Source organism: Ictalurus punctatus, chromosome 14 (assembly GCF_001660625.3).
Source record: "Ictalurus punctatus breed USDA103 chromosome 14, Coco_2.0, whole genome shotgun sequence".
Lineage (NCBI taxonomy): Eukaryota > Metazoa > Chordata > Actinopteri > Siluriformes > Ictaluridae > Ictalurus > Ictalurus punctatus.
In genome coordinates, this window is record NC_030429.2 from 5,102,413 (window position 1) to 5,174,501 (window position 72,089).

The window sequence follows — 72,089 nt, forward strand, 5'->3', positions numbered from 1 at the left end:
TAGACTGAGATTGATATACAGATAGATATACAGATGGATAGATAGATAGATAGATAGATAGATAGATAGATATACAGATAGATAGATGATAGATAGATATACAGATAGAGAGAGCTAGATAGATAGATATACAGATAGATAGATGATAGATAGATAGACATATAGATAGATAGATATACAGACAGATAGATAGAGAGAGCAATATACAGATAGATAGATAGATATACAGATAGATGATAGATAGATAGATATACAGATAGAGAGATAGATAGATAGATATACAGATAGATAGATGATAGATAGATATACAGATAGATAGATAGAGAGCGCGATATACAGATAGATAGATAGATAGATAGATAGATAGATAGATATACAGATAGATGATAGATAGATGATAGATAGATATACAGATAGATAGATAGAGAGCGCGATATACAGATAGATAGATAGATAGATAGATATACAGATAGATAGATAGATAGATAGATAGATATACAGATAGAGAGATAGATAGATAGACATATAGATAGATAGATATACAGATAGATAGATAGAGAGAGCGATATACAGATAGATATACAGATAGAGAGATAGATAGATAGACATATAGATAGATAGATATACAGATAGATAGATAGAGAGAGCGATATACAGATAGATAGATAGATAGATAGATAGACAGATAGATATACAGATAGATAGATGATAGATAGATATACAGATAGATAGATAGATAGATATACAGATAGATGATAGATAGATAGATATACAGATAGATAGATGATAGATAGATATACAGATAGATAGATAGAGAGCGCGATATACAGATAGATAGATAGATAGATAGATAGATAGATAGATTGATAGATAGATAGATTGATAGATAGATAGATATACAGATAGATAGATAGATAGATAGATAGATAGACATATAGATAGATAGATTGATAGATAGATAGATATACAGATAGAGAGATAGATAGATAGACATAGAGATAGATAGATATACAGATAGATAGAGAGAGCGATATACAGATAGATAGATAGATAGATAGATAGATAGATAGATAGATATACAGATAGATGATAGATAGATAGATATACAGATAGATAGATGATAGATAGATATACAGATAGATAGATAGATAGATAGATATACAGATAGATGATAGATAGATAGATATACAGATAGATAGATGATAGATAGATATACAGATAGATAGATAGAGAGCGTGATATACAGATAGATTGATAGATAGATAGATATACAGATAGATAGATAGATAGACATATAGATAGATAGATATAGATAGATAGATAGATAGATAGAGAGAGCGATATACAGATAGATAGATAGATAGATAGATGATAGATATATAGATATACAGACAGATAGATAGATGATAGATAGATATACAGATAGATAGATAGATGGATAGATATACAGATAGATGATAGATAGATAGATATACAGATAGAGAGATAGATATATAGATAGATCGATAGATAGATAGATATACAGATAGATAGATGATAGATAGATAGACATATAGATAGATATACAGATAGATAGATAGAGAGAGCGATATACAGATAGAGAGAGAGATAGATAGATAGATGGATAGATGGATAGATAGATAGATTGGCACTTGCAACACACTGTAGTGTAGTGTATAGTTACCAGATACCATTTTCTGTCCCATGATTTGTGGACTGATATTTTTAATCTAATCTAATCCTAATGCTTCACATACAGGCAGTGTTTAGAGCATTTCCGTCTTTTTGGTTTCCTTCAGGAGTCAAAGCTGCTGCAGGAGAGATCTATTGAGTCATCACGTCCGACAGAGAAACCAGAGGGTTTTATTTTCCACTCCACTCAGATCCCTGGCCTGCAGACTACTGTAAGCTCTCTCTGTGTGTCTGTGTGTGTGTGTGTGTGTGTGTGTGTGTGTGTGTGTGTGTGTGTGTGTGTGTGTGTGTGTGATAATAGCATAACCTCTGAACATGAACCTCTGAAGAATGACTGTCTGTGTGTGTGTCTGTAACAGAATTTCTGTGGCCGTGTGTTGGCGATCGACAGCACCCCTACAGAGCTGACTGGGGGACCCCTGGCAAACACAGACCTCGCCCTAGAGAGGGTCCCTATTCAGGGTGGAGCGCTGAGGAAAGTGTCGGCCTCCAACTCGGACCTGGAGTTTCCAAACACTGTCAGTGTCAAATGACTGGATGTGGAGCACAAGACTGCAGTTAATGTAACAGCTCTGTGACCTCTGTGAACTGGCATCTCACATGATGCTCACATTCACTTAGATATTTAAAGGTTTATTAATCAGTTGTACCACGTTGTACCAAGTGAAGTAAATCCGTACAGCACTGATCTTTATCAGGTTACACTGAGTATTATTTCTCTAGGGATTATACTGATTCAGAGGAGTGGCAAATTAAAGGAAAAACCAGGGAAAGATGTATTGGGCAATAAACTTTCTGAGCAAATGATACACACACACACAGACACACACACACACACACACACACACACACACACACCAAGGGTTACTTTATTCCATTTGGGATTTGCCCTCATGACCTTTGAATGAGTAGGCCAGTTACCACTGTCAGAGTACCACTGTCATAGTACCACTGTCAGAATTACAGGGTTTCCATTGAAACAGGAAAAAAACTGCTTTATTAGCTGTAAATCAGCTTTTTTTTGTGCAAGAAAGGTTCACCTTCTATAGTTGTAGAAGTACCACTGATGGAGGACTTTCTTCAAAACAAGAAAGAGACAGACAGACAGACAGACAGACAGATAGATAGATAGATATACAGATAGATAGACGGATAGATAGACAGACAGACAGATAGATAGACGGATAGATGGATTAATAGACAGACAGATAGATAGATGGACGGATAGATGGACAGATAGATAGATTTTGTTAAATGAGTGTAAGTAGTTATCTGGGTTTTTTGGTTTCCTCCCACTTTAAAAATAACTAACCTGCTAGTGTGTGGATTGGCTACTCTAATTTACCCCTAGATGTGTGTGTGTGTGTGTGTTAGTGTGCAAGGTGCCCTTTGATGGTCTGCCGTGTATTTCGGCCTCACTCCCTGTGTTCCCAGATCCACCAAGATTGTGATCAGGATAAAGCACTTTCTCAGGACGAATGAATGGAAGAATGAATGAATGAATGAATGAATGAATGATGTTAAACATAGACGATCTATAAAAGCAACAAAGTTATTTGATGAAGGATTTCTCAAGAATTGAGGCACAAACGCTTTTAATTGGTAACTCAGAAGAACAAAGCAAACGACTTGGTTAAAAGAAAATAAAATAAATGAAAGAAGATGTAATGTCTGTTATCCAGTGTAAATGTAAATATGTCGGAGTAATTCAACTGTCAGGTAGATGAGTATCTTAGCCTGTCACCATTTGTGAGCAAAAATGATCAAATCTGATCAAAATGATAGCGCCGCCTGTCGGTCGGAGATAGAAACGTTACACTAATCAATTGTTAATGTAAAAAAGTGTAAGTGTGTTGTGGGGGAGGGGAGGGGGGGGGGACTCTTACTTTGAAATCGAATGTAACGGTGCAGCTCGATGGAGGGCGCTTTATCTCCCGTATTTAAACACCAAATAGGCTTCAGCACTGCGAGTGTGAGGACTGCTGAGATTTATACTGCTGACTACTGAAACACTGTGAGTCTGATCACACATTTATTCCGGAGATCTGTTCATACTGTGTGTGTGTGTGTGTGTGTGTGTGTGTCTTGCTTTGTATTGATCAGACTGACATAGAGTCAGGATTTTCTCTCTGTCTCTGTGTGTGTGTGTGTGTGTGCGCGCGCGCGCGTGTGTGGATCTGTGATGTGGCATGCGGTCATACAGCTGCTCAAATCAGATGCACATCTGGATTATTTGCAATGTTGCAATAATGCTTTTCAGGGATGGTGTATGTAGTGTTTTACACACACACACACAAACACACAAACACACATCTGTCCATTCAGGAGCATCTTTGTGTAACCAGTACGGACTGGTCGCGCGCGGCCCTGCACCATGTTCACGCTGCAGGTTATTGGGGGTTTAAATGCAGCAGATGGATGCAGAGTTGCTCTTGATGTAGTTTGTTATTATTTCTGGGGCAGTGCAGTGTCGGTCATGTTGCATAACGCACGCGGCGGCAGGATGAATCCGGAATAAACCGATATTGTTTTGCAGTAATATCAGGGTTAATGTGTAGCGCTGTGGGGAGCACATGCAGAACCGCAGCACGAGTTCAGTGATCAAAGTTCATTTTGCATGGAAATCCTGCTGTACTGTGTGTGTGTGTGTGTGTGTGTGTGTGTGTGTACAGTTTCTTCTAGCAATTACTGATTGCATCATGTCATAGCAGAAATATTCAGAGAACAAGTAAGTGAACCTCAGTGCAAAGTCTAACACTTACACTTCCCCCTTAAAGGTGCAACAATCAATATTCTTTATTCTTACTAGTACACATCATGTGGAAAATGATGTAGAAATGAGTCAAAAGTAATGATTTAAACAGAAATGTCAGAAATGTGGAACAAAGGCGGGGGGGAACCCAGTTTGGAAACCTGAAAGCTGTTTGTGAATGTAAAAACATCTGCAAAGTTTCGAAAATCAAAGCGCAGGACAAACGGAGTTACGGACTACGTTTACATGGACAGCAGTAATCTAATTATCGACTTTATTCTGAATGAGACAATATTCTGATTAAAGGTGTTTACATGAGTCGCTTTTAGAATATTGGTTTCATGTTCCTGTTTAACATGTTATAGAACATAGATCGATTAACATCACACGTCATTACGTCCCCACGCCACGCCATCCAACATTCCCTCCAGAATTTCACGAATCGACATACAGTTCGTTTTCGTTATGGAACCGTGTACAGTTTTGGGTGTTTAATTTTTAATTTTACGAAAGCTTCAAGTGGAGTTAATTATTCATCACGCTGTACGTGCTGCTAGAAGCCGACTAATGGAAGCCGTGGGCTGTGTCCCAAACCGCGTACTTACCTACTATATAGGTGAAATACATGTATATCTCCTACTATATAGCAGGTAAGTACGCGGTTTCGGACGCAGCGGTGCTCTATTGTTTGCCGTCAAATGGTTGAGCATTGCCGTGTGTACATGTCCAGTCGCAAAATGTGGTGAAAACTCCCACACGATGTTAATAATGTGATTAAGGTGTGTGCATGTCTGTAATGCACGTCGATAACGCGACTAAAACAGGAATACTCCACACGTCTTAATTCCATTTGTGTTTACTTCGAGTATGACTTTAATCGGATTAAGGTCATCAATAATCGCTGTTTACATGCTAGTTTCTTAATCAGAGTATCGTCTTAATCGGGTTAACACTGGATTATTGTTGTCCACGTAAACATACTGATTGACTCCCAAAAGAAGGAACCGATTCTGAACAGCTTTACTTCCTATACTAACCTACGTAGGTTTGTAACAAAAATCCACGCCTCTGGTCTTCATCGGCTGCTCGCAAAAAGACAGAGCTGAAACTCGTTATGGCAGTGGGCGTTTCCTTTTCTGACACACGCTGGCAGCAGTAGACCAATCACGACAGACTGGGACATCTGACCAATCAGACCAGAGTATGCTCTCGGAAAGGAGGAGCGAATGTATATACAGTACAACATTTAAAGAAGTGCCACTTTGTTTACTGCTGATGGCAGATTATGTGGAGCACTAGAATGCAGCATAACACCGGATTTAACCACATGATGGGTTAATGAGCTGACGAGTTATGTGTGTTTGAGCAGCTGTACAGTGACTTGGGTTTCTTCAGGATGTGTATTACGACTGAAGTGAATCTACAGCTGATCTATTTTTTTGCTCTGCGTTGCTTGAGAAATGAGTTTGCATGTGAAAACAAACTATTAAAATACTGTTTTGTTTGCCATCGCTTCTTCATAAGCTACTGTATATTCTGGCTCGGCTGTTAGATTTGTGTTAGTCACATGTTTGTGGTCAAAATGTTTAACTGAAAATATCATTATGTACCTTTTTATTATTTTTAGTACTAGTAATTTATTCAAAACAGTGCATAGTGTTTTCCCAATGCTTCACTATGTACTGTACCTATGTAGAGTGTACCACATAGGCATGTGACAGTATTACATTCTCTTGATATCTTTTACATGATGACATATTCGAAATGAAACACATTGTATTAAAGATGATTGTTTGAAGTTTTTAAACAAACAACATCACAATTCCACTGACAGTTCGGGACTTCATTTAGTAGCATGTGCAATTTGCTTACTCCTGTTTATTTACCCAGTAAAGAAACATGGCATTTATTTATTTATTTTGGACAAAATCCTCAACTAAACTTGTAAAGTCAGGTCAACTCCTTTAGCAAAGAGACTTAAATTGTGTTTGGAGCAAATGTGAACATTTCCTTGCTGGAAAAACAAGTCGAAATGAAAAAAAAAACCCCAAAACCACACAAGTCAGCAAGGTACTACTTTCAGCACAAATCTATGTTCATGCACTTGATTATTTTGATATAAACATATTACAGCATAACGGTCATTATTAATACTGAATGACAGACAGTGGATTTATATAACGGAACATTTTTGATTAATGCACTAATGCAGTTAGGCTTTAGGACCTTATGTTTTAAATAATAAAAAAAATAAAGAAATACATAGAAAACATACAATACAGAACAACATGCAAATACGATGATCCTGCACACACAGCAGAAATTTATTCCGTCTCTTACTATTAGTGGATTCAGTATTAAAACAATTTTGTTTCCCACTTTTGAGTTGATTTTGTCAAACAGATGAATAAAAGACTTACTTTTACCTGTAAAAAGTAGAAAGTACCTTTATTTGTATTTATTTACACAGTGGTGGCCCTGATCTATTTGGCACGCTAGGCGAAATTTTCCAGTGACAATCACCACCACCACCAACAGCACCAACCACCTGCCAAACAAAAATATTTGAAAAGCACAAACAAATTTCCGCATGTCATTACCCGTACACATTGTGTTCATGTTTTTCAGTGTGGCATGAATTCCTTTCCAAACCTCTCCTCTCGACCAACCACATATGCACTTGTCTCCTGATCATAAATATATTAGGGATAATTATGATTATACAGGGTGTCCCTAGGGGAAATTAACACTTTTTAACAAAATGTCTTCCAACATGTTTCATACTTAGTTTATATATATATATATATATATATATATATATATATATATATATATATATATATATATATATTCTTTTCCAGATAGCCTTAAAGAATGCTTTTGACAAAAGAAGAACGTATTGAAATCGAGAATGGCTGGCTTGGGAAGCTGTTACAAAGTTGCGATGGACTTTTACCAGGAATCATGGCAAACACATGACACACACGACACTGATACCAAAATTATTAACAAATTCAAAAAGACTGGAAGTGTTGTGGACCAACCAAGAAGTGGAAGCACACTAACTATCTACTGACGAAGGCACAACCGACGAGGTCCCTTATGTATGGAGCCTTTTCAGACACCCTTTATTTTCATCACTTAGATTGAGCCATTTCCCCCAACTTTTGTGAAGTAGCCATTTCTAATCCTCTGATGTTCGCATTTACAGTCCAGTCAGCACACCTTTTTGTCCAACCTTCTGGAGAAATCTTTTGTTGATTGACAGCTCTGTGTTTTTATTTGTTTGATTGTTTGTTGATTTTTTTTTGGATGGACAGGCTTGAAAACAGTGAAATGAACCGGTTCTTGCCTGGTTTAGTTATTTTGACAGATCATTACCTGATTGTTTAGGCTATGAAGCATTAACATTGCTTCATAGCCTAAAAAAATCATTTGCATTTCTTCATAGCCTAAAATAGTGAATTGTGGTGTCCCACATGGTTTTGTTTTAGGCCCCCTTTTAATGTTTCATAATCTTGGCATTCCTTTCTATGCTGACTAAACACATTTATCAGTCCAGCCAGATTCAGCAGAAATAGAAGACTGTGTAAATGACATTTAAAAAAAAAAAAAAAAAAAACACCTTAATAATAATAATAATAATAATAATAATAATTTTCTTTTGCTACATTCGAATAAAACTGAAATACTGAAGTTGGGTACTAAGTCTGCTCACAGTAAGGTTGCTAGAACGTTCATCCTAGAACTTCTAGGACGTCTATTCTGTGAAAGCTGAGGTGTAATCCTTGCTGCTGGTTTATTATTTGATTCCCATCTAACTAAAATAACTAAAACAGCTCATTATCATCTGCAAAACACAAGACATACGCTAATCCTAAATACATGCTTTCGTAACTTCTAGGATGGACTATTTAATGTGTTGCTTTCTGGCTGGCTTACTGCCGCTTTAAGAAAGCTTCAACAGCATTCATTCTTACCGAAAAAGAAAGTCAGAGCACATTACTATGACATTATTTTAGTTCTTGCTGTGCTCCTGAAGTAGTATAACCCATTGAGCACCCCTTGAGCACTTCATTCAGCTGAGGCAGGTCAGCTCTTACTCCTGACGATCAATCATAGCTGAGGCAATCAAAGACATCTCGTACATTGCCACTAAACTCTGGAATAGTGTTCCAGAGAGCATGAGGAACATCGTGTAACTTTTTAGGTGTTTTTTAAAACCCACTGTACTTGTTCCGTTTTTCACAATTTTTGTTTAATAGCTGAACGTTCTGGCTTCCTGAAACAAATTAAATGAAATTGTCATTGAGTCAATCTGCCTTTCCTGAAGAAAAGCTTTAGCACTCTTTGCAATGTGGCGAGACGCATCATCATCTTGAAAAATGGCTTCATCACCAAACCTTTTTTCTGTCGATGTAATGAGAAAAGTGTCCAAAATTTGTTAAGGAAATGATTGCCATATAACCCTAGCCTGACATGTAGCCCCATATCATAAATGAGTGGAAATTTTATTGTTTTCTTCAGGCGGTCGTCTTTATATGTTTCGTTAGAACGGCACAAGACAAAATCTCCAGCATCATCTCCTTGGCCACTGCAGATTCGTGATTCATCACTGAATATCACTTTCATTCGATCCTCCACACTCCATGATCGCTTCTCTTTAGTCCACTGTAACCTTGTTTTCTTCTGTTTAGTTGTTAGTGCTGGTTTTCTTTTGGCTTTTCTATACGCAAACCCCATTTCACTCAGCTCATATCTTACAGTTCTGTCTCAAACACTGACTCCTGTTTCTCATTTGTTTTGTTGTGCATTTTCTATTTTCAAGGAATATCACTTTGAGTTTTCTATCCTGGTGCTTTGACGTCTTCCTTGGGCGACACGTATATGTTTTCCTTTTATAACCTTCCCATTTTGTTTATACTTTTATAATTTTAGACACAGCTGACTGGGAACAACTGGCCTCTTTTGCCACGCTCCATGTTGGAGTTCCTTCTTGAAGGAGTTTTATAATGCTTTCCATTATTTCCATACTTTACAACTCTCTTGTTGGGGCCATGTTTCCTTTCAATAAGTCCAAGCTTAAGTTGTGTAAGCACTGTAAGACTTGTGCTGGTGTTTGTTTTAGAAATGCAAATTACAAAGAGATTCCATCTTTTTTTTCCCTCTACTTGATCTGGAAAAAAATATGCCATTAATTAAACTACTTTAATTGAACTTGTTTGAGGTATGTTTAATGAAACCAGAATGTTCAGCTATTAAACAAAAATTGTTTTGTGTCATATTTACATTTACATTTATTCATTTAGCAGACGCTTTTATCCAAAGCGACTTACAAATGAGGAAAATCGATATATCAAGCGGAGAACAATACAAGTAGTGCTACTATACAAGATCTTTAATTGAGTTCTAGAAAAGCAAAGTGCGCAGAGTAGAGGTATAAGTGCCAGAGTAATTTTTTAATTTTTATTTTTACATTTTTTTAGGATAATGTGGGGTTGGTGTTTTAGGGGTTAGTTAAGTGTTCACGGAAGAGGTGGGTCTTTAGCCGTTTTTTGAAGATAGTGTCTGGATTGAGGTTGAAAGTTCTTTCCACCACTGAGGGACAGTTAGTGTGATGTCATATGTGTGCTTTGTTTATTTGCTATGAAGTTAAAAATAAAATCCAGATGAACATCCTCTAAGTGTGCTGATTCCATCATTTGTGCCAGGTTTCATTGCACATTGAGACTCATGTTAATTCTTATTTATTGGTTTATTAGTGATTCCAGATGGTTTTATTAATGTGCCGTTATCGTTAATACTCCTCATACGCATGAGCACTCCATACGAGAGAAAAGCAAGCAGCCTTTTCTCAGTCATTTCCATAGCAGCGCAAAGTGCTGATTCAGGACTTCACTAATCCAGGCGAAAAGCATGACAATGTGTTTTTAGTCCGTGTTATTTTAGGACACAGACAGTTGATGTCACCAGTGTGTGTCAGAGAATTTCCCAAAGTGAGCTTTTTAGCATTGGACCCTGAGGCTTTTCATGGCCGGGAACTGGAACGAGTTTAACCTGCTCTTCCTCCCTGAGATAAGAGTACAGCAACGCTTCTCTTACACTCCTGTTCCTCTGTAGGCAGCATGGCGGCCGAGCTCTCCACCTCGATAAACATCAAAGAGCCTCGCTGGGATCAGGGGACGTTCGTGGGCAGAGCCAAACATTTCTTCACCGTCACAGACCCACGCAACATTCTGCTGTCTAACGAGCAGCTCGAGAAAGCACGCAGGATCATACAGGATTACAGGTAGTGAAACGAATCCACTAGTTCCACTAGCTTCTGTGGAACTATATTTAAAGTGTGGGTATTCTCTCTGGGGGAAAAAAAACAAAACACAAACAATTTGTAGCTTTTGTGCATAGTTTCACAAAATGTTGCATGCTTATCATTTTATGCCATGCATATTTTAACTTTTTCCCTCCCTCTTTGCTCCCAGACAGGGAGTGGTGTCTCCAGGTCTGACAGAAGATGAGCTCTGGAGGGCCAAATATGTTTTTGACTCTGCGTTCCATCCAGACACGGGTGAGAAGATGCTGCTTATCGGCCGCATGTCCGCTCAGGTGCCCATGAATATGACCATCACCGGCTGCATGATGACCTTCTATAGGTGAGCAGAACCAAGGAAAAGGACCACTCGAGAAAACGTTGAATCGTGGCGCAATAGATATAATGTGGAGTATTCCTGTTTTAGTCGCATTATCGATGTGCGTTATAGGCATGTACACATTTTAATCACACTATTAATGTTATGTGGGAGTTTTCACCACATTTTGCGACAGGACACACACACACACGGCAGTGCTCAAACGTTTGACAGTAAACAAGAGAGCACGGCTGCGTCCCAAACCGCGTACTTAACTACTGTGTAGTATCAGAAATAAAGGTATAAATGTATTTGTTGAACACTAACAACACTAACAACTAGCATAGCAAGCAAAAACTAAGCTAACCAATGAACACTAACAACTAGCATAGCGAGTAAAAGCTAAGCTAACCAATGAACACTTACAAGTAGCATAGCGAGTAAAAGCTAAGCTAACCAATGAATACTAACAATTAGCATAGCGAGTAAAAGTTAAGCTCACAAATGAACACTAACAACTAGCATAGCGAGTAAAAGCTAAGCTAACCAATGAACACTAACAACTAGCATAGCGAGCAAAAGCTAAGCTTACCAATGAACACTAACATAGCGAGCAAAAGCTAAGCTAACCAATGAACACTAAGAACTAGCATAGTAAGCAAAAGCTAAGCTAAGAAATAAACACTAACATAGCGAGTAAAAGCTAAGCTAACCAATGAACATTAACAACTAGCCTAGCGAGTAAAAGCTAAGCTAACCAATGAACACTAACAACTAGCATAGCGAGTAAAAGCTAAGCTAACAAATGAACACTTGTGCGGCAGACTTGGAATGAACAGATGTACAGGTGTTCCTATTAAATTGGCCAGTGAGTTACACATATTCTGCCACAATTAATCACACTGAAAGTGTTACACTATACAGCCGGTGTACTATAGACTTGTGGGTGGTGGTGGTGGTGGTGGTGGTTATATAATCCCTAAACTGATTCAATACGTGAATCTTTCTTTTTTTTTTTTTTAGGACAACCCCAGCAGTTCTGTTCTGGCAGTGGATCAATCAGTCCTTCAATGCAATAGTCAACTACACCAACCGCAGTGGTGACGCTCCCATTACAGTAAAGTGAGTGTCTGTTTCATTAAATCCTCTCAATATATTTTGGCATTATTACCCAGTCCTAATCTCCTGTGTTCAGTCAGCTCGGCACGGCGTACGTCTCGGCCACAACGGGAGCGGTGGCCACGGCATTAGGACTCAACTCGCTCGCAAAGGTAGCGTTCTTCAGCAGTGTTTCTAATCTCATTCCTGTGTGTGTTTACACAGATCTGATCAGAGAAATGATTCAGCAGCTAGGGCTGGTGTAAAAGCAGGCTGGTTTTATATAAACGCCTGCATGCCGTAACACGTGTTACATTTTCATACCTTTCACCTTGGGACAATACAGGGAGAGAGGTGCAAATACAGTTTTCAAATTAAGGCCCCAGGAAACTATTTGCTTCTTTCATTTCTCTCTGCTGATGGATTATTTTATTGTTTCTCACCAGAATTTCTCCTCTTTCAATGGAAAGTGGGTGGAGCTTAGAGAAAGCTTCCGTAAGCTTCATTCATTTCAATGTAGATTTCAGCAAAACTGTGCATTAACACTTTTTCTTTGGGCTTAGCAATCTAGTGCGTGAAAGCTAAGCTGACAAATAACAACTAACATAGCGAGCAAAAGCTAAGCTTACAAACGGAGACTAACATAGCGAGCAAAAGCTAAGTTTACAAATGAACACTAACATAGCGAGCAAAATCTAAGCTTACAAACGAACACTAACATAGCGAGCAAAAGCTAAGCTTACAAATGAACACTAACATAGCGAGCAGAAGCTAAGCTTACAAACGAAGACTAACATAGCAAGCAAAAGGTAAGCTTACAAACGAACACTAACATAGCGAGCAAAAGCTAAGCTTACAAATGAACACTAACACAGCGAGCAAAAGTTAAGATAACAAACACCAACATAGCGAGAAAAAGCTAAGCTTACAAACAAACACTAACATAGCAAGCAAAAGTTAAGCTAACAAATGAACACTAACATCGCGAGCAAACATTAACCTAACAAATGAACCCTAACAGCTAACATAGCAAGTAAAGACTCAGCTAACACATGAATACTAACATAGCAAGCAAAAGCTAAGCTAACAAACGAACACTAACAACTAGCATAGCGACCAAAAGCTAAGCTAACAAATGATCACTAATAAGGAACATAGCAAGAAAAAGCTTAGCTTACAAATGAACACTAACATAGCAAGAAAAAGCCAAGCTAACAAATGAACACTAACAAGTTATATAGCGAGCAAAAGCTAAGCTAACAAATGAACACTAACATAGCGAGCAAACGCTAAGCTAACAAATGAACACTAACATAGCGAGCAAACGTTAAGCTAACAACTGAACACTAACAACTAGCATACAGAGTAAAAGCTAAGCTAACAAATTAACACTAACAACTAGCATAGTGAGTAAAAGCTAAGCTAACCAATGAACAATAACAACTAGCATATCGAGCAACAGCTAAGCTAACAAATGAACACTAACCTTGTGAGTAAAAGCTAAGCTAACAAATTAACACTAACAACTAGCATAGTGAGCAAAAGCTAAGCTAACCAATGAGCACTAACAACTAGCATAGTGAGCAAAAGATAAGCTAACAAACGAACACTAGCAACTAGCATAATGAGCAAAAGCTAAGCTAACCACTGAACACTAACCTTGTGAGTAAAAGCTAGCACCGAGTAACAAGCGAGCACTAACATAGTGTATAAAAGTTAAGCTAACACTCAGTACGTTTACATGGACAACAATAATCCAATATTAACCCGTTTAAGACAATACTCTGATTAAGAAACTACTATGTAAACATGGTACCTTAATCCGATTAATTACTTTAATCTGACTAAAGTCATACTCGAAGTAAACACAAATCGAATTAAGACATGTGGAGTACTCCTGTTTTAGTCGCAATATCGACGTGCGTTACAGACATGTACACAAATTAATCACACTATTAACGTCATGTGAGAGTTTTCACCGCATTTTGCGACAGGACACGTACACACACGGCAGCGCTCAACATTTTACTGCAAATAAGAGAGCACGGCTGTGTCCCAAACCGCGTACTTACCTACTATATAGTAGGAGATATACATGTATATAGTAGGTGAAATACATGTATCTCGGCTACTATATAGTAGGTAAGTACGCGGTTTTAGACACAGATTATGGCTTCAAGCAGTCGTCTATTTGCATGTACAGCGTGACAAATAATTAACCGCACTTGAAGCTTTCGTAAAAATGTGAAATAAAGACACACAAAACTGTATACGGTTCCATAACGAAGACGAATTGTATGTCGATACGTGAAATTCTGGAGGGAACGTCGGACGGCGTGGCGGGGTGATGTAATGACGTGTGCTGTTAATCGATCTATGTTCTATAACTTGTAAAACAGGAACATGAAAGGAATATTCCAAAAGTGACTCATGTAAACACCTTAATCACAATATTGTCTTAATCAGAATAAAGTCAATAATTAGATTACAGCAGTCCATTTAAATGTAGTCACTAAGCAAGTGTCAGCTAACTTAATGAGCACAGCATACTGTAATAAATTGCGCAGGATGAACGATGGTGATTCCTCTCGCTCGTGCGCTTGTGTTTAGTTCTGAGTGAGGTGCGTGATACATTCAGTATAATCAGTTGAAATAAGTTAAGATAGCTGTCAGTCAAGCTGATGTTCATTAGAATATAAGGCCACGCCCATTCCAGCAGCTCTCATCTGTCCACTGTGTGAATTCAGCTGGCGTTTACGCTGCATTTTTATCCCGTTTCACTTGTTGTTCGTGAATTATGAATATAACACTTCCATACTAATGTAACACTATTAATATAATATAATCTGTGAATCTCCAGTGCAGCTGTTAAGTCGGTGGTGTTTTTTTTTCTTCCCCAGCACATCTCTCCACTTGTAGGACGCTTTGTGCCATTTGCTGCTGTAGCTGCTGCTAACTGTATCAACATTCCACTGATGAGGCAGAGGTAAACATGTCATGTTCGATGTGCAGACTTTCCAAACGGCAAACAGCCGGGTGATCGAGAGTCACGAGTCTGTGCTGTATCTCACTCCCAGAGAGCTGAAGCACGGCATTCCAGTCATGGATGAGAACGGGAATCGGTTAGGGGAGTCCTCAAAAGCGGCGCAGCAGGCAATCTCACAAGTCGTGATCTCCAGAATCCTCATGGCCTCTCCTGGAATGGGTTCGTCTCAGTCCATAGTTTTACACAAGTCCTGTGTGCTTCCTTGTAGACTGAGATTCAGTATGTTTACATGGACAACAATAATCCGATATTAACCCGATTAAGATGATGCTCTGATTAAGAAACTACCATGTAAACAGAGATTATTGATGACCCTAATCCGACTAAAGTCATACTTGAAGTAAACACAAATCGAATTAAGACGTGGAGTATTCCTATTTTAGACGCATTATGGAAGTGCATTATAGATATGTAAACACCTTAATCACACTATTAACATCGTGTGGGAGTTTTCACCGCATTTTGAGACAGGATACGTACACACACGGCAGCGCTCAATTGTTTCACTCCAAACAAGAGAGCACGGTTGTGTCCCAAACTTACCTACTATATAGTAGATGAAATACACGTATATAGTAGGTGAAATACACGTATATAGTGGGTGAAATACATGTATATAGTAGGTGAAATGCACGTATATAGTAGGTGAAACACACGTATATAGAAGGTGAAACACACGTATATAGTAGGTGAAACACACATATATAGAAGGTGAAATACACATATATAGTGGGTGAAATACACGTATATAGTGGGTGAAATACACGTGTATAGTGGGTGAAATACAAGTATATAGTGGGTGAAATACAAGTATATAGTGGGTGAAATACACGTATATAGTGGGTGAAATACACGTATATAGTGGGTGAAATACACGTATAAAGTGGGTGAAATACACGTACATAGTGGGTGAAATACACATATATAGCGGGAGAAATAAACGTATATAGTTGGTGAAATACACATATATAGTAGGAGAAATACACGCATATAGTGGGTGAAATACACGTATATAGTGGGTGAAATACTTGTATATAGTAGATGAAATACACGTATATAGTAGGAGATATACACATATTTCTATATACTATATAGTAGGTAAGTACGCGGTTTGGGACGCAACCCACAGCTTCAAGCAGTCGTCTATTTGTATGTATAGCATGACAAATAATTAATTGCATTTGAACCTTTCGTTAAAATTAAAAATGAAACACCCAAAACTGTATAGGGTATCATAACGAAAACGAACTGTATGTCGATACGTGAAATTCTGGAGGGAACGTCGGACGGCGTGATGTGGGGATGTAATGATGTGTGCCGTTAATCGATCTATGTTCTATAACATGTAAAAGAGGAATTATGAAAGGAATATTCTAAAAACAACACACGTAAACACCTTAATCATACTATTGTCTTATTCGGATTAAGCTCAATAATTAGACTATTACTGTCCATATAAACGTAGTCACTGATAAACTGAGTGTGCTGTAGTCTGAGTCTGAGTCAAAGATAACTCAAGCATGTGTTTCTTCCATTTTTTTTTTTTTTTAGCAATTCCACCATTTTTAATGAACTCCCTTGAACAGAAAGCATTCCTGAAGGTACATCTTTGACTGATTTTATTCTTGATTATTTATTTACCACCCCACTGTTCACAGGGTCGGGAGGGTTACTTTAAAAATGCAATACGTTACAGTTATAAATGACTTCATAAAACATGTCATCAGTAACGTAATCCAAGTATCACAATACGAAAGTGAAAATCTGATTAGTTTTGGATTTCTTCAAGGGTACATATGTAAATAAAGTCAAAAGAAAAGCAATACTTTTATTTAGAGATTATTTTAGAGCTTAAAAACCATGTTCAATGTTTGGATTTGTTTTAATAAAATTAATCACTGTCCCTGATGCGGGTTACATTACATCACATAAGCTAGAGTGGCCATATTCTGGTTTTCCAAAAATCTTTTTTTTGTTGTTATTTTTTTGTGTGGGGTTTTTTATTTATTTTATTTTATTTAAAAAAAATTTTTTGGGGGGGGGTTAACAGCGTTCAAAACAGTGTTACTATGAATGCAGATTTTAGTACACTGAAAAAGACACACTATTAGCCTCACATAATTGTTTTCACTCTGCCCACATGTGACATTTTTTTCCTACATTCTTTTGAATGTGCATGCAATAAAATTAAATTTCAGCTTCCATGAGTGTACCTTCTACCATCATGGACACATTTGAATGGCCATGTAATACGAAGCAATGTGATAACATGAAATGAAAAATGACATTATATGGCCGTAAGCATTGTTTCGAATCAGGACAGCTGTCATTTGCTGCTATTGTCAAGCAACTGCTTGACGTCGTACACAACAGCATTTCACCATCGCACGTTTGCTGGGAGTGGGCTTTAGTTTGAGAGGCAGGATTATTATAATCGACCAATTGGTGTGCGAGAAGTTGGGAATTACAGAGCAGAGTTAAAGCAATGCAAATATGCACACACACGATGCCGTATTGGATCACAAACACATCATAATGAAACTAAAGTCGAATCCTGGACATTTTCTCAAACGTAGCTGCTTTTTTAAGTCCCGATAAAAAGGACGTGTCAGGGAAAAAGAGGACGCATGGTCACCCTAACAAAAGCATTTCAGAGAACAATTTGTGTTCATTTCTACCAAATTAACTTTGCGTAAAATGTATTTGCGCATACACCAGGAGGTTGCTCATGTGAGTCACGACTAGCGAGAGAGAACCAGAACTATAATCAAGTAGCTGTTTATATTGTGTTATACCAAAAGATTAATTTCTTTGGTTTTAAATGGAAAAAATTGTAATCCTGATAGTATTCCTATTTTTTACAAAATGTACCTGTAATCTGATTACTTTGTTTTTTGTAAAGGATTACAGTTACCAGTTTTATGTATCTGATTATGTAACGCGTACTCCGTCACTCCCCAAGTCTGACTGTTCATGACTATAGCCATGTCTCACACGTTTGATCTGAGCATGCTCAGTCTTCACGCCCATACAATGGGCAATATAGAAGCTGTGCACTAACGAGAGGCTTGATTTGCTTTTCAGAGGTTCCCGTGGATGAGTGCACCCATTCAGGTTGGCCTGGTGGGATTCTGGTGAGTTGCCAGAGATGAATGGGTGGTGTATTAAGCAGCTATTTACAGTCCTTGTTTGAGATCTGTGACCTTTGTGACCTCTGGATATGTTTTTTTTCTTTCTTTCTTTTTCTGCTCAGCTTGGTGTTTGCCACTCCGCTGTGCTGCGCCCTGTTCCCACAGAAGAGGTGAGAAAATAAGAGCTGCTTTAATTTTTATTTTTTAACTCTGCAGACTTCCAGTTTAACGTTTTGTTTCACAATAAAAGCCCCCGACAAAGACCATGTTGAGCAGTTTCAGTTTACCGGGAAATGTAAAATGTTTCCATGTTTTGTCTTAAAAAAAAGAAGATAGTTTACAATTTTTTTTTCAAAGAATAAATATCAGATGTACCAAACAACATGGGTTAAAAAAATCAATAGAAAATTAGAAACCAATATAGAAAATGAGTTGTAAGTTAACATTGAAATTGATAAAAGTGATAAAAATTCTTTTTAACAGAATTAACAGAATGTATTGAATGTCCATTTTCATAAATAAATAAATAAATACACTTGATTTCTATATTTTATATTTTTATATTTTAAATAAATACATGATTTTTATTAAACAAAAATCTAATTGACTTCATATATTAGATAATAATAGACAGTATACGCCCAAACCTACAGGGTTTATAATGAAGTTCAAGAGTTCAAAATGAAAACTTTTAGTCTCACTGAAATTTACTGAATTTAAATGTACTGTTTTTATTTGTATTGTTATTTATTGTATAATATTTTATTTTAACAATGTTATTGTTATTATTGTATAATATATATATATATATATATATATATATATATATAAAATTGTTATTATTGTATAATATTTATTTATTGTTTTAAAAGAAATACTTTTAAATTCATATATTACCCTTTCAGTATATTACATTTATATATTACATATTAATCATTTATTTTAGAGTTGTGCATGGGGGGTTATATAAATTATTTCAACTCGACATTTCTCCACCCAAATATATCACTTTGTACCAATGCTCAATTTTATGTCATGAACATCAGCAGTCATAAATTCTCATTTCTCATAAGTTAATTTGTATGAAATTGAACAAACTCCCGCCTCATCACAACATCTGTAGGATTTTTGTGCAGGTTGTAAAAAATAATAACGACACTTTAATGTACAAGTAACAGAAACTAACAGGCAGTCCTTGAAAGAAGATGATTGGTTGTATTTATGATGATTGGTTGTATTCATACAGTAGTGAAAAACTGGCCGTGAAAACTTCTAGAGAAAAATAATGAGTGACGAAGTGTGGTGCAGCCTGACGTGAAGCGGAAAGCGCAAAACTCCTCTGTCCTGAAGACTTTCCTGTGGTTGAAAACTCACTCAGAGTTACAATGCTCTGACACTGGATATATACTATTATACTGTTATTATACTAATAATCTGACTTCCATATATACGTCTCCTTACAGAAAACATCAACATACAATTACATAACCAAAAGTTTGTAGACACCTGACCATCACACCCATATGTGGTTCTTCCCCAAACTGTTGTTCCCCATAAAGCTGGTATCAATGAAACATGTTAAATAATAACATGTTTTTAAAATCTGTTTATTATTAGCCTTAGATACTGTAGGACTGTAGTATTATATGATTCGTTCGCTATACAAGTCCCGTACGTACTCTACATGTTACTATAGAAATGCTAATATCGAGTGCGCAAAATACGAATATGAAATTTTAACTACAGTCTGTCAGAGCTGCTGTCATAGACTCTTTTTATGTGGAGAGGAATAATCTAATTATTGACCTTATTCTGAATGAGACAATATTGTGATTAAGGTGTTTACATGAGTTGCTTTTAGAATACTCCTTTCATGTTCCCGTTTTACATGTTATAGAACAGAGATCGATTAACGTCACACGTCATTACGTCACCACGCGACGCCGTCCGACGTTCCCTTCAGAATTTCACGTATTGACATACAGTTCGTCTTCGTTATGGTACCGTGTACAGGTTTAATTTTACGAAAGCGTCAAGTGCAGTTAATTATTTGTCATGCTGTATGTGCAAATAGACGACTGCTTGAAGCCGTGGGCTGCGTCCCAAACCGCGTACTTACCTACTATATAGTAGCTGAAATACGTGTATACTATGCTATATAGTAGATAAGTACACTGTTTCAGACGCAGCCGTGCTCTCTTGTTTGCCGTCAAACGGTTGAGCGCTGCCGTGTCTGTACGTGTCCTGTCACAAAATGCAGTGAAAACTCTCACACGACGTTAATAGTGTGATTAAGGTGTGTGCATGTCTGTAATGCACGTCGATAATGCGACTAAAATAGGAATACTCCACACGTCTTAATTTGATTTGTGTTTACTTCGAGTATGACTTTAGTCGGATTAAGGTCATCAATAATCTCTGTTTACATGCTAGTTTCTTAATCAGAGTATCGTCTTAATCGGGTTAATATTAGAATATTGTTGTCCATGTAAACGTACTGACAGAAACCGATTCAACACCCGGTGACCAATCAGAATCCAGCATTCAACGTCGGAATACACAGAATCCACAGTTTGCCTGAATCGTTAGATTCTTTCTTATTAGTGACAAGTAAATGAAAATGTATTATGATGAAATAAGAGCAAATGTATTAATCTTCGTTGACAGTCAGAAAATGGAAATGATGCTCTGAATCCAAATATAAAATTTATTTATTTTTATTTATCCTTTTATTTAACCAGGAAGATCCCTTTGAGATATCGCAATCTCTTCTCCCAGGGAGACCTGGTCAAGATGGCTGCACATAGAGTTTCACATGGAGATAATCACAGAAAACAATACCCATAGAAAACAGTTAATGAGAGTAAAATCCAGAAAAGCGCGCACAAGTCTCCTGTAACACCGTTTCCAATAGTCGTTTAAAAGTACTCAGAGGTGGCAATATCTCTAGTTTAACTAGAAGAATAATCTGTGTGTGTGTGTGTGTGTGTGTAGCTCGATGGCCGTGAGCCGTCTGGAACCTGAGATACAGGAGAAGATCCGCTCGAGTCACCCGGGAGTGGAGAGAGTTTACTTCAACAAAGGATTATGAGAAGGAAAAACTCGTCTCCTCGCGACACAGCCATAAACTCCCCGCTCATCTCATCGTGTTTTTACAACGTGCCAAAGTTCCGTTCCTCCGTCTCTCCTCAAGGACGTCCTGACTCAGCTGTTTTGTAAGATGTCATTCCTAGTGACGGTATTTAATCAGGAGAATATTTTGGATGGTGCAGGTCTGTGCTAGTGTACTTAAGTTAGAAAAGACTCTTTGTCTGAAACGGTGCTCTTTCTGATTGGCTTTTTTTTTCCAAATGTATTTTTATTTAGTATTTGTTGATTACAGTGCAGTCTATACGTACTTGGATATTTAGATTTTTTAGTCTCTTAGTCTCTACATTACAGCAGATTGGATTGGAATTGAACCATCATGATCCATGTTAGTTTTAAAAAAAAACACACACAAAAAAAACAAGCTTCAGAATTTTTTAAACGCCGTTTCTGGGACCAAAAACGACTTTTACATAATCTGTCAAATGAAAATGTTACGTTTAGTACATTAGATACATTTGATGACTGTGCTGGAATTAAGTTTAACGCCAAACCAAACCATCTCCATGTGCCATGTGTAATAAGGAACAAATGTCTTGGTGTATATTCTGTTTGTGTTTTTATTGCGTTGTTGTAATTAGTAATCGATGTAATTAGGAATCGGTATTTGAATGAAAGCTGCTTTTGATTTTAAATTGCCAAAAAAATTTCAACGAATTGAAAGTTTACTTTTAAAAGGTACACTAAGTAGAATTTTCCATCGATGTTCACAATATTTAGAAAAATAAATATGTACATTAAATATTTACTTTGTCACACGGTCAGTTATGGAACTCCTAAAAGGGCATGGTGTAAATGAAATTATTATTTTTTCCTTTAGGTTAATTTTTTGGTACGTGCTGCACAGCAGATTTTTAACGAAATCAAAATATACCGTGTCCTTTCACTCGGTAGTCAGTTAAATAAAATATTATTATTTAGATCATAAAATAAGGCATAAAATAAAAAAAAAATAAAAGCAAAAATGAACATAGTTTTAATGGAACGTGGACAGAGTAAAATGTGAAAGATATTAACTTTTTTTTGTTGTTTTGTCATTTAACATTGAACCTTCTATTACTGTCATTCAAAATCGCCCATTTATGTCATTTTATTTCTTTTTGAACAAGATTAAAAAAAAATTATTTAAAATTCACAAGTTGAACCCTGGTGCTTCAATGCTTGTGTTTGCCTTGAAGTTTAATGATAAAAAAAAAATAAATAAATAAAAATAATAATAATAATAATAATAATAATAATAATTAGAGATGCACCGATACTAGATTTCTCAGCCGAATGCGAGACTCCTGCTTGGTGTACCTTTTAATGAAGAATCACAAGACCTCTTTTATCTGAGAACAGTGCAATTGATTTGAAACGCTGCCAAATGAGTCTGTTGCAGAGGAACTCACCGAACCTGAGCTGTGCGTTACTGGACAAAATGTGAGATCAGTAAAGAGTGAAAGATTGTGATGTCTTCAATCAGATCTGATGTATTAACATTGCACGTGCAGGGTATCTATAGAAAACGTTTTTCAGTGTTACGTAAGATCACATTTCAGTGTGTCCCCATTAAGTGTGTCAAAGTCCACTGAAACAGCAGATTAAGTGATAATCACAGCGAGCTCACTGTTCAATAAGACCTTGTGTGTTTGTTTGAGTGAAAGTTACACAGTGTTTTGAAGCGTCCAGTTCTATTGGTCTTTTTGTACAGTACGACGTGCCATATTACAAAATCCAGTCCGTACAGGATTTCAGAGTTTTTTTTGTTTGTTTGTTTGTTTTTTATTGTTGTGGCCAAAAATGCTTGATTTTGCTGTAGCTTTTTTTTCCCTCAAAAATTGTGATGCAGTTTGTGGAATTTTTGTGCTAAATCTTTTGCGCTAACCTACTTGAATTTGCGAAATTATCTTAAATTACACTATATACGTGTAAACTGCACGAAATTGTCTTTCGCACTCATGTTTGTTGGTAAATGAGACCTTTTAGCTGTACTCATGTTCGATGCACGGGAATTGAAGCAGGATTTGGCTGACTGCGCGTTATAATGACATCACGTGACGCGTCTCGGCTCAAATCCGTGGCCATTTTGAAAAATTTAACGTTCCTCAGAATATTGTAGAGTTTCTTTCATTTTGCTTTCATTTCTGCAATCGCACAATCGCAAAATCCTGGAGGGACTGAAAATCATGATCTAATCTTACATTAACGACTCATTAACTACTTATTCATTAATAAATCATCATTAACAATAATAAAGTAACAACTAAGGAATAAAACACTTGTGGTGTGCTGTTATTAGAAAATAATCAGCAATGGGTTGAGTGATGCAGTTAGACATTAAGGGGAGTTACTATTAACCACATCAATAGATTAACACATTGATAATTTTCCTATAACAGCATGTTCTGAAGTGTTTTATTCCTTACTTTTTTACTTTGTGAATATAATAATGTACACACTCTCTAGTATTAATGTCTAGGTCTTGGGTTTTTGTCCTCTCTGGTGTAGTGAATGAGAGACTTTTAAACTCTTCTAATCTCTAAATGTAGCTGAGGCACTTTTGTTAGGGTGCAGACTTTAAAGGTGCAGTTTGTGTTTTTTAAAAGTGTTTCTAGACTTGTAATAAGTATATAATTTCATAGAAACATTAGCAAAACTGTGATTTGTAGTATTGCCATGCAATAGAGTTGGCTGGTTTGCTCAGTTCAGACTTTTGTTTCTGTCTTTTCTGGCCCTGAAATCAGCTCCACCTCCAAATTGAACATGGCTGCTCAGCTCCAACCCTATTCTTTTAAAGGCACTTCTCGAGACATTTGTAGTTTCAACAGAAAAAGCTTTGTCACTTAACAAACTTCTCCTTTAATTTGAGGCTGTACTGTGTTTACAATTTCTTTTCAGTGAAACACTACATTTGATATACGTGTAGATTTTTTTTGTTTTGTTTTAATTCATCCAGAGCCACAACCATTTTCTAAAATCACACCACTAACACACCATGTTAATCCTAATTATTATTAAAGGCTTTCATGATCACTCGTAAGCATAATGTGTAAAGCTTTGCATCAGAATAATTAACATTGTGTTTTCAGCCTGGATTTGAGCTCAGATTTTCAAAGCATTAAAAGAACGCTCAGGATCATTTTAAAACCTCAACCTAAGATCCGTTTAAACAGAAATTTGTCACGCAAGTGATAACACTACTTTACAAAGCTTTACCCTGTACTGGTGTTTGTTTCATTTTCAAAACAACGCATGTTGGTTTGTTCTGCAGCTTTGTGATCAAATTCGGAGAAATAAATCACAGAGCGAAACCAGCGCAAAGTGATGAAGCACAATAAACCAGACAGAAATGCAATATTATTAGTATTATTATGATTATTATTGATATTTAATGGGGATGTTGTAATCTGTAGATTATTAAAGCAAATAAATGATGTTTAAAAAGTGGTCTTGCCTGTTTTTCACCTTTTTTATTTGCATAAAGTCTTATTTTGGCAAGTGAAAGAATTGTGAATATGGGCAATGTGTCTAATATTTCTCTTTTTAAAAATAATTTAAAGACTTTATTTTTGGTGCCTGATAGAAGTACATTTCCTTCCAATAGAACAACAGACAGGTAGTTTATTAGCGTGTATAAGTATAAGCTTGCCAACAGTTGTACTGACTTTAAAGATGCAGTTTGTATTTTTGAAAGTGTTACTAGACTGGTGATAATGAAGTCTTTTTAAAGAATACATTAGATAAACTATGATGCGCAGTATTGCAGTGCGATAGACCACATCAGTTTCGAAGTTTAGGAGTCAGTCTCCTAGCAACCTAGGAGGTTATTTAAACAGGAGTTTTGTCGTCTTCAATAATTTCGCTTCATAACTGTTTACTTAATATGAACAATTCTGTTTAATCTTTTCATTTGGTTAAAAGTGGTTCACATTTATCCTGTTTAAAACACACCCCTCTCTTTATATCCGAGAGTGTTCTGTTTGAATTTTTTTGGCGCTTAAATTAGTTTAACCCCGAATCAGAACATAGCCTCTCAGTTCTGCCACTTTCAAAAATCCTTCTAGTAAAATCTGTCCACTTGGTGTCCATTTTGGGATATTTCCATTCATGTTTGTTGTCTTGGATGCACAAGCACCCGAAAACGTGATTCATTAGACCAGGTCATTTTCTTCCATTGCTCCATGGTGCAGTTCTGATGCTCACGTGCCCATTAGAGGCACTTTCTGTGGTGGACAGGGGACAGCATGGGCACTCTGACTGGTCTACAGCTACGATACCTTTCTATCAGAGCCTGCATTAACTTTTTCAGCAGTTTGCGCTATGGTAGCTCTTCTGTGGGATTGGACCAGATGGGCTTTCCTTCACTCCGCAAGCACATCAGTGAGCCTTGGGAGCCCATGACCCTGTTGCCGGTTCACCGGTTGTCCTTCCTTGGACCACTTTTGGTAGGTACTAACTGCACACCGGGAACACCTCACAAGACCTGCCACTTGCCCATTTTTCCTGCTTCCAACACATTAACGTTGAGAACTGACTGTTCACTTGCTGCCTAATATAATATATCCCACCCCTCGACAGGAGCCACTGTAACGTGATAATCAATGTTCTTCACTTCATCTGTCAGTGGTTTTATTTTACTGTTGGCTGATCGTGTTTACGTGACACAGCCATCTGTCTGACAGTATATCTCTGTACAAGCGGTTATGAAGTTACGTTCTGTAATGTATAGCCCAATTTGAGTGATGCTATGTTTTAATAAAATGTTTTGACCAATTTGTTTGTAAAGCAACCTAGGAGGTTATATAAACAGGAGTTTTGTCAAAACAGTTTTTAAAACCTTCAATAATTTTGCTTCACAACTGTTTACTTAATTAATATGAAATAACAATTGTATTTTATATTTTAATTTGGTTAAAGGTAGTTTAAAACACCCCACTCTCTTTATTATATCTGAAATTGCACCTTATTCACTATGTAGAACACTAGTTATGTAATTTTTGAAGGTATAATCAGAATATCCAGCACATTCTTAAAAATCCCATAATGCACTACAGTAGGTGAGTCAATATGCTGTAGTCTAGGGGTAGGGTACAACATGCCCACTTTGTAGGGAATAGGGAGTAGGATACTGAATTTTAGACACTGAAATTTTTATTGCTGTTATTATTATTATTATTATTATTATTATTGTTGTTGTTGTTGTTGTTGTTGTTGTTGTTATTATTATTTATATTATTATTGTTATCATTATTACTATTATTATTGTAAGTATTAAAGTATTTAAGTATTTAAGTATTGTTATTATTATTATTATTATTATTATTTTATTACTACTAGTAGTAGTAGTAGTAGTAGTAATAATAATAATGATAATAATAATAATAATAATAATAATAATAATAAACATTGTTCTCAATGTGTCATTTCCTAACAAGACTTAAGAAAATAATGAATTCATTTTTTGATCTTCAAACTAGTGTGTGTGTGTGTGTGTGTGTGTGTGTGTGTGTGTGAGAGAGAGAGAGAGAGAGAGAGAGAGAGAGAGAGAGAGAGAGAGAGAGCGGTAACATTATATTGTGAGGTGAGACATCTACTGGTCATGAGATACTAAACACCTTGTCTCTGCACTACTCATTATTATAAATATTCATGAGCATGCAAAAAGTGGCAGTTGACTGGTATTAGTCTAGGTTTGGAAACACTTCTAACTGAGTGTAATATATATATACAGAACCAACTCAACAAACTTCAGCCAGAGATTCTAAAGTCTCTGGAACTGTACTGGAGTGATAAAAAAAAAAGCTATTCCCTCAGTTGGTGTTTTGAAGATGTTGGTGGAGAGTGCTGTCTAGAATGTCACTCCAAAATCTCCCAAAATAGGTGTTCAAGAGATCTGATGACTGTGAAATATAGCATAAGATTTACATCATTTCCACCCTCATTAAACCATTCAGTGAGCCTGCATGCCATGTGGAAGGGGGTGGAGTCATCCTGGAATAGACCACACCCACCAGGATAGAAATCAAAAAAGGAATTCCTCATAGGATAAAGATGTTCAGTCAGACAAAATTACCTCCAATGGGATGAACCTTGTCAGGAAAATAAATAAATGCCCCCCACAGCATAAAAGGGTTACTGCTTTTCCTTTAATTTGTCACCTGTCTGTTCACACACACACACACACACACACACACACACACACACACACACACACACACATATGACTTAATGACTGAAAAAACTGACTTTAATTGGGTTTCAATGGTGGGGGGTGGATCCATTTTAGGGACGTCAATGAAAACCATGTATACAGTTTATATGGTTATTATTGTTCGGGAGGCAACAATCACTTGGTCATAACTATATCACCTGCAAGTAATAAAAACAATCGGAGACATACTTTCACAGAAAAATAATCAATGATGGGGTGGTGGGATGTGGCCCAGTGCAAAGTAGAGTACTGTTACCATCCTGAAGTTACTTATTTTCCTATAGCATCACATTCCAGGAGTTTTATTCGTCTTATACCACAGCAATATGTGAAAAAAATAGAATTTTCTATTAATAAAAAAAATGACATATCAGTTTATTGTTACATTGATGGTTGTGGAACATCCATGGGACAAGTTAGTTTTTGTTATCATGTTATAGCAGCTATAAACAGTCTTTCCCTCACTAGCTTCTCTGTTTTTTTGTTCTCTCTCTTGTAGTTAATAAGGCAAAAAAAGAAAAAAAGGCAAAAAAGGCAAAAGGCAAAAAAAGAAAAAAAAGAAGAAAAATACAGCTTGTTGTATTAGTGAAAACCCGGAAAGTGCAAACATGAAGACTTTCCCATGCCTTTTCCCATTCCCATTCCCATTCCAAAGCACTGACACTGGAGACTCCTTCCATAAATGTTACAAACAAACATCTCCTTGCAGAATACTTTACCGTATCAGTAATTATACATTTATACTATAGCATATTTGCCTCGCACCTCCAGGGCTGGGGATTGACCCTGTGTGCGGACTTTGCATGTTCTTCCCGTGCTTTGGGGGTTTCCTTTGGTTTCTCCAGTTTCATCCCCCAGTTGTAGGCTGATTGGCATTTCCAAATCCTCTATAGTGTGTGATTGTGCCCTGTGAAGAGTTGACACCCCGTCCAGGATGTCCCCCACCTGTCCACTGGAATAGGCTCCACGCTTCTCGTGACCCTGTGTAGGATTAATAAAATGGATGGATGTATGGACGAACACTTTGTTAAATAAAAACACGTTTTTGAAATCTGTTTTCCCAAGACACAAACCACAACCGAACCATACTGAGGAAAAAAAATGCAGAGTCATCAATCTGAGAGCACTATTAATGCTAAAATACACCTTTGGAGTCCATCATTCCGACCAATCGGATTTGAGAATTCGACAGCACCATGCTATATAAAAACTGTATCAGTTACTCTGGAGAGTCTGTTCAACAGCCTGGCAGAAAGTCGCTGGCATGAGGCTGGCGTGCTCGGAGGATGGCATCTCAGCTTCACCAGCTGCATTTTAATGTGAAAGGGGAGTTCCCATGAGGGGCCCTGCTGAAAGTGTCGAGCTGTAAGCTGTTTAGGCTTCAGAGAAAACTAAGCATCAGAGACAGAACAGATGAGTCTGAAGACCGTTGGCTTCTCTGATATATCAGCATGGCTGCCGTGGACGTAGACACATACCGTGTAAGTGTCCTTTTATTTGTTATGTATTGTCGTGATGGTTCGCTCTCTGCAGATACACGAATTTGAAGACATTTGAGCTCTGAGAACATTTATAAATACACAGAGACAACCTGCTTGGAGTTTTGATGATTTTTTTTACTTATTCCTCTTGGTCAAAATTGCAAGATAGTTTTCTCGTTATCACATGGGGATGTTTAACATTCTACATTATTCACTGTACGTCATAATACTGTATTTGCTGTATCATGTATGTATATAGGGTACAGGGTTGCCAGATCCTGCAGTGTTTTTCAATAACCGTCATGACATTTAACAAAAGTGGAACTTTGATTGATGAGCGTTTTCACAAAGCAAGAGTAGGGACACTGTGTTTCACGAAGGGAGGGATCTATAAAGAGGCCTTTATGTCCCTTGTGTGTTTGTGTATGTGTGTGGCTGGGTGTGTGTTTTGAGAGCAATGTGCCAGTGTGTGGAACGGCCTGCTGTGTGAAACACTTTTCTTGTGTTTGGACAGAAGCTGGCACTCTGAATGTGTCAGCGGGCTGCTTGGTGCTGGGGATGGTCTCGTCTCTGCCATGAGCCTCACATCTCCATTCAGCCCTGTTTCACATCTAAATGCTTCCTTTATTGCTGGACTGCACACCATCCATGTAGAAAAAAGTTTACAGCTGCTTTCGTTTCTGGCTTTTCAAAAATAAACAATGTATCGCCATTTTATGGTTTATTTACAAAACATCTATTTGGTACTTTATTTATTTGTTTGTTTGTTTGTTTATTCGTGATTTATATTTATTTATTAGTTTGCTGTTTGGTGGTTTACTGTTTATTTGTTGGTTTATATTCATTGATTTGTTTGTTTGATTATTATTTTTTTATTTGTTTGTTTATAGGCATGTATTCATTTCTTTGGTGCTTCAGTATTTGTTTTTACATATATTTATTTGTTTGTATGTTTCTTGTTTGTTTTGTGGTTTATCACTTTTTTTGTTGGTTTATTTGCAAGTATTTATTTGTTTGTGCCGTAGGATGGAGACGAAGGCGGATGCAAGTGCAGATCATTTATTGTGTAAAGTACAACCAAAACAAAAGAAACTGTGAAAACAAGAAAGATAAACATGCACTGTTGAAACAAGGCAAGAGGTATATAGACTATAATACAGTATATGTGCATACGACAACAAAAGCTTGACGGCAAGATGCTGAAAAGCTTGAACTTATATAAGGTATAATGAGACACAGGTGAGAGTGATTAGTAAGGCATGTGACGTGCTGGGCCTGATGGGTAGTGTAGTTCTGTGCTCTTTGGCGCTACCATGACAGTTTGTTTGTTGTTTTGTTTTTATGATTTGTTTGCTTGTTGTTTGTTTGTACATACATCATGTAATATTTATAAAGTGTTTGACTCCTTTCTCTCACCGCTCAGACTGAAGAAAAGAGGACTCTGACTCTCGGCGGCCATGTTGGTTTTGACAGCCTCCCGGATCAGCTGGTTAGCAAATCAGTGTCTCAAGGCTTCTGCTTCAACATCCTCTGTGTGGGTGAGCAATAACTATAATGTACTTCACAAACTCACATCAGGGGAACGAGTACAGATTCTCAGATCACGCAGAAATAAGTCTAGAAATTCCTTATAAGATTCATTTGATTCATTTGTCTTTGACACATGATCTAATGAATCTACAGGAATCTATTTCAGGCTGGCTGTCACTCACCCTGTCTCTCTCTGTCCACTTACAGAATGCAAAACACCTTTACTGAGTTCTTTCAATTACCCTCAGCTACGCTAACATACTCTTCTCTTTTTCCTCTGCCCTCAATTCTGATCTTTTGACCTTAATTTTCTCCTCATAAACAGACAAAATTACCCATCTCCCAAAAAATAATAAGCACATAACTAAAATGGAGGCATACAAGATAAAATCTCAGAGATGTACCACAATCAGTGACTGGTACAGCTTTTGAGCGAAACCATATTACATTTACATTTATGGTATTTTGGCAGATGCCCTTATCCAGAGCGACGTACATTTATCTCATTCATACATCTGAGGAATTGAGGGTTAATGGCCTTGCTCAAGGACCCAACAGTGGCAGATTGTCAGTGTTGGGGTTTGAACAACCTTTCACAACCTTCTGAACAGTTTACCAATGCCTTAACCACTGAGCTACCAATGCCATATGGGCTGCTTCCTTTTCAGGTGAAACTGGGATTGGAAAATCAACATTAATGAACACTCTATTTAACACGATTTTTGAAAATGAGGAGGCCAGTCACTATCAAAGTGGGGTGTATTTACGACCCAGGTCGTATGAGCTGAAGGAGAGCAATGTGGACCTCAATCTGACGATCGTCGACACCGTGGGGTTCGGTGACCAGGTCAATAAGGAAGAGAGGTTTGTGGAATGCACACATTTAAACGCTCTGGACACTGATGGGTGAATAAAGTTTAAGCATCGGACATTTGTTCAATCTGGGAGCCTCTAAGAAATGAAACACAAATTTCCCAATTATCTTACAACCTGCCACTTAATAGGCATGAGTTTAAATTTTGGGTGGTCAAAATTTGCTTTTGTAATCAGGACATTGGTATTTTGAAATTTTCCTCGTTTCATTGAGAAAATTGATGAATTTGTGTCTTCTCATTCACATAAAATCAGAAAAAAAAAACCCAGGTACATTTGAAAAATATGTTGGTTTTTTCTGACCTCAAAAAGGATTACAACAGCATCAAGACATTGCTGGATGCCTGGAATTATGATGAGTATGGCTTTGAGGTCATTGGTGACTTCTAAATGGTGGCAGTCCTGATGGGTCTCCACGGAGGTTTTACCAAGTTTGTCAGCAGGGACACCAAGGTGAACTACCAAAGGTGGGCCTGGCCACAACGGACTGAGTTCGCTGTGGGAATGAACAACGTCAAGTGTTCAAAAGCAAAAGCAAAGTTTGAGGGGATTGATAGCCATTTTCTACAGCCCTCAGGCATAATCAATTAGAAAATAACACTTACTACCCAGGAACAAAAAATTTATTATATAGTGATAATTGTTAAGGGGATAATTGTAGATAAATCTACAGTTTTAAATTTGGTGGAACCCCGTGGAAGGATTTGGTGGAAGGTGCTGATGCCACCACTGAACATCAAATTGGGCCTTATGAGACTTCTTTCCTAAGCTATCTGAGGCAAAAGTGAAAGCCAGGGTCTTTGTCGGACCACAGATAAAGAAAATCCTGGAGTGCAAGTAATTCCCCAAGAAGCTCACTAGGAAGCTCACTTTGTCATAGTGTTTGGGGCTTCCTGGGCAATCACAAAGCTGAAAACGATGTGGAACTTGTTGAGATGGTGAAGAACTACAGCAAAGTGGGCTGCAGGATGTCCATCAAAGTCCATATCCTTGATGCTCATCTTGATAAGTTCGAGGAGAACATGGGGGAGTACTCAGATATACTGGACTTTGAATGCTGCTACCAAGAGCAATATAAGGAGGACATGATGGGACACTACATTTGGGCACTGCTTCATGAAAGTGATTTACAATCTAATTGTAAAACTCAAAACAATTCTCACTTCTACATCTTTAGTAGTGAAAATAGGTACATTTCAAAATACCAATGTTCTGGTCACAAAAGCAAAGTCTGAGGGGATTAATAGACATTTTCTATACTTTTGAGGCATAATCAATTAGAAAAAACTGTAATTGTATACAAATCTGCAGCTTTCAGTTAGAGCTCAGAAATGTTTAGTAAAATTATACATATGTCATTCTTTTATAAGGAAGTTATGTAAATGTATTTTTTCTGTAGCTATAAACCTATCACAGACTACATTGATGCCCAGTTTGAGAATTTCCTCCAAGAGGAGCTGAAGATCAAACGCTCACTCTTTAACTACCACGACACGAGGATCCACGCCTGCCTGTACTTCATCTCCCCTACAGGACACTCACTCAGATCCCTCGATCTGGTGACCATGAAGATGCTGGACAGTAAGGTAAGCTTGATCGCCTTTCATTTTTTCAAAAATTAAGTTATCAAGCTCTGTGTGCTTCATATGAACATAAATACTGTACAGTATACATACTCTGACATAACATTAAAACCACCTGCCTAATATCGTGTAGGTCCTCTTTGTGCTGCTAGAACAGCTCTGCCCCATCGAGTCATGGACTCCACAAGACCTCTGAAGGTGTGCTGTGCTATCTGGCACCAAGACCAGTAATTACAAAAAAGTAATTTGTGAGGTGGGACTTCCATGGGTTGGACTTGTTTGTCCGGAAACATCCCACAGGCGCTCGATCGGATTGAGTTCTGTGGGATTTGGAGGCCGAGTCAAGACCTTGAACTCTTTTTATGTTCCTCGAACCATTCCTGAACTATTTTTGCAGTGTGGCAGGGGGCACTGTCCTGCTGAAAGAAACCACTGATTGCCATTAGTACTTGGTCTGCAACAATGTTTAGGTAGGTGGTACGTGTCAAAGTAACATCCACATGAATGCCAGGACCCAAGGTTTCCCAGCAGTAGATTTCCCAGAGCATCACACTTCCTCTGCCAGCTTGTCTTCTTCCCATCTCTTCCCCAGGTAAGCAACGCACACGCACCCGGCTGTCCACATGATGTAAAAGAAAACGTGACTCATCAGACCAGGCCTGTTGCTGGTTCACTGGTTTCCTTCCTTGGACCACTTTTGGTAGGTACTAACCACTGCATACTGGGAACACCCCACAAGACCTGCTGTTTTTGAGATGTTCTGACCCAGTCATCTAGCCATCACAATTTGGGCCTTGTCAAAGTCACTCAGGTCATTACGCTTGCCCATTTTTCCTACTTCCAACACATCAATTTCGAGAACTGGCTGTTCAAATACTGCCTAATATATCCCAGCCCTTGACAGGTGCCACTGTAATGAGATAATCAATGTTATTCATGTCCACCTGTCAGTGGTTTAAGTGCTATGGCAGACTGGTGTATATGTGTAGTATATCTGTCAGCTCAATGGATCAGTTTATTTCCAGAGGCTTTTTGTAATCCTTGATAGGTGAACATCATTCCCATTATCGCTAAAGCAGACACAATCTCCAAATCCGATCTCCATAAATTCAAGATTAAGATCATGAGCGAGCTTGTCAGCAACGGCGTTCAGATTTACCAGTTCCCCACAGATGATGAAGCTGTTGCAGAAATCAACTCCTCCATGAACGTGAGTGAAACTCAAACTCAGAATGTAGACTGTTTGTAAACAGTTATTGTGTTTGTAACATTGTTGCGTCTGTGTGTCTGATTTTCTGTTTCAGGCTCATCTGCCTTTTGCTGTGGTGGGAAGTGGAGAGGAGGTTAAAGTGGGAAACAAACTAGTGAGAGCCAGACAGTACCCATGGGGAGCGGTACAGGGTGAGTACCTATACGGCAAGCCACACAGGAGAACTGCGTAGGTGCCATACTCCATACACACACCACCTTCATATTACTTGCACATTCCAGCAAGTCATGAGATTAACCCAGAATAAATCACATGACACTTTCAGATTCATGCTGCGTCCATGGTACATTGTAAGTGGTTATTTACACTGTCAGAGCACATCAAGCTTTTTACAGAACTGATACAGCAACGAGTGTCTATTGGTTCTGTTCTAGCATAGTGAACTTCAAACATTCATGTAACATTTTGGACTGAAATTGCAGCACAAGGAGCAACAGCAGACAACCGTGAATAACTTAGCAACAAGTTAGCTGGCTAACGTTAATGATAACTAATGTTGATAATTGTCTTCTCAAAACTTTGATCAGTATGGTGTATAATGTTATAGCTTGAACCAAGTACTTTATCTGTATATTAACTGATCTAAAGCCAGTACTGCTATAAACTCGTTAAAAAGTAGAGAAGGAGCGGCCATGTTGATTTGATGTCACGCTGAAGGAACTGGTAGTTGAGTTGAAAAGACTACCCTGAGCTGACGAGCTGAAATTTCTAGTTGAGTGGGCTTTTCTTGTGGTGTTTTTGTTACCGGTTGTAGGCATTATAAGTTGCAACCTCGCCTCGAAACACGGCATACAGTATGTTGACAAACCTGAGATCCTGGAATATCACAGAATTTCTCCAAAAAAATATAAATAAAAATCTGAGACGCACTAGAGGATAATCTGGTCAGTTTTACTCCCCCTGACAAATGTAAAACAAAGTCTCTTGATTTTTTAGGGTGTTCTTAAACAATTTTCCTTTCACATTATGCTGTGGTAAAGGATTTATACCCCTAGTCCAGCGGCGGCCATGTTGGCTTAAAGTAGTAAATATTAAACATTTTCAGACAGGTAGCTTTGCCGCCTCACATTTCCAGGTCCCCGGTTCGACTCGACCCTGAGCTGGGATTACGGTCTGTGTGGATTTCCTCTGGGTTCTCTGGTTTTCTCCCACTTCCCAAAAACACGCTAATGTAATAGATAGATACAATAAACTCTGGAGCCACTGCTTGTGGGAATAATTTCAATAACCATAAAGTGAATTTGGGGGCAAAGCTAGGTACTACATATTTGTTTTAAAGACTATAAGTAGTGTGTGTGTGTGTGTGTGTGTGTGTGTGTGTGTGTGTGTGTGTGTGTGTGTGTGTGTATGTGTGTGTGTTTAAGCGCAGTGGAGAATGAGAGCCACTGTGATTTTGTAAAGCTGAGGGAGATGCTGATCCGGGTGAACATGGAGGACCTACGGGAGCAGACACATGCACGTCACTACGAGCTGTACCGCCGATGTAAACTGGAGGAGATGGGCTTCAAAGACCCCGACACTGACATGCAGCCATTCAGGTACTGCCCATGGGTTGCCTTGTCCTCCATTCTTCCTCGAAACAAGCTTTACTTGAGACAAAAGTCATTGAAGAAATAATAAAAAAAAAAATCAGTTTGTCTAAACCAGTGTATTTCAAAGCATCCTTTGAGTCAGCAAGATTGTTTCCATCAGAACATCTCCCACGTCTCTCTCAGTCTGCAGGAAACGTACGTGGCTAAGAGGAGAGAGTTTGTCGCAGAGCTGCAGCGCATGGAGGAGGACATGCGGCAGATGTTCGTCGTCAAAGTAAAGGAGACGGAGGCTGAGCTGAAGGAAAGAGAGCGAGAGGTCAGAGGTCATGGGCGATAACGACTCTAAACTTCAGTTTAAAGGCTCTTACATGTGAATGTTCATGTGTCATCTGGTTCAAAAGGATGTCGTCATAATGTTATGGGATTTTAAATCTGCTGGATGACGTTACACTAAACACAGAAATGACGTTCTGGCAACTTTATGAATAGTGCAGCAGGTTTCAGTTGTAATTTCTGTAAAGTTCTATTAGTGTGTTCTCGTGCGTCTCCGTGCAGCTGCATGAGCGTTTCGAGCGTGTCAAGCGTATGCACCAGGAGGAGAAGAAGACTTTGGAGGAGAAGCGCAGAGAGCTAGAGGAGGAGATGAACTCCTTTAACAGGAGGAAGATGGCGGCTGAAACACTGCAGGCTCTCTCACTGCAGAGCTCCAAAGACAAGAAAAGGTGAGTTCTTAAACACAACGCTTTGCTCCTGTGTGTGTGTGTGTGTGTGTGTGTGTGTGTGTGTGTGTGTGTGTGTGTGTGTGTGTGTGTGTGTGTTATATGATATATCAACCAGCAACTATTAATATACCAGCATTTGCACCTTCCTTTGTTTTTTGTTTCCATCTAGATTTTCTGACTCACAGATTCGAAATTTGCATAAAACCATGTGGATGAAGGTCCCATTAGACAGAGAGAGACACAGCATATCTCACACCACAGGATTCTAATCTGGGGTTATAATCCGAGTCCCTCTGAGTTTAGCCTAGTGTTCAGCTCTGATTTTAGAGTCAGTGGGAGAAAAGAGAGAAAGAGAGAGAGAGAGAGAGAGAGAGAGAGAGCAGGAAATCTTTTTTATTTCTTAGTCGTCTTTCATTCCTAATTTATTTCTTAATCTTTCTTTCTTCCTTTCTTTCTTCCTTTGCTTCTTTCTTTCTTTCCTCACAATACTCATTATCCTTTTCTTTTTTATTACTTTCTTACTTGTCTTTCATTTGTAATTTATTTATTCCTAATTTTTTTATTTTCTTTGATTCCTAATTTTTCTTTCTTTCTTTCTTTCTTTCTTTCTTTCTTTCTTTACTTACATTAACCATGATCCTTTCTTTTTTATTTTTTTCTTACTTGTCTTTCATCCCTAATTTATTCTTTCTTTCTTTCAATCATTCCTTATTTATTTTTTATTTTTTCTTTTGTTCATTCTTTCTTTCTTTCTTTCTTGTCTTTCATTCCTAATTTATTTATTCTTTCATTCCTAATTTATTTATTTATTTATTCTTTCTTTCTTTCTTTTTACTTACATTAACCATGATCCTTTCTTTTTTTATTTTTTCTTACTTGTCTTTCATTCCAAATTTATTCTTTCTTTCTTACAATAATTTTTTTCTTTCTTTCTTTCTTTCTTTCTTTATTTCTTTCTTTCTTTCTTTCCTAGTTCTTTCTTTCTTTCTTTCTTTCTTTCTTTCTTTCTTGTCTTTCATTCCTAATTTATTTATTTATTCTTTCTATCTTTCTTTCTTTACTTACATTACTCATTATCCTTTTCTTTTTATTTCTTTTTTACTTTCATTCTGAATTTATTTATTTATTGTTTCATTCCTAATTATCCTTTTTCTTCTTTTTTACTTTCTTACTTGTATTTCATTTCTAATATATTCTTTCTTTCTATCTTTCTATATTTTTCTTTTTCTATCTTTCTTTCTTTATTTCTTGTCTTTCTTTACTTACATTAGTCATTATCCTTTTCTTTTTTATTTCTTTCTTACTTGCCTTTCATTCCTAATTAATTTTTCTTTCTTTCTTTCTTTCTTTCTTTCTTTCTTTCTTTCTTTCTTTCTTTCTTTCTACTGTTATCCTGAAGTTGGCAATTTTCTACTTATTATCGAACAACATACTGTGGTTTTGTAATTGTTGATAGTTACAGTTAATGTTGCAGACCATCTATGAAACATGTTAGTTCCTGTTATCACGTACACACTGTTCCCTCCCCAGCCTCTCTTGAAGGTAAAATCCTCTGCCCTGAAAACCTACTGACTCTTACAAAGCTCTGAAACTGGAGACTCCTTCTATGAATGTTAAGTAAACTTCTCCTTTACAGAAAGCTTCACCACAGCCATGATTATATACATTCTTAAGTAAAAAGTCTGTTTATTTTTAGTCTTAGCTCAAGTGGAATGTTCACCATACAAGTCCCGGTGAATGAGCTGTTACTATAAAATATATATACAGTGAGGGAAAAAAGTATTTGATCCCCTGCTGATTTTGTACGTTTGCCCACTGACAAAGAAATGATCCGTCTATAACTTTAATGGTAGATTTATTTGAACAGTGAGAGACAGAATAACAACAAAAAAATCCAGAAAAACGCACATCAAAAATGTTATAAATTGATTTGCATTTTAATGAGTATTTGACCCCTCTGCAAAACATGACTTAGTACTTGGTTTAAAAACCCTTGTTGGCAATCACAGAGGTCAGACGTTTCTTGTAGTTGGCCACCAGGTTTGCACACATCTCAGGAGGGATTTTGTCCCACTCCTCTTTGCAGATCTTCTCCAAATCATTAAGGTTTCGAGGCTGACGTTTGGCAACTCGAACCTTCAGCTCTCTCCACAGATTTTCTATGGGATTTAGGTCTGGAGACTGGCTAGGTCACTCCAGGACCTTAATGTGCTTCTTCTTGAGCCACTCCTTTGTTGCCTTGGCTGTGTGTTTTGGGTCATTGTCATGCTGGAATATCCATCCACGACCCATTTTCAATGCCCTGGCTGAGGGAAGGAGGTTTTCACCCAAGATTTGACGGTACATGGCCCCGTCCATCGTCCCTTTGATGCGGTGAAGTTGTCCTGTCCCCTTAGCAGAAAAACACCCCCAAAGCATAATGTTTCCACCTCCATGTTTGACGGTGGGGATGGTGTTCCAGGGGTCATAGGCAGCATTCCTCCTCCTCCAAACACGGCGAGTTGAGTTGATGCCAAAGAGCTCCATTTTGGTCTCATCTGACCTCAACACTTTCACCCAGTTGTCCTCTGAATCATTCAGATGTTCATTGGCAAACTTCAGACGGGCATGTATATGTGCTTTCTTGAGCAGCGGACCTTGCGCGCTCTGCAGGATTTCAGTCCTTCACGGCGTAGTGTGTTACCAATTGTTTTCTTGGTGACTATGGTCCCAGCTGCCTTGAGATCATTGACAAGATCCTCCCGTGTAGTTCTGGGCTGATTCCTCACTGTTCTCATGATCACTGCAACTCCACGAGGTGAGATCTTGCATGGAGCCCCAGGCCGAGGGAGATTGACAGTTCTTTTGTGCTTCTTCCATTTGCGAATAATCGCACCAACTGTTGTCCCCTTCTCACCAAGCTGCTTGGCAATGGTCTTGTAGCCCATTCCAGACTTGTGTAGGTCTACAGTCTTGTCCCTGACATCCTTGGAGAGCTCTTTGGTCTTGGCCATGGTGGAGAGTTTGGAATCTGATTGATTGATTGCTTCTGTGGACAGGTGTCTTTTATACAGGTAACAAACTGATAAGTTTACACTCCCTTTAAGAGTGTGCTCCTAATCTCAGCTCGTTACCTGTATAAAAGACACCTGGGAGCCAGAAATCTTTCTGATTGAGAGGGGGTCAAATACTTTTTTCCCTCATTAAAATGCAAATTAATTTATAAAATTTTTGACATGCGTTTTTCTGGATTTTTTTGTTGTTATTCTGTCTCTCACTGTTCAAATACAACTACCATTAAAATTATAGACTGATCATTTCTTTGTCAGTGGGCAAACATACAAAATCAGCAGGGGATCAAATACTTTTTTACTTCCCTCACTGTATAATATATAGAATGTATATCCGTACCGGTATATTTCATTGTTCTCCATGTAAAATTCCACTTCCTAGTTGGAAACGGTTACTACAGTAGTGTTAGTGACATCATCAACAGACATGGTACATGATCCTTTTCAGGAATATGTAACTTTTGTCAGATGCTCGTCGGATGAAAATGAAAAGGAAGAAGGGATGCCAATTTTACCGGAAGCACCTTTAACAGGATTGGTTAAATCATTGTGAGCTATAAAATCTAACCAGCTAAACGATGTCCTCTAAAGTGAGTGTGGCATCTTCAGGATCTATTTCCTCTAGTGGTGCAAAAATAAACAAAACATTTGGCCATATTGAGTCCAAAATGTCAGTTGCTCGATATTAATTTCTTGTTTATAGAAGTGTTGTATAAATCCAGTGTCGCACTTGTGGTCGTGCTGTTAAACTGAAAACATTGCGCCTACAGTTGTATCACAGCCATGCCGATATTCAGTACAACCTCAGTCTTGCTTGTGCAGTACTGCTTAAAGAATCAACACCTTATGTCCAATTAGATTTGCGAATAGAACAGCGCTGTGATATAAATATGTTTAGGATTACAGCAGTTTATACTGTGTCATTTATATGGAGTTTCTCTTTAGCGTGTTTCTGATGTAGCGCCCTCTGCTGGACATCTCTCCCCCCCCCCCCCCCCCCCCCATTACTTCCAACTCAACATGTTAGTGCTGCTACACCAGCCTGCTGCTGCAGTGTGTAGCCACGTCCTGTTCTCTCATTCACTTACTCTTTTTTCTGTTACAGTTGAGTTCTTCTAAATCTGAGTTGAAGGAATCAGTATTTTCACATTTTTATCAGGACAACGTGTAATGGAGCAACGCCTCTTCTCCTGTTATTATACACTGTACCTGCTCACAGTACACACGTAAATCCAGCCTTAACTAACTTTTACATGATTAATACTTCACCTGACTGACACTGTACATGTAATACTGTAGCTCTACACACACACACACACACACACACACACACACACACACACACACACACACGAACAGTGTTGAACTCTTTCTGTTCATTACTATATTATATACTGTACATAATTACACAACAGAACACATCACACAACCAGAACTTTACTTCACTGTATAATTCATCTTTCCTTCTTTCTTTCTTTTTGTTTCTTTCTTTCTTTGTTTCTTTATTTCCTTTAATTTTCTTTCTTACTTACTTGCTTTCTTACTTTCTGTTTCTCTCTGTCTTTTTTCTTTGTTTGTTTGTTTGTTTTTCTATCTCTCTTATATTTTTCTTTCTTTCTTTCTTTCTTTCTCTTTCCTTTAATTTTTTTTCTTTTGTTCTTTATTTTTCCTTTATTTTTTTCTTTCCTTCTTTCTTTCTTTCTTTTATTTTTCTTTATTTCTTTCTCTCTCTTTCCTTTAACTTTCCATCTTTCTTTCTATCTGTTTTTTCTTTTTTCTATCTTTTTTCCTTTTCTTTCTTTCTTTCTTTCTTTCTTTCTTTCTTTCTTTCTTTCTTTCTTTCTTTCTTTCTGTTTTTTCTTTTTGATTATGTCTTTTTCTCTTTTCTTTTTCTTTTTTATTTCTCTTTCTTTTAACTTTCTTTCTTTCTTTCTATCTATCTGTTTTTTTCCATTTTCCTCTCAATCTTTTTTTAATCTATTTTCTTTTTCTTTCTTTTTCTTTCTATCTGTTATTTCTTTTTGCTTCTTGCTGTCTTTGTTCTCTCTTATTTTTCTTTCTTTCTTTCTTTTAGTTTTTTCTTCTGTTTCTCTCTGTCTTTTTTCTCTCTTTCTTTTTCTTTCTTTCTTTCTTTCTTTCTTTCTTCCTTTTTGTTCTTTTCTTTCTGTTTCTCTCTGTTTTTTTCTCTCTCTTTTCTTTTTCTTTTTCTTTATTTCTCTTTACTTGAACTTTCTTTTTTTCTTTCTATCTGTTTTTCTTTCTTTTTCTTTCTCTGTCTTTTTCTCCCTTTTCTTTTTCTTTCTTCATTTCTGTTTTTTCTTTCTGTTTCTCTTTGTCTTTTTCTCTTTTATTTCTTTCTTCTTTCTTTCTTTCTCCTAGTGACTGTATAAAGCTGCATGTAACCAAAGCAGATCATCTGATACACAGCATTATTAACTGTGTTGTTTAAATAAAGCTATCAGCTGTAACTGTAAATGGTTCATTGTTTATCTTGAGCTCTGTTATAGATGCTGTGAGTGTATACGCTGTACCAGTGTGTACTGCTGGTGTTTAATGCCAGTGTTTACACCATGTGTTTGACCTGTCACACTTCACAATCTGCTAGAGATTCTAGATCGCTCTTTCTGACATGGGTCTGATCATGGGTTTTCACACAGTGATATATATTAAACGTGATATTGTGCTCACTTGTAAAACCTTGTTCAGTTCCCAAAATAAATACAGGTTTTATGTATAAATTTAACTGGCCTATGCTTAAGAGCTACTATAATGGGAATCTTGGGGATTTTAGGTCTCAGAGCAAAAGGAAGGCTTTTCTGTAGCTCCATGTGGCCTCGATGCCACATGCACCTGCAGAAGTGAGGAATTCCTGGAGAATGAGTTTGGGTCAAATAGTTACGGCTTGAGTAATTCATGAGCTGACCAGTTGAACATAGAGGTCTCAGCTTTCAGCAAAACAAGTCTCTAAATGCATTTCACCATGTAGCTGAGATCAGTGTGATTTTGTAGTTTCTCAGTACATGACAGTTTTTCTGTCAACTTTTGTGTGAAATAATTTTTTTTAAATGGAAACGATTTACATTTTGAAAACTTTAACTCATATTTGGTTGTTTATAAATGGCAAAAAATTACATATCCCAATTTATTAATATTTCTAATGCACAGAAATGGTGGATAATTTTTTTTTATAGATATTTTCCAGTATGAATGAAAAACGTAACTTGTTAATTTTAATTATTAATCTTAAGGAAATCTTGTTTTAATACATATATACTGTATGTATTCTTCAATTTGCAGTGTGTATAACATTTGTATAACATTTGGTGGACTTTTGTGTGTTTTATTTTTGCACTTTTGCACAAAGTTAATATAGATAAAGAGAATAAAAAGATAAATAACAATCACACAGTAGCATGCCTGCAGTTTTTTAACAGTTAAATTTTCGCTTAAATTAAGAAAAACAGCAAGAGTTTCTGTCTAACATACACATTTTAGCTTGAATTTAAATAAATGTACATGTTTAAAGATCAGATTATCAAAGAGAGAATAGGGGAGAGCGGGATCAGTTGTAATGTAATAAATTGCTCCAATCTGCACCAAGTTTTAGTGGTGCAATTTAATCACAATTTGGAGGATTTATCTTCAAAGGCTTTTTGGGTATGAAATTAATTTTCCTTATCTAGAGGACAGTTTGATTTATATAATCATTTTAGTTTGTAAATGATACCAAAATAAACTAGTTTTTTTTTTTAAAAATCACAATTTAGTTGACAGTTAGCATGATTGATAATTGAAGATGCAAATCTGATTAGTTAGCTCTCTCTCTTTCTTTCTCTCATGCATGCTCTCTCTCTCTCTCTCTCTCTCTCTCTCTCTCTCTCTCGCTGGATCACCACCTCTCTCAAACAAACAAAACACATATGCACACACAGAGGTGAAAATCATCACGTCCCAGCAAACAGGGGACGTCCACTTAGGTCCGCATTTTGTCCGGTTTATAACGTTCGCTGGCGGACGTTCTGAGGACGTCAGAGGATATCAATTCATAACACTACTGAATGTGTTCATTTCAGCGAAAGTCCCCTTAGCATCTCCAATGGCCGCTGGACGTCCTGTGAATGTCCTATGGATGTTCAAGGGGACCCTACACATGGACGTTCGGGGGACGTCCGTAGAGGCCATTTAGGGGATGTCCTGGGGACCTTTTTTTGTCAGCTGGGGCATTACCTGCCAATTCAACGCACCCCCTGTCCTTCCCCAGCCCACTCTCGACCATGCCCTTGCTACCACAACGTTTTAGCTAAAGAAGTGCTCTCGGTAAACAATGTACATAAGACTGCATGATAAAATAATTTGTGAAATAGATTTATATTAGCAAATCGAGATGTTACATTCGACACCACCCATGGGGTCTGTTGGTCTTTTGTTTCAATTTGATATACTCTCTGATATTGACATGAAAATGATATTTCTGTAACAGATGAAATGTACTTACAATGTGCAAAATACTTGAAGCTTTAGTATATTTTGCTCATAAGATTTACCAAAAAATAAAGGTGACAAGTATGAGACAACTGCTCCCACTCTCCCCTACACAGTGTGAATAGACTGAATAGTGCCGTGAGTGTTGTGATTATGTTACATTATTTATAGGACATAGTCATACTAAAAGTCCCAAAATAAGTGAATATTAGGTGAATAATGTATGAATAATTGGTTAATAATGCGCGTTATACATATATATTGCTGTATTTCAGCAGTAGCCTATTATATTAGTTTGGTATTTTCTAGAACACACCATGGTAACGGGGGATCAGTTTACACTGATCAGTAATCAGTTCAGCTGACACTTAAGCTCTAAAAAAGGCAGCGGTTGCTGTGAGTGGGCGTGGTTTGTGAGTCTACAACGTGATACACCAATGAAGATGCACCATGAAGGAACGCCCTCTCTACACCAACCAATGAAATCGGTTCTAATGCTCGCGACCCCGTGGTCTGTAGACTATAAAAGGCCGAAGCTGGGTTCTGCTTGTCGCCTGACGCCAAGGGTCAGGGGTGTGCACGGGCAATAAATTGAAACGCTTGCTTTAAACATAATTGTAATAAATATTTGCATTTCACGTCTTTATCCTAAGCTTTTTTTTTTATGGTCCTTTTACATTTAAAAAATTTCTCGCGCTATTAACTAAAGCTAGCCAATATACAAGAGCACCCAAGGTAAGTTCGCCATTTTGTATTTAAGTTCCCTTCCCATGCTGTGTCTGTTCAAGTTGCTTAAGCTGGTTTGTTTTTACATAGTTAAACATATTCAACGCTTATTGTAGCTTATCACTTGTGTTCTATATAAATTGTGTGGCGGTTTTTACAAAACTGAAAATCCTGTTTTGTAAATCCTTGTTCTGATAAACATTAGCTTGCTAAAGTCAACCTCTTTTATGTCTCACGTAAAGCAAAAGAAGCCTTATTTAGGACACGTGAAAGGTGAATAAATGACTTGATTATTTTGTTTCAATTTAAATGGGGTCTCTGTGTGTTAACTTATAAATACGCGTCCGTATGTTACTAAGGTCATGTTGTATCGTGTCGTGAACATGTCCAGGCATAACACCCGAAGTGGTGATTTTACCACTCGTATTCCGACAAGCCCCGCCCCCGGTTCTAGGATTGCCTAGAAGCATCCAGCGCTTTCGTTATGACTGGCTAGCTATTCACGCAATTTGCCTACGCTCAAACTATCTGCCAATCCCAGCGCAGTATTTAGGCCTTGCCATAATACGGATGGGAAAAGCCTCAACGACTAACAGCAGCTAATATGGATGACTGACCTCCATATTCTACGTTTGCACGAGTCACGTGCACATTTGTCTCTAATTTAGTAAGAATTTTAATTATATCACCGCTGTAATCCATGATTAAACGACAAATTGACTTAAAATCCCAACATGCCCAAATATGTCTGACCTCCTGCGATGTCTGTGTTTGTGCGATGTGTGTTTATTCATTCAGTAAACTTCCACAACATTAAGTTCAGTCTTCTCACAACATTTAAAGGTGCAATAGTCGATTTAAAAATGTCTAATTCTTGTACACGAGATGTATGTAGAACATGATAAACAATTGATTAAGCTGTGGCCTTGGTGAAAGTTTTTATACAGTAGCTGAGAACCCGTTTGGAAAACGGTCTTCCGGTCCGGAATACTTGTTTAGACACGCCCCCTGAGTCATTAGTCACTCGAAGTTCGCATCATTTTACTGACTCGGAAAGTGAAAAATTAAGTAAATTTCCTTAATTTCAGCAGAATATAAAAGTATTATGTTAAATTTTTACATGTTTTATATCTAAATTCTTGTCTTTAGATGCTTGACACAGTGAGTGGGGCAGAAGCTCCACCCTTCGCGCTCCAGCTGAAGGCTCTTCTAGAGCAGGAGTTCCGGTGTCAACCTAAACTGTGTGGCTTGCGTGTCCTGGAGTCGGCCCATGACAACGGTGTGAGGATGACTGTGAAGATGAGGGACTTTGAGGTGAAAGATCTACTCTCTCTGACTCGCTTCTTCGGGTTCAGCGCAGAGACGTTCTCCCTTGCCGTGAGCCTCCTGGACCGCTTTCTGTCTTTGATGAAGGTATGAATGATCAGCTGAGATGTTCCTACTGATTTGAATGTGCTGAGTCTTGTTTTGTAATTCTCAATGCTTCACCTGCTTCCTAGCAAACAGTTCAAAGCATGTTGTAAAACATCCTTAATGTACAGTTCCACCTTTAAACTTATAGACATGATATTAAACAGTCTGATACTGGGGTAGGAAGTGACTTGAACTGATGAGTGCTAATTTTGTCAGGTCACGTGAACTATACTGAGGTCGTCAGGGCTCTGCAGTGCGACCATTTCACTTGTGTTTGAAAAGTACTTTGTGATGGGGGAGGGGGGATAGTCGCACGGATGCGAGTGACCTGTTTGGAGTTGTATAATACAGTTGGAATAAAAACAAGTCCAAAATATACCTACACCTCACAAGTTACTTTCACACTGCTTTTCATCACCTCAGTCAACCGAACAAGTGTGTAAATACTGTAGAGAAGACATTATGATGACGAATAACACTACATCTGCTTCTCTCAACTTCCCGATCTCACTAACCACCATCTCTTATTGATCATGTAAAATAACCTGAACCTGCAACTGTGACTTGCTTGTGTAGACAGTGGTGTCAGGCCCCAGTACATTAATAATACTGCTAACACTACAAGGTGGGTTTAATTCAAACTAATTTTATTAAATAATTCCTCACCAATTATAATCAAGACTAGCAATGGTTCAGTCTTTAAACATGCAGTACACTGCCGCTCTCCTTCACTCTCTTCAACTCTAATACACAGTGCATTCATGTCATTTAAACTCATGGTTGCCAGATATCACTGGAAGTCAACTGCAGTTTTCATGTTTTGATTTAATCACCCAAAAAACACATCAGCAGACATGGCAACACTGTACTCGGGAACCCATCTAAAATTGAAACAAACAAAACTAATAAAAAGAAAAGACAGAAAATGTGCTTGGATAAAAATGTCATTTGATATAAAAAGTAGATTTAATAAATTCATAAAATATAAATACAATGAGTTTAATTACTATGGGTTGCAATTTGCCATTAAGATTGGTAGTCCTTTAGCCTTTTTCATAATGTGGATCATGTTTGTTAGTCTAATTGGTTTAATTGGGTCTCTTATTCATTAAGATATTTAAAAATAAATATTTTATGCTTATCAGTTGACCAACAGTATTTCTTAGTTTAATTCAGTTGAAAACCTGTATGATGGACCTCCTGATTAAAGTGTGAACAAAAAGGGGATTCTTTTCGGCTAAACCTTTTTGTTCATGAGCAGTTTTCAACCTGCCAAAATGCTGACGTAGGTGTGTTCAAAAGCTCCAGTTTATCAGTCTGAATTAATTCAATCTGATTGCAGATTCCAAAAGTAGTGTTTATATGTACCCTAAACAATGCAAGAACTGATATCAGCTCTACACCGCCCCTTTCAATCTGGTCGAAATTTCATTTGTATCAAGATGTTTACGTGAAGGTTTGTAAATCTGATTTACTAACAGATTTTGGAGGCATGTAAAATTACCTAGTGTAAAACCCAACTAGTGTCTTTCATATCTGCTCACAGATCCAGCCCAAACATCTGTCCTGTGTCGGCCTTTGCTGCTTCTACATTGCCGTGAAGACCTCTGAGGAGGAAAAGAACGTTCCTCTGGCTAGCGATCTGATCCGAATCAGCCAGAACCGCTTCACTGTTTCGGACATGATAAGGATGGAGAAGATCGTCCTGGAAAAGCTCTACTGGAAGGTTAAAGCTCCTACGGCACTGCATTTCCTCCGACTGTTTCACAGCCAAATCCAGGAGAAAGTGGATGCTGACAGGTGAGCAATACTTCCTGTAATTATTACTTGACTTGAGCACTGAGGTTAAGGATTTCTGTGCTTTGAGCACCAGATGATTTAACATCTTAATGCCTCTTTGATTATTTTTTTTCAGTAAAAAGATTCTGAACATTGAGAGGCTTGAGGCTCAGCTGAAGGCCTGTCACTGCTCCTTCGCATTCACAAAGCTAAGGGTGAGTCTAATATAAAACATCTTTCATTATAGGGCTTAACACTCTTTCGGAGGGCTTTGGGGACCAATCTGGCATTTATCATCTTGGGAAAAAATGACTACTATTAGGGTGCAGTGTGTCTTCTCAAAGTTAAGTTTGTTCCAGCAATTCGTACACCATGTTTGGGTCACCTAAATCTTTATAAACATGCTCTGTGTAATGAGTTGAGTTCTGACTGCATTTAGTTGCTGTTTATTTAGTAATTGGGGAATTAATATTAGACATGTTTAGGACAAATGTGTTCCTTCTCATTATAAGCAGGCTTTTGGCCTGTTTTTATTTAAAATTCATTTGCAACTTTACATTTTGAGGTCATGTCCTAGATGTGGATGCTCATTGGTCAGTGAAAAAGTGGGAATAGAGGTACACTTTATCCAAATGATTCAGAATAAAAATCATTCATGGTAGGGTTGGGTATTGATCAATTTGGTGATTCAATTCTTGTATGGTTTCAATTCAATATTGATTAGTTATCAATATTTCATGTAAAACTTTAGTTTTGCAGACTTGAGTCCATGTGTTAATAGACATGCTGGTAACTGAAACCCTCCTACTTGGCTATATTACTGATACTATTTTAACAATAGGATTCATGCTTATTACTTTTACTTTGAGAAACATTAACAAGAAGTCACACGCATGAACAACTCGCACAAGCAATGCACAATACATGTTACTGTAGAAAAACCATTGTGCAACTGACAACTTCACCATTTCATTTCTCAAAATGTTTATCAAAATTCAAAAATACAAGAGATGGTGACCTCTTCAGGACAAGAGGCAAACTACAGAGAATTCACATCCTCTCAAAGCTCATGCATTAAGAACTTATTCAGGGATTTCCCAATTGATCTTTTTGTTAAATTGAAGAGTGATTAAAATCAGAGAATCTTAAAAAATAAATGCATCTTTATGCAGCTCTAGTTCATGTATCAAATTGCCTTCAGATGTGAATCAAGTATTTTTTTTTAATTTAAAAAAAATTTTTTTTAAATGCTGTTTTTGTTCAGTTCTTCATTATGGTGTTTGTGTAGTCTTTTTTTTGGGTTACCTTTACTGAATGTTTTGTTTTGTCAGCCTTCATTGGTCGCGCTTGCTCTGCTGGCACGTGAGGTCGAGGAGCAGCACGAGTCCGAGTCAGTAGAAGCTCTGAGAGATGCAGTGAAGGATCTTCTGCACCAACTGACTGTAAGTCTCATGGGTTGCACACAGTTCTTCAGGTTTGTGTACAAAAAGCAAAAGTTCATGATGTGCACAACACAGCTGGAATATTACTAGGGTTGTAAAGCTCCTGGCTTCCAAATAGGCATTGAGTGTTTCCTGGTGCTTTGAGGGGGTGTGGTCAAAAGTGTAATGTGGCGTTAGTCAGTGTAAACTTGCTCTACAGTTTTGTAACAGGTGCAGTGGATGCTTTAAAAAAAAAAAAAAAAAAAAAAAAAAAAAAAATTTTCTGATGAACTGACATGTTTTCTCAATGTAAATCTGTGAGTGAAGAGCTTCACAGCACAAAGTGCAGTCAATTTACTGATGTAAGATTAGTCTAGTGTGAATTGCAGGCATATCAGTTTACTATCCTGTTAAATTTAAACAGTCTTAGTTGTACACCAGTTTGTCTTTTTAATTTATCAAGCCACATATTGCAAGCTATTGCAGGCCACACACATCAAGCTACAGCTATTGCTCTGGTAAATATTGATCTCTGGTAAAAAGCATTAATTTGAAATGTTTGTTTCTCCTCTAGATTAAAGATGGGGATTTGGTGTGTGTGAGAGAGCTTGTCTCCAAGTGCCTGATTGAATATTCTGCCACCAAGTGTTGGAAGCCCAACAGCCAGAGACTGCGCTGGATCATTTCAGGACGAACCGCACGACAGCTGAAGCACAGCTACTACAAGATCACGCATCTACCCACAATCCCAGAATCCACCTCTTAAGTCTTTTTTTTTTTTTTTTTTTTTTGTTCTGTTCCTTTCTTAATCTCTAATGGAATGTAGTGAGGTTTCTTTTTTTTTTTTTTCCCTCTTAAACATTGGTTTCTGTACAGAACTTCTATATTGAGTGAAGCTCTGTAAGGAAACCAACTCTTTGCTTGCACTTTTTTTTTTTTTTTTTTTTTTTTTTTTTTTGTGCAAATATTTGGTTTGACTTCGGAAGTAGTAGAGTGTTTAGCCGTCAGCCAGAGGGGGTCACACCTCCGCGGTTTGATTGGCTCGAGCGTGTACGCAGCACGCTCGTTTGAATCGGCGCCTGATTGGCGCTGGTCGTTTAAAGCAGTTGAAAGTATTGAACCGCCTAGGTCCTCAGTCCACTGTGTGGAAGAGGAGGGAGAAGGGTTTTGTGATTAATGCGAACATCAGAGGAACCAAGAAATCGGCCCAAAGCCCTTCACTCCCACCCTAGGTTGTTACTGTCCTAGCACACTCCTTGCCCAAGGTGATTATATGAAGTTCCTTTTCTTTTGATAACCGCTCGTCTGTTTTGTTCAGGAGCAGTTCTCTAATGTGACGCGTCACTCGACGTTAACACGACTGACCTTTAAACTTTTTTTTTTTTTTTTTGTAGGTCAGGGTTTAAAATGAAACCTTTACACACAGGGTCTAATTTGCTTAAATTGATTGATTAGGACAAAGTCATATTCATTTCAGTTCTGCACGTAAAAGCGAAGATTTTCTTGTAGGTACAAAGACAACTGAGTTGAGTAAATGTGATTTGAACCCTGAAAGTTTACCTTTCAATAAAACACTTATTGAAATGCTGACCTTTTTATCACTTGTCTGTTTATTCAGTAAGTTTATTTTGCATCTGACTGAATCACTTATTATAACTCCAGTGTACATTGTGGTCTGTCTTGTCACTAACAAATACACCAAGTTTCCAGATTATTCACTGACAGTCTTAAAGGATTAAAAAATTAAACTGGCAACTTGATGTACTGGCATCTACAAAATGGGCACAAAGGCTTTGCTTGAGAATTTAAGTTATGGCTTTAACACAAACACTTTTTCTGTATTTGGAGAGCTGCATCAGAGATTCATCTGGATCTGTGGCATCTTGAGTGCAATGTCCCATCAAACAAAAACAACCTCCTACAGTCAGTCCTTATTCTCTTGAATTAGTAAGTTATTTCTGTAAACTGCTGAAATCCGGTCCACCACTGTGGAAGTTTCCAGAGATTTCTGCACCGCTGAAATCAAACCCAGGATTCTGTGTGAGACCAGAGAGAAAGCCAGTGTTATCAAGGGTCTTAAACCAGATTCTCAAAGAGGCACGTGCCATTCACCTGATGAGCTATTTAACATCTTTTAATCATGTGCATCAGAGTAGAGCTGTTTCTTCAATCACTGCAACCATGCATGTAAGTATTTTTAAAGCATTAGATTTATTTTTTAACTTTTTAATATCCTCATTGTTACCAGAGGTTATTTGGATCATCTGCTAAAATCCATTACTATAGAAATAATAGCAACTGGCACTGCTCTCAGAGCTGCAGGTATAGAAAACTAATCAACACCTTCTAACCAATCAGAATGGAGCTTTCAACAACACTGGTGTAGCAGTCAAATGATAGTTATCAATATAATCCAATAAGTCAGGTGTTACCTGATTAATAACAAATAGTTTTCAAAATTGATACTGAATGAAAACCACTCCAAAGTAAAATGTTGCTGAGCTTTATTACAAAATAAACTGTACTACTTTTAAAAATTGTTTGATTTATATTAAATAAAAGCTATACGTCAAAGCAACCAAAAGGTAACACTCCAAGTAAAGAAACCTCCAAAATGAATCGGTGATTAGTTTATATTTAGTCTCTGGAGATGGTTCTCGTACTGTATAATGACAGTAGAGCCATCTCACCTGCTCCTGGACGCAACCGCTATCAGTGTGGGTCTTTGATAACAGATCGTTCCAATAATGTTATTGGTGCCGATTGATCGGTCGACCTCTACTGTGGTAGAACAGTAAAATAATCAGTCTTGTATTCCTCTTATACCACAGCATTTGGCAACAAGTACACATTTTTAATTACTGTAATAGCAAGCTAGTTCCCATCATCAATTACGTTATAACAGCTATAAATAGTCTCTTAATAAAAGAGCTTGTTATATTATCGCTAACAATGTTTATACGATTTTCTTTGTTAAATAAAACTTTTTTTTTTGTGCCTTTCTGACCTGCATTTTTCTTTCATCTGTTGTCAAGTGCTCGTCATACTATCATATAAAACAGCAAGGCGATGAATGTAAAGGATTATTTCCCCAGAATTCTGTCAGGGCTGGGAAACGGTGGAGTAAATGAATGAAGATTTGGGTGACTGTACCTCTCTCTGGAACCTCTCCAAGGTGAGTTTCCTCTGCATCTGGTCCTGTAGCCATGGGTCAGCAGCGTACTGGTCCTCCAACAGCGACGTCCAGCAGTTTCCCGCCTCGCGGTTCGTCTTCATCAGAACTATCCTGATCAGCTTTTTGTCCTCTGTGAAGCATTAAAAATGTTCGAGTGAGAACTGGATCGGAGTTTCAAGTGCAGTTTATCAGACTCTAGTGGTTTCTTCACTGGAAGGAAAAATCTCACCCAGTGTCCATGTTGCTTCGTCGCCAACCGTCGTTCCGAACAACTTTCCCTGTAGTGGAAAAAAATGGTCAAAGTTCATGATTTTGGATGCTGGTCAGAAGGCTCTAGTTTAATGGTTTTGGAGGGGTTTTTTTGATACCCCCAGGTTGGTTCTATCTGGTCATAGCTTGGTTATAGCTGGTCAGGTTTAGAGAGGATCTGGATACTTACAAGATAGTTCTAGCTGGTCAGGCAGATGCTAGGAGGTCAGTTTGGTTCTAGCTGGTCTTATTTGATAGTAGAGGGTTTTGGAAACTTACAGGATGGTTCTATCAGGTCTTAGTTGATAGTTTTAGAGGGTTTTGGACAATTACAGGTTGGCTCTAGCAGGTCAGATTGGTTCTAGCTGGTCTTATTTGATGGTAGAGGATTTTGGACATTTACAGGATGGTTCTAGTTCAGGAGTCTTCAATCATATCTGCAAAAGGGCAGGTGTGGCTGTAGGCTTTCATACCAGCCAAATAGGTTGGCTCACATGATAGTTGACTGAAGACCAAGATGAACTGATTAAACAAATGACTCTTGCCAGGTTGGAATGAAATCCTGCAGCCACACTGGCCCTTTGTGGATAAGATTGAAGACCCCCCCATGTTCTAGATGGTCAGGTTTGATGGTTTGGACACTAACAAGATAGTTCTAGTTGAGCAGGTTTGATGATTTTAGAGGGTTTTGGACACACAGGATGGTTCTAGCTGGTCTTATTTGATTGTTTTGGACACTTACAGGTTGACTCTAGCATGTCAGGGTGGTTCTAGCTGGATTTATTTGATGTTAGAGGGTTTTGGACACTTACAGGATGGTACTAGCAGGTCAAAACAGTTCTATCAGGCCACATCGGTTCTAACTGGTCTTATCTGATGTCAGAGGGTTTTGGACACTTAAAGGATGGTTCTAGCAGGTCAGGTCGGTTCTATCAGGTCTTCTTTGATAGTTTTAGAGGGTTTTGGACACTTACAGGATGGTTCTAGCAGGTCAGGTCGGTTCTATCAGGTCTTCTTTGATAGTTTTAGAGGGTTTTGGACACTTACAGGATGGTTCTAGCAGGTCAGGTCGGTTCTATCAGGTCTTCTTTGAGAGTTTTAGAGGGTTTTGGACACTTAAAGGATGGTTCTAGCAGGTCAGGCCGGTTCTATCAGGTCTTCTTTGATAGTTTTAGAGGGTTTTGGACACTTACCGGATGGTTCTAGCAGGTCAGGTAGGAAAGCAAACTGGACTAGTCTAACACCAGCTAGACCAGGCTGGGAGTTCACCTAAACCAGCTAGTAAACTAGTAAACCACCTTAGGCTGGTGTAAGCTGTATTTTTTTTATACATGGATGTGAAGTCCTCCCGCTTATAAACTGCCTGTAGGTGAAAATGTAGAGTTACTATTAAAGACAGTTAACTCACCCTGAATATTTCCTTTCCTTTCACGTTGAGCTCTACGTGTTTGCTGCCGAGGCTGCACTTGATGTCTTTGCTGGATGTTCCAGGAGGTACATTAACCTCTATAAACATCTCCTCCATGGTCTGGTACCAGGAACCCCAGGGAGTTTTACACGGAACCACACCGCTCCTCTCCTCAAAGTGCACCGACATTTTACACCACTAAATATCAGCCTGTAAATATGAACTCTCACTGCTAACGGCTAGTTTCAGTTTAATCACACAGAATAACAACAACAACAGACACTCTGTCTGTCCTGGCGAAAGATCAAACCCTTCAGTGTCCTACACTCCCAGTAATGCTTACAGAAAACATGCAGTCACCGAGGAAAATCATTCCCATACTTTATTTTGGAAACACTCCCATAGACCAGTGAAGATGTTTCTCCAACATTCTGGCATGTTGTGCCAGTTTCTCTTCTTCTACACAGGAAAAGCCGCTGCAGCTCAAAGACTCCACAGCGCCATCTGGTGCCCGCTAAACACTCTATCTATCTATCTATCTGTCTGTCTGTCTGTCTGTCTGTCTGTCTGTCTGTTTATTTATTTAACATTTTTCTCAGATCAGATATTTTTTTACATTATAATAAATAAATAAAATCTTATTGGGGCCCAAAAAGTGAGATCGGATTGTCATTATTTTTTAACGGAATTAGATTATATTTACATCAAAATAAATACATTAATTCTTTTATTTATTTAGATTTTATTATATCAAATTATGTTTAAATACGAACAATCTAATCTCAATGATGTAAAAAAGTGAAACATTATGATGATTATTATTATTATTGTTGTTGTTGTTGTTGTTGTTGTTATTCAATAGATTATGTTTGCTTTAAAATACATTAATCAATTAATGAAAAAAAATTCTGATATCAAATTAAATAAAAAAGACTAATCTCATTGCTGTCAAAAAGGGAAATCAGTATTACTATTATTATTATGATTATTATTTAATGAGAATTATTTTAACATAAAAATAAATATAAAAATATCCATTCTCACCAATGTCAAAAAGTAAGATAATTTATTATTATTATTATTATTATTATTATTATTATTATTAATACGCTCGGCCTATGTTCAAATTAAAATAAATACATGCATTTATTTATTTGTTTAGTTGTTTGTTTACATTTTAATGATATAAAATTGTTATTAACTTAACATTAACTTAATTAATTTCATAAATAAATAAATCGTCCCATCTCACAGGTGTTAAAAATTTTACATGAAAAAAATGCCTAAATATATTTATTGATTTTTTGATTTGTTTGATTAGATGAGATTATGTTTACATTCATAAAAGTTTGTGTATTTCTCTATGATATTTATCAGCGTCATTGACACTGTGATGTGTCGATGTGACATTATGCATTTAAACATATATTTAACCCTCTTCTTTTCCAGAAATGTACCCTAGTCGATTGATTTAAATCCTTTAACTGGATTACTCTTTAAAGATCTCTCCCTCTTTCTCTCTCTCTCTCTCTCTCTCTCTCTCTCTCTCTCTCACACACACACACACACACACACACACACACACACACACACAGAGTCACACAACAAGAAACAGCCCCTCATGTCAAGTCATGGATTTTTCTCTCGTTACTGAATGAAACACTTGTTGGCACCTAAAGACTCCTGACGAAATGGACAAAATGTTAGGCTTAATATTTTTAATCAGGTGAGTAGAATTAACGTGAATTCATTTTTGAACGCACATCATTGACTTTAGCTGTTGTCACTCTTTTTTCAAGCAGTTTTCCTGTTTTTCATATTTTGTTCTCATTTTTAGGGACATTTTATTGCTTCATTTATTAGGCATTTCTTTTGATCATTTACTTTTCTCTTTTACAGTTTTACGCTTGTTCAAACATACACCTAACGCTATTTCTTAGGTTCCTGTATGTGTTTTATTTGCACTCGCTTTTTCTGTTTTTGCTCCTTAATGGTACCTTTCGATACCATCTTAATCTTAAAATAAAACTGACTTGACATAAGTGTGATTCAACTTTAAGCCCCATCCTTCTAAAATGGCCTTTTGATTTTTACAGTAATACAGTATATATTTGAGTAAAGATCATGTTTATAGATCTATTCACCATATAAACGGTTATGTTCCTCAGTGTTGGGAATGTAATAGGAAACCAACATGAGAAGATAAGTCCAGAAAACATCACCCGGATTCTGGACCAGCTTCTTGAGGGCTATGACAACCGACTGAGGCCAGGATCAGGAAGTACGTTTCTCTATCTATCTATCTATCTATCTATTTATTTATTTCTCAGTTATGACTCTAACTCATGATTAGCTCCAGAGTATGTTCATTGTTCACTCTTTATTTAAGTGAAAATATTTCTAATGCACGTTCAGAAAAGGTCACGTGTCCCTATGTTTCACGCTTATGTATCTCATATTTCTCTAAACTTTATTATGCATGCATTTATTTATTCAATAGTGAATCATGACCAAGCAGAAACTTTCAAGTCAATGTTCTGGGAATCGATGACATTACTTTCTATCATTTTCTATTTAACTCTGATTTTTAATATGGTTTGTTATCAAACGATGTGCTCAAATATGTTATATGTATATTAGATGTATCTAGTACAAGTTAATTTCATAGGCGACAAGTGAAATCTTTCCAAGAGACTTAAATAAACTCTGTCTAGTATTTGTACTGTGTAAATCCTAGCCTTGTTTTTATATACAATCTGAATGATTAGTCTTTAACTGCTGCTTCTTCGTTGCCTCTGTAGGTTCTGTCACTGAAGTCAAAACGGATATATTTGTCACCAGTTTCGGACCCGTGTCAGATGTCGAAATGGTCGGTTTGTTACACCTTCAACATATGTTTTCCCGTTTCATTCAATTAATCAACTTTGACATGTTGAACAGGTCATTTGTTATTGTTTTGATCATATGTGATTCAGGGATTGAGCAGTAGAGTTTGTTCTTTGCGTAAGTATTAAGACTAGAACTCAACGCTAAACAGGGACATATTAAGATTTGAAAATGCCAACTACATTCCCGTTCCTTAGCACATCTGCGATTAAGACTGTGCAGTTGCAAATTCTCATATTTCAGAACATTAAAATGTGCTTATGTCCTCTATCTGATGACTAAACATGTCACAAATTGAGTCTAATACTCAGTAATCATGCACGTGTGCCTCTTATATTTAAGGAGCAGTTCAGTGGAAAATTACATTTACGCACTTTTAGGCCAGATATAGTTAATCAGCGCAAGACATGTTTGGTGTCTAATATTTGTTTCATTAGTTTTGCACTGGTGCTATGCTATTAAAGTATCACTCTATTTATTCATTTTTTTAGTAGGGCTTGCATGACTACTAAGTTTTAATAGTTGACTAGTAACTCAAAAAAGTACACGACTAGCCATCTTTTTTATATAATGTATAAAATATAGCATTTCAGGACATCACTATTTTTAGGATGGTTTATTTGTGCAGCAAAGAACACTTCAAGGTGCCTTTTAACTCCAGATTACATTTCCAGCTTCAGTGATTTTTAGGCCACATTTTCAGTTAATCCATCCATCCATCTTCTATATCACTGTACCACGGGGAACCTGGAGCCTATCCCAGGGAGCATGGGGCACAAGGCGGGGTACACCCTGGACAGGGTGCCAGTCCATCGCAGGGCACAATCACATACACACCCATTCATACACTACGGGCACTTTAGACATGCCAATCAGCCTACCATGCATGTCTTTGGACTGGGGGAGGAAACCGGAGTACCCGGAGGAAACCCCCACAGCACAGGGCGAACATGCAAACTCCGCACACACAGGGCCATGGTGGGAATCAAACCCCCAACCCTGGAGGTGTGAGGCGAGCGTGCTAACCGCTAAGCCACCGTGCGCCCCTTCTTTTCAGTTAATGACAAAATTAAATTAATACATTTGTAATAAATGTGAAAAAAAGGATGAATCAGCGTTTCATATTGCATTATTACTAAGAATGCACCAATTCTTAAAGACGCACTGAGCTGTCAGATATGGCTCAGCTGAAATCACTGATTCTGGAAGTGAGAGCGCGCAGCGTGGAAGCTCATGTCAACATAATCCTCCTCAATGAGGACTGACATTCGACTGACGTTGTAAATGACCAACGATAAACCCTTCCGGTTGACTCTCAGAAAATATGTGCGGATTTCTTGTTGACGTGCCAGGAACAGACTCAAAGCTTCAAAATTAGAAGACTAGTTACCACACATTATTTTTAATCCAGTTGCTACAGTATATCTTGAAATGAAAAGCTCATCCCGACAGGAGTCCATTTTGCCAGTCAGGTTGTAGTATGTTTAAGCCATGCGCTGTGGGTGTAGTGCCTGAGACTGAAATTAATCTTGTGCCTTCAGTGCAAAACTACAGATCAACACATTAGACACCAAACATGTCTGTTAAATTTGGGATCAAGACTTTCATGTTCTGCTAGACTTTTTTGGATTCCAGCATCAGAGCGTATGTCCTATTACACAGGAGTTCACCATGGATATGTTTTTCCGTCAAATGTGGGTGGACAAGAGGCTGGCGTTCAACGGTCCCATCGAGATCCTGCGCTTAAACAACCGCATGGTGGACAAGATTTGGACTCCAGACACTTATTTCCACAACTCGAAGAAATCACTGGCTCACAACATGACAACGCCCAACAAGATGTTCCGCATCATGCAGAACGGCACTGTGTTCTACACCATGAGGTACACTCATATAACATGATAATCTCTTATAACTCAGGGATTGCGCTCATTTTCACCGTGTACAAATTTCTATTTCCAGGCTGACTGTGAGTGCAGAGTGTCCCATGATGCTGATGGACTTTCCCATGGATAGTCATATTTGTCCTCTCAGCTTCGGAAGCTGTCAGTGTTTCAATAATCATCACAATCGTCATCCTTATAAGGGTTCTTCTTGATTTTTGACTTTGCTGCCATTTTGTACTTCCATGCAGATGCTTACACCAGCAGTGAGATTGTTTACACGTGGAGGAAAGGATTAGAGAAGTCTGTGGTCATCCCTCCAGAGTCCTCCAACTTACTGCAGTATGACCTCATCGGACAGACGCTCTTCAACAAAATGTCGTTGATCAATACAGGTAGCAATTGGTTAATACACATTTCTGAAACAACCTTTGAACTTGTCCAGATTTTATAGTATACAAGCTGAAGCTGAAATGGACCTAATTTCAAGAATCTACACTAAATATCCCATAATTTTGATGTGTGTGTGTGTTTGGGGGGGGGGGGGGGGATCAGTGTAGTTTGTTACATTTTCTACAAATAAAAAAATCTAAAATCTGTAATTGCATAAGTATTCACCCCCCACCCCCCTTTGCTTTGAAACATCTAAATAAGTTGTAGTACAACCATTTGCCATTAGACGTCACATCATTGGTTGAATAGAGTAGACCTATGTGAAAATAAAATGTGATATAATCTCACTATAAATATGTAAACCAAAAGACTGTGACTCTGTAATGAGGGTTTTAGTTAGGAAGCAACCAAGAATCCAGGATTATCTCAGCGTGATGCTACCACCATCGTGCTTCACTGTGGGGATGATAACAATGGTGGGTGACATTGTGGCACAGCAGGTAGTGTTCTGCCTCGGAGCTCCAGGGTCTCTGGTTTAATCTTATAGCAGGTTCTGTGGAGTTTCCCTTATTTGTCCTGTTGTGTCTGTCGGACACATGCTGGTAGGTGGATTGGCTAATCTAAATTGAATAAGTGTGTGAATGTGTGGGCGTGTGGTTCTCTCTGATATACTAGCATCCCAATCAGAGTGCCTTCTCACCTGTTCCATGGACAGGCTTCGGATCCATTGCCACCCTGTTCAGAATAAAGTGGTTACTGAAAAGAAATGAACAATGCTAGCCTCTGTAATCACTGACTAAATGCGAACTCTCGACAGATTTGAAATATTGTTGGACAGTATTTTGCCCCACTTTGGATAAAAGCATCTCCAAATGAGTTCATGCAAATGTATTTGGCATACTGATGGTCAGCTGCTTCCCTGAGTTTCAGTCTAAGGTGCTTAAGTGGTCAGGGCTAATTCTTGCTGTCATCTGTCTTTAAAAAGAACACTGAAGGATAAAGCCTATTCCAGGCTCTGAGGCCATAGACCGCCTAGGAGTTGAGGATTTATAGATAGGCAAAAAGCAGCGTCCCCCTGCTGAGAAGCCATCAACATCACTGTGGCACAGAGAGAGGATCGGGCATGGGCCTAAAAGGCAGGACTGTGGCCTAGTTAACAAATCAGTAAGGGCATACAGATCTCCGCTGTCCTTCTCATCTCCCCAGTGCATCATTTGTTTTCTGTCCTCATAGGTTACTGAACTGATTTGAAGAAAAGTAATGTCTCCATCTGTTGCATGGTGTTAATATTGTAAAATATTGTTTGCTTTTCAAACAATATATTTGGTCAAAATGTGGTCAGGTATTGTCTGGAACCTCAGAATGTCCTTCAATGACTTCTAATTATGATCAATATAATGCTCAGTACAGCCAAAAGTAGATCATGTGCTCTTCAATATTTTAAATATATTAGTGTATAATATTCCATAAATTGCCAAAATTCTCCACTCATTGTACTCTTGTACTATCAGTATAAAAAGTCTAGCCTTAGATCGGACATCTCCTTGTCGTACCCTGTGTATGCTTGGACTGATCCCGCTCTCTTTCAGGCCAATATTCTGTCAAGATGGTTCATTTCTTCCTCCAGAGGAAGCTCGGCTATCATCTGATCCAAACGTATATCCCCCTCATCATGGTGGTTGTCCTGTCCCAAGTGTCCTTCTGGATCAACAAGGAGTCCGTCCCTGCTCGCACCGTGGCTGGTAGGAGAAACCTTTAGCTGCTTGGGTGTGATTTAAAGAGCTTTTCTTTGTAAAAGCCCATGAATCCTAATTCATCATTACTGACATTATTAATGTGCACTTAATGGAACATTAAGTTTCCTATCCTGGAAACACTGGATGGACACCCTGGATAGGACACCAGTCCATCGCACGCACACACACACACACACACACACACACACACACACACACACACCACACACAAACACACAAACACATTCACTCATTCACTCACACCTAGGGGCAATTTAGAGTCAGCAGTCTACCTACCAGCAATCCTAGAGCATTTTAACAAAAAATATAGAAAGTATGTCTATGCTGAGAAGACACTAATGACTGCAATGATAATTATGTGATGCCTCATATTTTAAAAGGCTTTGGATTTAACATGGAACTTTTAACCAGCTGTAGGATTACAGTGCTAGTTATTTCTATATTTACTAATGATCCAATATTCTTAAGGAAAAAAAAGGTTCCTCAACGGTTTTTTGGATCATTAATGGTTTTAGTATATGAAACCTTCAAGACCCTTTAAGGTTTTCCTCATATATATATATATATATATATATATATATATATATATATATATATATATATATATATATATATATATATATATATATATTTTACAGAAATGTTGTTCAGAGGAATTTGGCCCTGAGAGAAACAAGATGCCATAAAAGTATGAAGAATGAAAAATCTGAGCCAAAAAAGGATTTTATTTGCACATTTAATCCAAGTCTAATTTATAACCTCACCTGCCATCTGGAGGAGATCAAAAGAAGAAGATCCAAAGTATAGTTGAGGTCATAAGTTTACATACGCCTTGCAGAATTTGTACAATGCTAATAATAATAATAATAATAATAATAATAATAATAATAATAATAATAAAATAAGAGGTATCATAAAAATTTCATTTAGTTTTTTTTATATAGTGCTGCCCTGAGTAAACTGTTCACATAACACATAACAGATGTTTACATAAAGTCCACAAGACACAATAATAACTGAATTTACACAAATGAACCAGTTCAAAAGTTTACATATGCTTGATTATTAATACTGTGTGTCGTTACCTGGATGATCCACGACTGTGTTCATGTTTCTGTTCTCTTCTGATCTTCAGAAAAATCCTCCAGGTCCTGCACATTCATTATTTTTACAGCATCTTCTACATATTTGACCCCCTTCCAGCAGTGGCTTTATGATGCTGAGATCCATCTTTTACATAATAAGAACAACGACAACAAAATAATAGCAATTTACACCTATCCTCCTGTTCAAAAGTTTACACCCCCTGGCTCTTAATGTATTGGCTCTTAATGGCTAGCCAGCTAAGATCTTTTGTTGCTAATGTGCCTTAACATCTGACCAAATGGGTTATTAACTATTTTTATCAAAGGTTTTAAGGGTGCCAATGTACAGCGTTGAATTCATTTGTGATGTCACACTCCACAGTAGTGGTTAATGGCTCATATCAAAAGTAGACACTCAGGGCTTTAAGAATTTGCAGTTCATTATTATTATTATTTTTTTACCTAGCCTACTAGGTTTAAATGTTATAATTATATTGTGGCGGTTGTATAGAGTGTATTGGTAATTTAAAGCTATACAGTTGTGCAGTCTGTTTTATCTCTGTACCGGTGTTACTGTGGAGAGGTGTGAATCGTTTGCCCAGTATGGGGCTCACAACCTTCCCCTTTCCCATCGCCCTGCTCACCAGCAGTTAAATACTAAGGCCCTGTTTACACAGGTTTACACTGAATTGTGTTTCAGAAACAATCTCTGTCCACACTACACGACCGAATACGCATGTCACATGACCATTCATGCACACTTGTCATGCGCATACAAGTGTAAACAGGAAGTTGGTTGCTGGGCACAACAAACCGGCATTGCATGTAGGGCTTACGCCGCTTGAAATGAGATTTGTTGCCGATTGCTTTAATCATAATGAGTCTTTATTGCTCATGTATACATTACAGCACAGTGAAATTCATTTCTTTGCATACCCCAGCATGCCAGGAAGTTGGGGTCAGACATGATACAGCACCCCTGGATCAGAGAAGGTTAAGGGCCTTGCTCAAGGGCCCCACAATGGCAACTTGGCGGTGGACAGGAACTCCTGACTTTCTGATCAGTAACCCAGAGCCTTAACCGCTAAGCCACCACTGCCCCAAATATAGCTTACCCCTTGCGCATGTAGGCAGTTGCAGTATTATAAAATACAGAATTTAGCTGCACAATGGCTGCTAAGAATAACAACAAAGCCAGCAAAGCTTGCGGTTCAGGCTCCGTGTTGTTGTGTATACAATCAAGGTAGCGTAACGGTCATGTGGTAGGGGCTTGATGAATCAGGGAAGGATACTTCTGCGTTTCCAAAAGTCTCCGAAAAACAAAAACGCACTAGTGTAAACAAAGCCTGAGTCACGATACCCCACACACAGAAACCCAACAGTGTCCTGACTATCCTTATAACAGGCTTGCAATGATAAAATAATTCATTTGTTTATACTGATTCAAAATGTCCGATAAGTCGGTTTCCATTGGGGCGAACGCCATTGGACTGTGAGAAAGGGTTCAATTTTAGCTAACCGGCGAGGAAAATTCTAGGTTTTTCAGAGTTAGCAGAATATTTTCCTTACGACTGTTTGCTTAGCGAACTAGCTAGTCATGCACGGTCGGGTGTAATGAACGTGATTATTTTAACCGATGAAAAGAACTGAACATCAGTTACAAATCACAGTAGATTTACTTTTTACTCTTGAATACCTGGGTGTGTTTAAATGTAGATACAGTTTCTCTGTACTTTGTCCACCTCTGGTTAAAATAAACATAACAGTTGGACTGCTGTGAAATCAGAGGAGATGCTAAGATATGAGTTAAATGCTTAAATCGTTTAAATAAACATTGAAAAAAAACATACGGTAAAATTATGTTCTCTATATAATTTAATACAGTCTGATTACCATGCCACACACCCATATATGGGTCTTTCCCAACCTGTTATCACAACGTCAGAAGCACACAGTCGTATAGAATGTCTTTGTTTGCCGTAGCTTTACACTTTCTTTTCACTGGAACTAAGCCCAAACCTGTTCCAGCATGACAATGCTCCCGGTGCAGAAAGCAAGCTCCATGAAGGCATGGTTTGAAGACAGGTCACCATACCATTACCATGATCACCCTGTATTGGAAAAGAGGCAGATTGTTAGTAGCAAAGAACTTGTTAGGTAATGTGAGTATGCTAGCTAGTTTTAACACCTGTAAACATGTCTACAGAATTTGGGTACATCCGGTTCATTTCCACTCTGATCTGCAGGAGTCACCACCGTCCTCACCATGACCACACTGAGCATCAGCGCACGATCTTCACTGCCCAAAGTGGCCTATGCCACAGCTATGGACTGGTTCATTGCTGTCTGCTTCGCCTTCGTGGCCTCGGCCCTGGTTGAGTTTGCCGCCGTCAACTACTTCGCCACGCTGGAAGCCAACAAGATGAGACGTCGACTCTCAAGAGCTTCTGTGCTGGAGTACATCGCAGAGGGGAGCGACGATGAAGACGAGTCGGTAAACACTGCAGCCCAATACTAATGTTGTATCATACTTAGAAATGATAAATAGTGCTTCTCTCTGTATTCGGTCAAACCTGGCCAGATGTAACTACTGTACATGTGTTAATATGAGAACTCTGCACATGGAGCATTTGTAGGAATTTGATGTAGAAAAAAACTCACATTCCCTCTAATTAATGAATAATATAATCCAGCTATTCAAATATATTAGGCACATCAGATGTGTATCATCATATTTATTTATCGGAGCCGTTAAAGCTTTTTGTTCCTGAACGTTCCACCGACTGAACACGCCAGTTCGAAACGTTCATATTCACACTTTCCCTAGTTTTATTCGAACTGCATTTAAGTTGAAATTCAGCATGCTCTTTATTTTGCACATATTTACACTTAAACAAATTGAAATCAATTTACACCACAGTGCTGGTGAATTCCTGATCGTCTGGTCAGAAGGTTTAACTTTTAAGATAGCCGCTTTAAGATCGAACAGTGCTGGCTGTTATTCAAATCACAGGTTTTACGTATATTAATGCACTTATTCGAATGCGATATTGTTTCTATTGTAAAAATGTAGAAAAACGTATAATTGTTCATCTTTTGAGGACCACAGAATTAAATTGTGGAGATTTTTGCAGCTGTTACATTAGTTAAATCGGTTGCTAATTATACATGTTGCTTAATGCTGGTTTTATTATGTTTTTTCCCCGACATGCAATCAATGTGAAATTGTTTTTAGGACACCTGTAGAGCAATTTGAATACATTTTGGGTTATTAATTTTTTTTGCTAGCTATGTTATTTTACAATCGGGCGCACGGTGGCTTAGTGGTTAGCACGTTCGCCTCACACCTCCGGGGTTCGATTCCCACCGTGGCCCTGTGTGTGCTTAGTTTGCAAATTCTCCCCGTGCTGCAGGGGTTTCCTCTGGGTACTCCGGTTTCCTCCCCCAGTCCAAAGACATGCATGGTAGGCTGATTGGCATGTTGAAAGTGTCCGTAGTGTATGAATGGGTGTGTATGTGAGTGTGCCCTGTGATGGATTGGCACCCTGTCCAGGGTGTACCCCGTCTTGTGCCCGATGTTCCCTGGGATAGGCTCCAGGAACCCCGTGACCCTGAAAAGGATAAGTGGTATAGAAGATGGATGGATGTTATTTTACAAGGCTTCCTTCCTGAGCTTAAAAAAAAACCAAAACAATATTAGGTTTTTAAATGTACCTATACATCTGAACCCTGTCAGTCATTTGAACCCACCATCGCCTTTATGAATTATTTTACAACTCATCCACTGCGTGGTAATAGAATAAGTAAACAGGAGGCAGGAATAGTGGTGTTATCCTTTAGATGACTACTCAGAACTGAATGGCAGAACATCAAGATGAACACAAATCCTGTAACTCTGACTTGCTACTACTCCCTGGATGATTTTTAAAAGCTTCACACATGCACTAGACTAACACACACTGACAGAGGCAGATGTGAAAGCAATAATTCAATTTATTTATAAAGCTCGCAGCTCATATTGCCAGAGAACAGCTTCATAGACATCTGGGCTTGAACCCCTCGTGAGCGATCCAAAGGTTATTGTAGCGGGGCAACAGCGTTCTGGCGCAGGCGTAAGAAGGAGCATGAAGATGAGCCAACACTCGCAAGGAGGTGGCTGCCTTCTGGCCCACACCATTTGTTTGTTTGTGAACTGTGCCACATGGTAGGCCCCAGAGTCGTGTCAAGTGTGCTGCATAGGAAAACGAACAGGAGAAATTAATTTACTGGATGATTTGCAAGACACTCCTCGATGCATTGTAACAGGCTGAGCACATCTGCGATTCGTATCTGCAGCCCTGAGCTGGATATGCTAATAGCACAAGCATGTGCTGTCTCCAGAGAACGTCGCCCGTGTGACCGGCTCACGCCTGGTGTTTTAAAAATAGCGACCATATTAGAACTACGCTGCATGACTATTGTGTAATCTCTCCTACCTGAGATGCCACTCTATGACTCCCCTTTTCCTGCTCTCTGACGCATTCTGGAGGAGGAAAAGGGGTGTGTATGTGTAATGTGGCCACAGACGCTGTATTTATTTTGACTGTTCTGTTCTAGTTCTTTCCATTGCTCAGGTCATTGTTTGAAAGTTGGTAGCAATATTTAATTGTAGCACCAACATTCATGGTCATAAAGACCCAAAGGGTCTTATTATACTTAGGGATCTTAATAGAAAGTGAGAGAGAAGGTGGGAGTGTACACCATTATGGTCGAAATTGGATTTTAAGACCAATTTAAATAGTAAACTTAATGCCTATGTATACATTTATCTCTGAAACAAAGTGTATACAGTGGGGGAAATAAGTATTGGACGCGTCAGCATTTTTTTCAGTAAATATATTTCCAATGAGGTTATTCACATGAAATTTTCACGAGACATCAGTATTAACTCAAGAAATCCTAAAATATAAAGAATTCACAACATTAAATTCCATAAATGAAATTATGTGTAATAGAGTGGAATGACACAAGAAAAAAGTATTGAACACGCTAAGAAAAAGCAGTTCTCCAAGGCAAGGTAAGGCAAGGAACCAGCTGAATGAAATCTGTAAGCAAATTAATATCAGCTGGGTTAGTAAATTGATGGTGTATAAAAAGGCTTTTTTGTTACCATGGTGTCACACAATAAACATCTCATGATGGGTAAAAGCACTGTATTTAATAAGTAGGGTTTTATTATTTAAAAAAAAAAGAAGCATGAAACAAGTCATTTTCATTTAGAGATTAGCAGAAGCAATGAGGATCTCAGTGTATTTGAGACCATGAATCTGGTTGAAAAGATGCCAAGAGTATGTAAAGATAAATTTTCTTGGTCACTACATAATATTGATTATGCGGGTTTATATTGTTAATATTGATTTCATCAGGTTTATCATGAATCGGAGGCAGGTGGATGTACGATAGCACGAGGTTAATCTGTATTCAAATCTTAAATTGAATACAACTGAATATAACATGCAGTAGGTCAAATGGTCATGCAAACAGAGCAATAAAGAAGAAGAAGAAGAAAAAAAAAACGTTCAAAAGCAAAAAAGGTCAAACCAGGGAAACAGTTGTTATGTAATAATGCTCAGACAGAAAACCTTGCAAATAGAACAAGCAGTTTTTAAATAAGCCAAATGCTTGCAAGAACAACAGAAAGCAGGTGTAGTAGAAATCAGGTGAGTGTGAGCGTCGTAATGCCCGGGCTTGTTAATGTTTTCATTATTACTCTAAAATAGCAGAAAGTATTTAAAGTCAATAACGCAGTTTATGTTCATGGGTGTACATACTTTTGACGTACTTTTAAATGGCATTCTGTAACCACATTAGCAGCTGTTTCACAGAAAGCGCTACAAATTTTCCGCCAAGGTCCCTGTAGTGCCAAGAAATAATAACTGGAGAAATGCTCAATCGTTGAAAGTGCTACACAAATAAATTTGAATTGAATTGTTACTTAAATGAATTGAATTTATATTTTAATTGAATAAACATAAGCAAAGTGTTTCATATTGCTTGATAGTAGCCTGTGTTGCTAAGAAAAATTGCTAATTGTTGCCGTCATAGCCACATTACAGTACTTCTGACTAGCCTATTGCTAACTGGCTTACAGTATTAATGCTACCAGCAATAGAAACAAAGCAACATTGACAACAGCGAAATTTAAAAATTAAATTAATTATATAATCTGCATGAAGCCACGCTGAAAAAAAAACAACAACTAACAATAGACAGCGTCTGTACAAATTAATACACAGATTCAGTTTCAGTTTAATATAGTACAGTACATAAGGAATAAACCTTCTGAGTGAAGTATAAAAGGACATATCGGCTCAAAATGTCTGTCCAACCTACAATCCTAACTGCACATCTTACCCCCCTAAAGTAGTCATAAGTAGTGATTGTTGACATATTTTGAGAGGATTTCTTTGATTCCCAATAACCCTCTTCCGTCTAGAATCTTGCTCAGTATAAATATATGACAAATGTGCCTCTGTGTTAAACTAGCTAATGTTTAAAGCATAAGACACCTGGTCTTAGTGGAAATTCAGTCAATGACCAATTACACAAAATTTATGCCGATAAAGTTATTGTAACATATAGTTAAGAAGAGCAAGGGTCCATGTGCATATTGAAATAAAATTCAAAATGTAAAGTTGTTAGGCCGGCAACGGACAAACACACTAATGGGACATATCGTCAAATGAAAGGGCAATCCAAAGAGTAGTAAAACACTGAGTACAGTATGAAAAGAAAAAAAAAAACATGCCTCACAACTTGAGAGAAAGGCAAAGCTTTGCAACATTGAATGGATGTGCTTAAATAGTGCGAACCAGTAAGTAAACAGGAAATGAACAAGTGTGACAGTTATCAATAAATACGTTCACATGGACAGCAATAATCCAATATTAACCCGATTAAGACTATACTCTGATTAAGAAACTGTCATGTAAACAGCGATTATTGATGACCTTTATCTGATTAAAGTCATACTCGAAGTAAACACAAATGGAATTAAGACATGTGGAGTATTCCTATTTTAGTCGCATTATGGAAGTACATTACAGACATGTACACACCTTAATCACACTATTAATGTCATGTGAGAGTTTCGGACGCAGCCCACGACTTCAATCAGTCATCTATTTGCACGTATAACATGACAAATAATGAACTGCGCTTGAAGCTTTCGTAAAATTAAAAACGAAACACCCAAAACCGTATAGGGTACCATAACGAAAACCAACTGTATGTCGATACGTGAAATTCTGGAGGGAACGTCGGACAGCATGGCGTGGGGACGTAACGACGTGTGACATTAATCGATCTATGTTCTATAACATGTAAAACAGGAACATGAAAGGAATGTTCTAAAAGCGACTCATGTAAACACCTTAATCACAATATTGTCTTATTCAGAATAAGGTCAATAATTAAATTATTGCTGTCCATATAAACGTAGTCAGTAAGAAACGTATTCACATGTTTATTCCTCTGGTTCTAGACGATATCTGACACAAGCACCGGAGAGCGACAAAGAAGGAGGATGAACTCAGTTTCAGAAGCCCCAAAAATGCGCCTGCCCATCTTCCTGCAGCAGGGTTCAGCCATCCCACCTAACGTTACGCTGGCTGGCCCCAGTGTCATTGACCAGTATGCTCGCGTGCTCTTCCCACTCACATTCGCCCTCTTTAACATCTTCTATTGGTACATCTACCTCAGCAAGGATACCGTGGAGAAATTGAGGTGTGTATTCATTAGGGGTATATCATAATGACAATATCTGTATCTAGATCTGTTTAGTGCTCCAAATATCTGTGTATTTTATATATTCGGATTTGAACTGGTGGTCTAGACTGGAAGTTATATCCCTATATAACTATATATCCCTATATATGAGGTTATAACTGATCTCAGCCAGGTGCCCTGTGGAACTATCTGGAAAGCTATCTATCTAATATAACTTAATAAGTAAGCTCAATATGTTTCAAAACAACAATTTCTTTCCCAGATTCAGGGAACTGTAGTTTATAGTTGACAACAATATTTGAACAATATTTGGGGTTGGTTCCATTCCAGAAAGCTGGGATGCAGTGCTGTTGCTAGTTAAAATAGGGTCTTTTAAGCTGCATTTCATTATAATGCAATATAATTTTTCCACGAGGATTTTATTTTTAATAATGATGGAGAACTTTCATTTAAAAAAAAAAAAAAAAACTACAACAACAACCTTGCAATGAATGTACAAATTTATACTGTATACCGAAGGTCATGTTCATGGAGCAAACCACTGATGAGAGACCAAAAATAATCTGTATGTGTATCTTTTAGAACATATTATCTGTTCATTCCAGACAATGTGAAGCAAAATATGAATATGGCAAAATGTGAAGCTTTTAATAGTCTGAACAAAAAATCATTAGTCAGGAAATTAACAAGAATTAAACAAATAGATAAAGTAAATTAGTATTGGATGGCTTTTCCCTTTGATATCTTTTATCTCCATGCAGTTCTTGACTGGTTTCCCACTGAAGCTAAGCAGGGTTGAGCCTGGGCAGTACATGGATGGGAGACCTCCTGGGGAAAATTAAGGTTGCTAGTGGAAGTGGTATTAGTGAGGCCAGCAGGGGGCGCTCACCCTGTGGTCTGTGTGGGTTCTAATGCCCCAGTATAGTGACAGGGACACTATACTGTAAAAACAGCACCATCTTTCGGATGTGGCAGAAAAAGAATCCCAAGACGCTTATTGCAAAAAAGAGTAGGGGTATAACCCTGGTGTCCTGATGAAATTCACCCAGTGCCCTTCTCTATCATGGTCCCCTAATAATCCCCATATTTGAATTGGTTATATCAATCTCTCCTCTCTAGTAATAGCTGGTGTGTGGCGGGGGTTCTGGCGCACTATGGCCACTGTCGCATCCATCCAGGTGGATGTTACACACTAGTGGAGGTTGAGGAAACCCCCCCCCCTAAAAAAGTTCTAATAAATGTAACTGTAACGTTAAACGTTTGAGCCTCCTGGGTAAACTTGTGGAGATCTTTTTTTATTATTATTAAAATTTGTTTTCATTTTGTACACCCAGACGTGTTAGTTTGAATGATGATTTTTGCGTACAAAAAAAAAACACTGTATAAGGAAATTTCCTTGTTTCTAGCTTTTCCCCAAACAGTTCACTGCAGCAAAAGTAAATGACAAAATGGTGGCACAGCAGGTCTCAGTAGTGCATTCGTTCAATTCTTGCTAATTTTTTGCCCAATGGTTTTTTGTTAAGACCATTAAATGCTTAATATATTGCCATTTTGGGCTTGGCCCATTTTTATTGCCCAGGGGTGTATGTGTCTACCTGAAGGGCAGGGCTTTTGGCTTGTTCTGGACATTCCTATTCTTCAGGCATGCTGAATTTAATTTCCACAAACTGTAAAGTAGAGCACAACTATAGAGCTTGACTAACAAGTGGGCCAGGTGAGAAAATCATTCCTATGCAGGGTAGGCAGAATAGAACAGTTGTTACATATTACAGTATAATACAGAAATATAGGGCTGTGATGAAATGAATAAAATGGCAATATTCATCCCTTTTATTTTTTTTACCCATTTTTTAAAGCACAGTAAATTATTGGAACTCACAGTTTACGGTCCAGCCGAGGAGAACAGATTTTATTCTTCTTTTATTCAGAAGGTGATTTC

At 37.8% G+C, this 72,089-nt stretch overlaps 6 protein-coding genes across 6 annotated transcripts in view; 5 read left to right on the top strand and 1 right to left on the bottom strand.

Moving 5' to 3' along the window:
* LOC108275092 (cilia- and flagella-associated protein 69) overlaps positions 1–2,380 on the top strand; it is a 20,125-nt gene extending 17,745 nt beyond the window's left edge. Inside the window, exons 23-24 of the mRNA XM_017485676.3 lie at positions 1,800–1,904; positions 2,052–2,380. Of these exons, the coding sequence (XP_017341165.1) occupies positions 1,800–1,904; positions 2,052–2,225 (279 nt within the window). The 3' untranslated portion in view covers positions 2,226–2,380. The remainder of the gene's footprint in view (positions 1–1,799; positions 1,905–2,051) is intronic.
* Positions 2,381–3,586: 1,206 nt separating this feature from the next.
* sfxn1 (sideroflexin 1) lies at positions 3,587–24,921 on the top strand. The gene is made up of 11 exons (XM_017486050.3): positions 3,587–3,706; positions 10,565–10,733; positions 10,924–11,094; positions 12,094–12,192; positions 12,266–12,341; positions 15,069–15,154; positions 15,246–15,373; positions 16,766–16,815; positions 18,299–18,348; positions 18,468–18,515; positions 21,340–24,921. The coding sequence occupies exons 2-11, from the start codon at positions 10,570–10,572 to the stop codon at positions 21,434–21,436; spliced, it is 969 nt and encodes a 322-aa protein (XP_017341539.1). The 5' UTR covers positions 3,587–3,706; positions 10,565–10,569; the 3' UTR covers positions 21,437–24,921.
* A 4,038-nt stretch (positions 24,922–28,959) lies between these two features.
* On the top strand, positions 28,960–38,440 carry LOC108275229 (septin-8-A-like). The gene is made up of 10 exons (NM_001329281.1): positions 28,960–29,166; positions 30,590–30,704; positions 31,365–31,560; positions 32,969–33,155; positions 34,201–34,362; positions 34,457–34,553; positions 35,792–35,960; positions 36,138–36,270; positions 36,510–36,676; positions 38,207–38,440. The coding sequence occupies exons 1-10, from the start codon at positions 29,137–29,139 to the stop codon at positions 38,214–38,216; spliced, it is 1,266 nt and encodes a 421-aa protein (NP_001316210.1). The 5' UTR covers positions 28,960–29,136; the 3' UTR covers positions 38,217–38,440.
* A 6,310-nt stretch (positions 38,441–44,750) lies between these two features.
* ccng1 (cyclin G1) lies at positions 44,751–51,137 on the top strand. The gene is made up of 6 exons (XM_017485885.3): positions 44,751–44,943; positions 46,084–46,347; positions 47,894–48,147; positions 48,263–48,341; positions 49,458–49,568; positions 50,122–51,137. The coding sequence occupies exons 2-6, from the start codon at positions 46,084–46,086 to the stop codon at positions 50,311–50,313; spliced, it is 900 nt and encodes a 299-aa protein (XP_017341374.1). The 5' UTR covers positions 44,751–44,943; the 3' UTR covers positions 50,314–51,137.
* A 2-nt stretch (positions 51,138–51,139) lies between these two features.
* nudcd2 (NudC domain containing 2) lies at positions 51,140–54,842 on the bottom strand. The gene is given in 4 exon segments (NM_001201193.1): positions 51,140–51,583; positions 52,701–52,852; positions 52,952–53,000; positions 54,380–54,842. Coding segments are annotated over 4 exon segments (474 nt in total). The 5' UTR covers positions 54,569–54,842; the 3' UTR covers positions 51,140–51,499.
* Positions 54,843–58,935: 4,093 nt separating this feature from the next.
* gabra6a (gamma-aminobutyric acid type A receptor subunit alpha6a) lies at positions 58,936–64,953 on the top strand. The gene is made up of 5 exons (XM_017485883.3): positions 58,936–59,148; positions 59,228–59,310; positions 59,400–59,543; positions 61,131–61,283; positions 64,630–64,953. The coding sequence occupies exons 1-5, from the start codon at positions 58,937–58,939 to the stop codon at positions 64,899–64,901; spliced, it is 864 nt and encodes a 287-aa protein (XP_017341372.3). The 5' UTR covers position 58,936; the 3' UTR covers positions 64,902–64,953.
* Positions 64,954–72,089: the final 7,136 nt, after the last annotated feature.

Bases quoted from the DNA above. Each gene is read 5' to 3' on its own strand.
- sfxn1 (XM_017486050.3), top strand. From the start codon at position 10,570: ATGGCGGCCGAGCTCTCCACCTCGATAAACATCAAAGAGCCTCGCTGG. The intron at 11,095-12,093 runs GTGAGCAGAACC...TTTTTTTTTTAG, and splicing joins TGCATGATGACCTTCTATAG to GACAACCCCAGCAGTTCTGT. The intron at 18,349-18,467 runs GTGAGTTGCCAG...TTTTCTGCTCAG, and splicing joins GTTGGCCTGGTGGGATTCTG to CTTGGTGTTTGCCACTCCGC.
- LOC108275229 (NM_001329281.1), top strand. From the start codon at position 29,137: ATGGCTGCCGTGGACGTAGACACATACCGT. The intron at 29,167-30,589 runs GTAAGTGTCCTT...CTCACCGCTCAG, and splicing joins TGGACGTAGACACATACCGT to ACTGAAGAAAAGAGGACTCT. The intron at 35,961-36,137 runs GTACTGCCCATG...CGTCTCTCTCAG, and splicing joins ACTGACATGCAGCCATTCAG to TCTGCAGGAAACGTACGTGG.
- ccng1 (XM_017485885.3), top strand. From the start codon at position 46,084: ATGCTTGACACAGTGAGTGGGGCAGAAGCTCCACCCTTCGCGCTCCAG. The intron at 48,148-48,262 runs GTGAGCAATACT...ATTTTTTTTCAG, and splicing joins GAGAAAGTGGATGCTGACAG to TAAAAAGATTCTGAACATTG. The intron at 49,569-50,121 runs GTAAGTCTCATG...TTTCTCCTCTAG, and splicing joins ATCTTCTGCACCAACTGACT to ATTAAAGATGGGGATTTGGT.
- gabra6a (XM_017485883.3), top strand. From the start codon at position 58,937: ATGGATATGTTTTTCCGTCAAATGTGGGTGGACAAGAGGCTGGCGTTC. The intron at 59,149-59,227 runs GTACACTCATAT...TTCTATTTCCAG, and splicing joins ACTGTGTTCTACACCATGAG to GCTGACTGTGAGTGCAGAGT. The intron at 61,284-64,629 runs GTAGGAGAAACC...TCTGATCTGCAG, and splicing joins CCCTGCTCGCACCGTGGCTG to GAGTCACCACCGTCCTCACC.